The sequence below is a fragment of the Salmo salar genome, chromosome 20, assembly GCF_965601325.2.
Source record: "Salmo salar chromosome 20, fSalSal1, whole genome shotgun sequence".
NCBI classification, from domain to species: Eukaryota; Metazoa; Chordata; class Actinopteri; order Salmoniformes; family Salmonidae; genus Salmo; species Salmo salar.
The window spans coordinates 51,639,340-51,711,428 of record NC_138310.1 but is presented as its reverse complement, the minus strand read 5'-3'; the positions used below and the strand labels follow the sequence as shown (position 1 = coordinate 51,711,428).

Below are 72,089 nucleotides of genomic sequence, written 5' to 3'. Positions count from 1 at the left end.
CTAAACATAGAAATACAAATGACTAGACAGAACATAGAAATAAACTAACATAGAACAATAACCAAAACCCTGGACTAATAAATCAAATACCCCTCTCTACATGGACACATACACACAACCACCCTGAACCACATAAAACAAATACCCCCTGCCACGTCCTGACCAAACTAAACACTAACAAATAACACCTTTACAGGTCAGAACGTGAGAGTGGTAGCCATGCTGGTTAAGTGTGCCTTGAATTCTAAATAAATCAATGACAGTGTCACCAGCAAAGCACCCCCACACAACTCACCTCTTCCTCCATGCTTCACGGTGGGAACCACACATGTGTGCCTTGTTAAAAGGTAATTGGTGGAATTTCTTTCCTTCTTAATGTGTTTGAGCTAATCAGTTGCGTTGTGACAAGGGTTGGTATACAGAAGATAGCCCTATTTGGTAAAAGACAAAGTCCATATTATGGAAAGAACAGCTAAAATAAGCAAATAGATACGATAGTCCATAATTTTCTTTATTTTTTTTTCACCTTTATTTAACCAGGTAGGCCAGTTGAGGACAAGTTCTCATTTATAACTGCGACCTGGACAAGATAAAGCAAAGCAGTGCGACACAAACAACAACACATGGAATAAACAAACGTACAGTCAATAACACAATAGAAAAGTCTATATACAGTGTGTGCAAATGAGGTAAGATTAGGGTGGTAAGGCAATAAATAGGCCGTAGTGGCGAAATAATTACAATTTAGCAATTAAACACTGGAGAGATAGATGTGCAGAAGATGAATGTGCAAGTAGAGATACTGGGGTGCAAAGGAGAAAAAAAACTAAAAAACAATATGGGGACGTGGTAGTTGGATGGGCTATTTACAAATGGGCTATGTACAGGTGCAGTGATTTGTGAGCTGCTCTGACAGCTGGTGCTTAAAGTTAGTGAGGGAGGTATGAGTCTCCAGCTTCAGCGATTTTTGCAATTCGTTCCAGTCATTGGCAGCAGAGAACTGGAAGGAAAGGTGGCCAAAGGAGTAATTGGCTTTGGGGTTGACTAATGAAATATAACTGCTGGAGAGCGTGCTACGGGTGGGTGCTGCTATGGTGACCAGTGAGCTGAGATAAGGAGGGGCTTTACCTAGCAAAGACTTATAGATGACCTGGAGCCAGTGGGTTTGACGACAAATATGAAGCGAGGGCCAGCCAACGAGAGCTTACAGGTTGCAGTGGTGGGTAGTATATGAGGCTTTGGTGACAAAACGGATGGCACTGTGATAGACTGCATCCAATTTGCTGAGTAGTGTTGGAGGCTATTTTGTAAATGACATCGCCTAAGTCAAGGATCGGAAGGATAGTCAGTTTTACGAGGGTATGTTTGGCAGCATGAGTGAAGGATGCTTTGTTGCGAAATAGGAAGCCGATTCTAGATTTAATTTTGGATTGGAGATGCTTAATGTGAGTCTGGAAGGAGAGTTTACAGTCTATCCAGACACATAGGTATTTGTAGTTGTCCACATATTCTAAGTCAGAACCGTCCAGAGAGAGGCATAAAGCAATCACAGGTGTTGATTAGGAGAGCTAAGACAACAACAAGTAAATGGCGATGAATGGGCAGAGAGGGTCAGTTAGATACACACAGGACCTGAGTTCGAGGCTGGGGCCGACAGATAAACACAGTGAGGTACCGTGTTAGTGAACAATCCAGCAGGCATCAGCTGTGTCGCCGAGTGATCATAGGGTCCAAAGAGCAGCAATAGGTGAGTCAGGGAGCAGTTCGGTAGTTGCTACTACGCTTGGCGAGCGGGAGACAAGGCGTTCAGAAAGCTAGAGGGCTAGGGCTAGCAGATGGGTCTTCGGCCTCATCGCAACGGAAAAGCCTGTTGAAACCACATCAGATTATTACGTCGGCAGACCAGTCGTGATGGATCGGCGGGGCTCCGTGTCGACAGTAAAGGGTCCAGGCCAATTGGCAAAAAAGGTGTTATAGCCCAAGAATTAGCTGGTATTCTTCATCGGCTACCCGGGAGATGGGCCTAGCTCGAGGATAGCTCAAGGCTAACTGGTGCTTGCTTCGGCACAGAGGCGTTAGCCAACAATAGCGACTCGGTTGCAGCTAGCTAGCTGCGATGATCTGGTGTAATGGTCCAGAGCTTGCGGCAGGAATCCGGTGATGTGGTAGAGAAAAGCAGTCCGATATGCTCTAAGTTGATATCGCGCTATGCAGACTGGCAGGTATTGACCGAGCTAAAGCTGCTGGTGTCCGAGCTAAAGGTGAAGACAGCTAGCCGTGGCTAACAATGACTAATAGCTAGTAGCTAGTTAGCTGGCTAGCTACTGATGGAGGTTCCAGTTATAAAGTATAAAGATAGCAGATCCGTACCACATTGGGTGAGGTGGGTTGCAAGAAAGTATATTTAGTTTGTAGATGGAAAGTGAGATTAAAATACATATGAAAAAACCCCAGAAGAAACAGAGTATTTACTATTTACACCCGACGAGACAAACACACGTCCGACTGCTACACCATCTTTTTTACACATTACATTACTTTAAGACATGAAGGTCAGTCAATCTGGAAACACGTTTTTGCTTACTACATTATTCCATACATGTTATTTCATGGTTTTGATGTCTTCACTATTATTCTACAATGTAAAAATAGAAAAGATTAAGAAAAACCCTTGAATGAGTAGGTGTGTCGAACTTTTGACTGGTTCTGTATAATACATGACACTCATTGCGCTGAAGGTTAGACAGTTAGACACAATATTGAACTATAATTGTTGGATTGTATCATCCTGAGTTAGTTAACTGAATTGTTTTGAGGCTTCCATGCTCCGCCCTGATTATTATTTATTTAAATGTATATAATGGGATTATAACTCAAAGCATTTTACATGACATGAATGTAACTCTCCTCTCTCACCACCAAAGAAAGAGACATATTTGGATCTGTTAAATCTGTTCTGGAGGCTCTCATTGCTACAAAACCCTCTTGACTCCCACAGTGTTGTGTGACTTTCTTACAGATGTTTTACATCCATTGTTTGAGTTTAATTATATCCCCTACTCTCTTCAGCAGAAGTGCCCCATGTCCACACTCACATGCTTTGAAAAAGAAGTGAATGTCCTGGTGTTAGAATCTGGGAATAAATCCTCACCCATATACAAGCTAAAACTATCCTTCCGACTGAAGAGCTTGAAGTCCTTTATAAAACAGGTAAGCCAATCAGTGTGATGGAGACACAGGCCAGCTGCATTTGAGGTGCATTGGGATGATTCGGATTCTACCTTGTCCTTTGGCTGTCTTAGTACACTTTAATTCCAGCTATAGAGCATTTTGTTGTCTTGGTGAAAATGATGAAGAGAATCTGAATAGCTGATTTGGACTCCTGCGTTACTGTTTGCTTATACTATTGTTATTCTCAGACAGTTCTTACACATTTGTTTAACATTTTCCATCTGTGTTTATAAGAGAAACATAAGGTTCATGTCGCCATTGACTAATAACATGTTGTGCTCATTACTCAGACATGGTTATTTTAAGATACAAACCATCTCAAGTGAACAGTTTAGAAATTCCAGCACTACTAAGGCTGCTTTTACACAGGCAGCCCGATTCTGATATTTTGGACATTATTGATGAGAACAATTAGCACTGTGATTCAAACCGGCAACCGTCCAGTTGCTGGCCCCCTTCTCTAATATACTGTATATAGTGATCAACTGAAATTCCAAACTTTGAACAAGCATATCACCTGCCCCGTTTTAGCTACAGTCAATGCCATTTTGTATATACATGGATGTTTGTTTCCCATTTTTGTTTCCCATAAGGACCTATAGACTGCCCATTACATTTTCCGCAAATTAGACTTTTTGTCCCCCACGATAGATATTTTTTTTATAAAATGCTGCTACTATTCCTTCCTATATGATTTGATGACACTAAATATCCGCCTGGTCTTTTGTCACGAAACTTTGTACAATGATAGAAAGTCACTCCAAGGTCACTCCGATTGACCACATGGTGGCTTGAATGTGACTATGGCTTGGCCCCCGGAATTGCCACTTGCAGCTATATTTTTTTATAACTAATATTCCGATTTAGACAGAAAAGTCTAGCATAACACCACTTTGCAACAGTTCTGATTACATATCTGCCTGTTCAGTAAATATATTTCAAATCGCATTCATTTTCATTGTTGAAATTGAAATTGGAAACCTTGGTTAATGGTTAAAAAGACTGTCTAAAAATGTCATGGCTTGCGTTAGGCAAATTAACATAAATGTGCCTGCATTATATATTCTCAACATATTTTTTTTGTTGCAAGTACTTGATAATAATTAAAGGTGAGTAACAGTGAAATAATAAGAAATCCCCTCGCAGCGTCTTACATGCCTACTGTAGAGACCGTTGGTGTAAGTGTAGATGATAGACATCAGTGGATTGATGTGAATATTTAACTTTCAATTCATTGAGATCGACCATTATGTTACTATCAGTATAGTCTAGCGAGACTACTATCAGTATAACTGTCCCTCGTCTGCCCAAACAAATATATCCTGTTTTACAGCGCATTCGGAAAGTATTCAGACCCCTTGACTTTTTGCACATTTTGTTACGTTACAGCCTTATTCTAAAATGGATTAAATATACTTTTTTCTCATCAATCTACACACTAAGGTTGCATTTGACAAAGCCAAAACAGGTTTATTTATTTTTTTGCAAATTTATTCTGAATAAAAAAACAGAATATCTTATTCAGACCCTTTGCTATGAGACTCAAAATTGAGTTCAGGTGCATTCTGTTTCCATTGATCATCCTTGAGATGTTTCTACAACTTGACTGGAGTCCACCTGTGGTAAATTCAATTGATTGGACATGATTTGTAAAGGCACACACCTGTCTGTATAAGGTCCCTGTAACGAACGCCGTTGTAATGATGGTCGGACCAAGATGCAGCGTGGGGTAGGTTAATCATTTTTATTTATGATAACCGGCAACAAAACAATAAAGAGTAACCAACGAAACGTACAGCTTTGTAGGGCTAAAAGCTACAATACAAAATCAAGATCCCACAAACAACAGGTGGGAAAAGGCTGTCAAAATATGATCCCCAATCAGAGACACCGATAAACAGCTGCCTCTGATTGGGAACCATACCAGGCCAACATAGAAATACAAAACTAGAGTACCCACCCTAGTCACACCCTGACCTAACCAAAATAGAGAATAAAAAGGCTCTCTAAGGTCAGGGCGTGACAGTCCCACAGTTGACAATGCATGTCAGAGCAAAAACTAAGCCATGAGGTCGAAGGAATTGTCTGTAGAGCCCCGAAACATGATTGTGTCGAGGCACATATCTGGGGAAGGGTACCAAAACATTTCTGCAGTTCCCAAAGAAAACAGTGGCCTCCATCATTCTTAAATGGAAGAAGTTTGGAACCACCAAGACTCTTCCGAGAGCTGGCTGCCTGGCCAAACTGAGCAATCAGGAGAGAAGTACTATAGTACTTGCATTATTATAATATTAAAATAATGACTTCTCTGTCTCTTGCTTTTTTACACTCGCTGTATCATAGAGCCTCTCTTTTTTGACTATGTTATGCATATATTGTGAGTGTTTTCCTCTCTGTATTGCAGAAGGAAGGTGCCAACTGTCCAGACTGTGAGGTCCACAGAGAAAGGGCAGCAAAGGATTTCTTAACAACATTGCTAACAATTCTGGAGTGGATGAACAATAAGGGGTGTAGCCACTGAGATGGACACATCCATAGACAGGGACATCCAAGGACTCACATAAGTGCAGAAGGCTACCTGAACAATTGCTATATGTAGAAAATACTATACATGTATTGTAATGTACCAGACCAGCGCTATCTTTCCCAGAGGGAGTAGCTGAGGATCTGCCGGGGACATCATCTCCTTCACTTAGAATAAAAGTCTGTCTGATCTATGTTGTATGTTGATGCACAAGGCACACACCAGTGTTTGAATACCGTGTGTCATATGCTGTGTATATTACTTAAGATTAAGCTCTTTATTTTACATTTTTTTATTTGATTTTGAATTTTAGGACCCCTTTAGGTATCAAAAAATATATACAAATGTTTTGATAAAATATTGAATTTGGCCTTTACTACTATAGCCCATAGAAACGCATTGACTAACGCATTCATAAATGGCAAAAAATTCAGTAAACAAATAAGGTTTTGAAGTGTCTGTCCTATATCTAGGAGATATAACAAAGCTCAGGAAATATTTTTGTATTTTTTTTTACACATATTTAACCCCTTATTTTTGTTGGCACATAACTACCTCCATACTTCCATTCATTTGTATGGGTTACCTTCAGACGAGTCTCGTGACACTTGTGGGGTAGTACAGCAAAACTGAGAGCACCATCGTGTTCGTGAGAGTCTCCCATTTCCATAGAGTGGTCATAGTTTGTAGGCCAAACTGTTCGGACGCTGTAGACGTTTTCTTGAGAAGACAGATTTTTGGGATGTCTCATGGTCTGAAAAACACTTCTGTAACTCGGCCATCTTTCAACACTGATGTGGAAGGCTGACATAGGCGGATGCAGTGGATTGAGACGCAGCACATGCAAAAACCTGATATCTCTTAAACTGACGGATTTGGATGGGGATATTTTTATTATGTTGCTTAGATTTACTGTATTTTTGTGTTATTATGTTTAAAATGCATATTGATTTGAACTAACCTGTGCATCTTGCTCATTTCTTACCCCAAATACACAATTGACCATTCTTGGATTTAAAAAGGCCTCTGTGTTTACTTTTTACCCACTCGTTCATGGTCAATTGACATCCTCATCAAGTTGTCTGTCCAGGTCTCTTTGGAATGAGAAATGATTTACTTGGGCAGTGTGTCTAAACATTTTCACATTACAAATGTGTCTTGGCTTGCTGTCATGTCTGTTCCGTAAACCTGTAATATTAGTTGTAGTTTCGATACACTTTTCAACGTTAACAACAGTAACATTAACAACATATAAGCTGTAATCAAATGTACTCAAATGTTAACCCATCAGAGTCTAAGCCCTGTCTAAGCCGGAGGAGGGGGAGTTCCACTAAGCTATATGGAATTGTTTTAAGAAGGTCATACCAAGGATCATTTAGCTATTTGATTTTGAATTTTAAGACCCCTTGAAGTATGAAAAATATATATTAAAAAATTAATATTGACCCATACAAACGCATTGAATAACAAATTCACTACATGGAACAACAGATAGTCCCCCAAAAATATCACAAGGAAGTTTGATCTGAAGTGTCTCTCCAAAATCTGAGAGATATAGGAGGGACAAGGGGTCTGAATACTTTCCGAAGGAACTGTATATACTTTATTGAGCCATTCAATGGTTATTTGCAGTTAAATGAAAATATTTTGGGGTGTGGTTTGCTCAGAGCTCTTTTTGTACAACCTTGAGTGAGTGTCATTTCAGTCGATCTAATCTGGTGTGTTATGCCACAATGTAATATGACTATTGCCAGTGAAGGTGTCTTGTGAAAGACTCACGTATGGCCTTATATCAATTAATAACTGCCTTCGACATCAGTTCAAAAACAAAATCTCATTAGGGCGGCCCAGTCGTTCCAGGGCTGATTCCTGATTCACACAATGACAACACCTATAGAACCTAAACAATATAATATGACTAAGTAAAATAAAATACAGGTTCCATTTTGAACCTTATGAGCATGGTTCTTTATTGAATATTTAAAAAAAGGGTTCTATATAGCACCAAATACGGTTCCGCTATGTTTACAAGACAAAGAATCCATATTTTCCACCATTTAGAACCTTTTTCTGTGTGTGTAGCCAGTAGGGATGGGAATTGCAAGGGACCTCACGATACGATATTATCGATACTTCGGTTCCAATTCAATATGTATTGTGATCTCACGATTCTAACAATATTGCTAGAATAACCATCATATTGAAGTAAACTTGGAGTCACAGATGATATGTTGTGTGGTCCTTCCACTATGACTTAAGAAAGCATACAGTTTATTAGGCTACAGATAATAGGCCCTATGTTATGATGAACTTCATAGGGGTGGTGAAAGTGCATGGTGTTCCTTTCCAATAAATATCGAGGGTCTTTTTCTGGTGATATGATGATCGATGCTTGACTGCCATTTGAAAAATAAAAATTATCTCGCTCACTGACCACGTCTCCATCCACAGTTTTTATGCTTGAGTAAAGTGTGGTGGTTCATTTCTTTACTATCAAATGAGGAGAGATAAACTTATCAAACAAGTCAGAGTTATACTTAAACAAAATCTTTAATAGTGAGAGCTTTGCAATAGCAATGGCTTGTCGACGAATCACCGTCTCTGATGATTCGTTGAGAGCGCCGAGACAAAAGTACAAAGATCTTTTATAGCCAAGATACACCCCTTTCAATCTACATGATGAACAACAGATATATAGAATGGGTCACAAGGTTAAGATTTGTATGAAAGATACCTATAATACATAGCAGACAGTATCTGCTGTGTCAACAGTTTTCACTGTATAGACCAGTGTCTGGCCCTCTGACTCCAAACTGGAACCATCTCTCCCTGGTATGGTATAGAAAAGAAACATTAACTCATGCTCTGGAATGCTCTTTAGGTTTTATCACCCAAAAGACATCGTACATCTCCTGTCAGTGTTATCTCCCAGAGGCGCATCCTCAGTAGAACACACACACAATAGTTCTATTCTGTTGAAATAAAACAACCATTTAATGCAATAAAAGTATTATAACATAATCTTGCAATTTTGCCACCATAAAAGTCATACTGTATAAAAAGAAAATCAAGACAGATGTGATGTAAACAGAAAGTTAAGGTACAATTTTATAAATGCCTTTAATCGTTTGACATGGTGGGATATTTTTGTGTCAGTAAAATCAATTATGTAAAAATGCTGGTGGAAAAGTCTTTATGCTCAAATATGTATATAATAACCACCATATCGAATTAAACTTGGAGTCACGCGATGAAATCGCATGTGGTCCTCCCTCTACGACTCCGGAAAGCATGTGTAACGGTTGTCGTCGGGAATAGAGGACCAAAACGCAGCAGGAATGTGGATGCTCATCTAGTTAATTTATTTTGAATCAAGAGAACACAAAAATAACAAAAACGAAGAATGCACAAACAACAAAACAGTCTTGTCACGCTCACACAGGCAAAACAAGAAACAATCTCCCACAACACTACACCAAACAATAACCCATATATAGGACTCTCAATCAGAGGCAACGAGAAAGCACCTGCCTCCAATTGAGAATCCAACCCCCCATCAACCTAAACATAGAAATACAACAAACCAGAAAGAACATAGAAATACAAAACATAGAACATAGACCAAAACCCAGAAATAATAAATCAAACACCCTACTACATACACCACCACCCCGAACCACATAAAACAAATACCCTCTGCCACGTCCTGACCAAACTACAACAACAAATAACCCTTAATACTGGTCAGGACGTGACAGCATGCAATTTATTAGGTTACAGATGAAATAAATTATGATGAACTTCACAGGGTGGTGAAAGCGCATTGTGATGAATTTGATGCTCTTTTCCAATAAATATCAAGGGTCTTATTCTGGTGACATGATGATCAATGCTTGACATAATAATCTCATAATGTACAGTGCCTTCGGAAAGTATTCAGACCCCTTGACTTGTTCCACATTTTGTTACGTTACAGCCTTATTCTAAAATGGAATAAATAAAACCATTTCCTCAGCAATCTACACACAATACCTCATAATGACAAAGTAAAAACAGGTTTTTAGAAATGTTTGCAAATTTATCAAAAAACAAAACAGAAATACCTTATTTACGTAAGTATTCATACCTTTGCTATGAGACTCAAAATTGAGGTCAGGTGCATCCTGTTACCATTGATCATCCTTGAGATGTTTCTACAACTTGATTGGAATCCATCTGTGGTAAATTCAATTGATTGGACATTATTTGGAAAGGCACACACGTGTCTATATAAGGTCCCACAGTTGACAGTCACTGACAGAGCTCTAGAGTTCCTCTGTGGAGATGGGAGAACCTTAAAGAAGGACAACCATCTCTGCAGTACTCCACCAATTAGGCCTTTATGGTAGAGTGGCCAGACGGAAGCCACTCCTCGGTAAAAGGCACATGACAGCCTGCTTGGAGTTTGCCAAAAGGCACCTAAAGGACTCTCAGACCTTGAGAAACAAGATTCTCTGGTCTGATGAAACCAAGATTGAACTATTTGGCTTGAATGCCAATCGTCACGTCTAGAGGAAACCTGGCACCATCCTTATGGTGGAGCATGGTGGTGGCAGCATCATGTTGTGGGGATGTATTTCAGCAGCAGGGACTGGGAGAATAGTCTGGATCGAGGCAAAGATGAACGGAGAGATCCTTGTTGAAAACCTGCTCCAAAGTGCTCAGGACCTCAGACTGGGGCGAAGGTTCACTTTCAAACAGGACAAATACCTTAAGCACACAGCCAAGACAATGCAGGAGTGGCTTCGGGACAAGTCTCTGAATGTCCTTGAGTGGCCCAGCCAGAGCCCGGAGCCGATTGAACATCTCTGGAGAGACCTGAAAATAGCTGTGCAGCAACGCTCCCCATCCAACCTGACAGAGCTTTAGAGGATCTGCGGAGAAGATTCTAAAAAACAGTTTTTGCTTTGTTATTATGGGGTATTGTGTGTAGATTGATTAGGATAAAAAAACATTTTTTTTTATCCATTTTAGAATAAGGCTGTAACCTAACAAAATGTGGAAAAAGTCAAGGGGTCTGAAAACTTTTTGAAGGCACTATAGATGCATATAGCCTACCAGCACAGCCTACCCACACTGTATCTGCGAGTTGTTGCTGGAGTGCATGTGCCAAGACCAGAGTAGGCACATTTGTTATTTAATGCAACAGTTTTTGTGACAAAACTGTCAGTGGAGTTGAAAATGAACTTTAGATATTTATTCGATACATGAAAACTTCAGTGAAAAAGTACATTTTGTGATGCACAACATCATCATGCATTGATTTTTCTACAGATTTTTCTCAGCAACAAGTCCTGGAGGAAACATCACTGGTCGTGAAAATATGCACATTTACTTAAAGCGGATTTTCAAGTATTTGCATGAAAATCTGTTAACAATTAGACGCAATTAGTTTTATTCATAATATTCTCATCGTGTAGGCTGGCACCCATACTGTATCTGCGAGCTGTTGGCTAGAGAGCACATGCCAAGACTAGAGTGGACATATTTGCTATTTAAAGCAACAGTTTTTGTGAAAAATTAATTGGTAGAGTTGAATATGCGAATTGAACTATATCATTTTATTCAGTAAATGAAAACTTAAGAGAAAAAGTACCTTTTATGTGCACTACGTCATTACACACTGCTTTGGTGGAAACACACCACTGTTGGGAAAATGCACATATTTTCTTTATGAGGATGTTGGCACACTATTTAAAAAGAAGATGGAGAACAAGCTATGGAACAAAAAATACCAGAGTTTTGGCGCAGGTACAGCCGACTACTGCTAGCTAATGCTACCTAGTAAACATTTTCAATAAATAAATAAAATTAATTTCGCAATACGTAACTCTCACGTCCTGACCAGGGGTTATTTGTCATTGAAGTTTTGTCAGGGCGTGGCAGGGGGTGTTTGTTTTGTGTGTTTCGGTGTTTTTGGTTTAGGCTCTATGTTTTCTATTTCTATGTTTAAATCTAGTTTTCTATTTCTATGTTGGGGTTTTGGTAGGACCTCCAATTAGAGGCAGCTGGTTGTCGTTGTCTCTAATTGGAGGCCATATTTATTTGGGGTTTGTTTCATTTGTGTTTTGTGGGTGGTTGTTTTCCTGTATCGCCTGTGTTGCCTTACGGAACTGTTTCGTCGTTTGTTTATTTTGTTTAAGTGTTCACGTTACTTCAAATAAAGAAGATGAGCACTTTACCCGCTGCGCCTTGTTCCAATCCTTACGACGCCTATGACAGTAACTGTATCGATTTTCCACCCAATCACTAATAGTAGGCCTAGTCTACCTAATGTTTGGTTGACTTCTTTTTTTTATATAGTAACTAAATTGTGGGGAAAAAAGAAAACAACAACATAATGATACCACAAAAACTGTTTTGAAAACATCTGTAAGCTAGAGACAGATACTCTAGCTTACCTCAGGCAAGGTATTGCTCGCCTGATGTAGAGTGCCTTATGATAAGCTGTAGACCACACTATCTACCAAGAGCGTTCTCATCTATATTATTCGTAGCCATCTATTTACCACCACAGACCGATGCTGGCACTAAGACCACACTCCACCAACTCTATAAGGCCATAAGCAAACAAGAAAATCCAGAAGCGGCGATCCTAGTGGCTGGGGACTTTAATGCAGGCAAACTTAAATCAGACTTGGCGCTCCAGTACCATTTGCCGTGCGGTAGCAGAGAGAACAGTCTATGACTAGGGTGGCTGGAGTCTTTGACAATTTTTAGGGCCTTCCTCTGACACCGCCTGGTATAGAAGTCCTGGATGGCACGAAGCTTGGCCCCAGTGATGTACTGGGAGGCTGAGTAGCTGCCATACCAAGCAGTGATGCAACCAGTCAGGATGCTCTCAATTGTGCAGCTGTAGAAGCTTTTGAGGATCTGAGGACCCATGCCAAATCTTTTCAGTCTCCTGAGGGGGAAAAGGTTTTGTTGTGCCCTCTTCACGACTGTCTTGGTGTGCTTGGACCATGTTAGCTTGTTGGTGATGTGGACACCAAGGATCTTGAAGCTCTCAACCTGCTCCACTACAGCCCCGTCGATGAGAATGGGGTCGTGCTCGGTCCTCTTTTTCCTGTAGTCCACAATCATCTCATTTGTCTTGATCACATTGAGGGAGAGGTTGTTGTCCTGACACCACACGGCCAGGTCTCTGACCTCCCTATAGGCTGTCTCATCGTTGTCGGTGATCAGGCCTACCACTGTTGTGTCATCGGCAAACTTAATGATGGTGTTGGAGTCGTGCCTGGCCATGCAGTCATGAGTGAACAGGGAGTACAGGAGGGGACTTTGCACGCACCCCCGAGAGGCCCCTGTGTTTAGAATCAGCGTGGCGGATGTGTTGTTACCTACCCTTACCACCTGGGGGCGACCCGTCAGGAAGTCTGGATCCAGTTGCAGAGGGAGGTGTTTAGTCCCAGGGTCCTTAGCTTAGTGATGAGCTTTGTGGGAACTATGGTGTTGAACGCTGAGCTGTAGTCAATGAATAGCATTCTCACATAGGTGTTCCTTTTGTCCAGGTGGGAAAGGGCAGTGTGGAGTGCAATAGAGATTGTGTCATCTGTGGATCTGTTGGGGCGGTATGCAAATTGAAGTGGGTCTAGGGTTTCTGGGATAATGGTGTTGATGTGACCAACCTTTCAAAGCACTTCATGGCTACAGACGTGAGTGCTATGGGTCGGTCGTCATTTAGGCAGGTTACCTTAGTGTTCTTGGGCACAGGGACTATGGTGGTCTGCTTAAAACATGTTGGTATTACAGACTCGGACAGGGAGAGGTTGAAAATGTCAGTGAAGACACTTGCCAGTTGGCCAGCGCATGCTCGCAGAACACATCCTGGTAATCTGTCTGGCCCTGCGGCCTTGTGAATGTTGACCTGTTTAACCTGTTATGGCTAGGGGGCAGTATTTTCACGGCCGGATAAAAAACGTACCCGATTTAATCTGATTATTACTCCTGCCCAGAAACTAGAATATGCATATAATTATTAGCTTTGGATAGAAAACACTCCAAAGTTTCTAAAACTGTTTGAATGGTGTCTGTGAGTATAACAGAACTCATTTGGCAGGCCAAAACCTGAGAACATTCTGTACAGGAAGTACTCTGTCTGACCATTTCTTGGCCTTCTTGATTATCTCTATCCATTACAGGGGATCTCTGCTGTTACATGACACTTCCTACGGCTCCCATGGGCTCTCAGAAGGCGGCAAAAAGCTGAATCATGGCTTTGCAGGCTCTGGCTGAAAAAAAGTAGCGCGTTTGGATAGTGGACAGTCACAGTACTATGAAACTCAGGCTCGTGCACGAGGGGATCCCATGTTTTTATTTTCTCTCTCTTTGTACGTATACACGCTTTCCCAGTCGGAATATTATCGCTTTTTTATGAGAAAAATGGCATAAAAATTGATTTTAAACAGCGGTTGACATGCTTCGAAGTACGGTAATGGAATATTTAGACATTTTTTGTCACGAAATGCGTCGTGCGCATGACCCTTATTTACACTTCGGATAGTGTCTTGAACGCATGAACAAAACGCCGTTATTTGGATATAACTATGGATTATTTTGAATCAAACCAACATTTGTTATTGAAGTAGCAGTCCTGGGAGTGCATTCTGACGAAGAACACCAAAGGTAATCAAACTTTTCTAATAGTAAATCGGAGTTTGGTCAGGGCTAAACTTGGTGGGTGTCAAAATAGCTAGCCGTGATGGCTGGGCTATCTACTCAGAATATTGCAAAATGTGCTTTCACAGAAAAGCTATTTTAAAATCGGACACCTCGATTGCACAAAGGAGTTCTGTATCTATAATTCTTAAAATAATTGTTATGTTTTTTGTGAACGTTTATCGTGAGTAATTTAGTAAATTCACCGGAAGTGTTCGGTGGGAATGCTAGTTCTGAACGTCACATGCTAATGTAAAAAGCTGGTGTTTGATATAAATATGAACTTGATTGAACAAAACATGCATGTATTGTATAACATAATGTCCTAGGCGTGTCATCTGATGAAGATCATCAAAGGTTAGTGCTGCATTTAGCTGTGGTTTTGTTTTTTGTGACATTATATGCTAGCTTGAAAAATGGGTGTCTGATTATTTCTGGCTGGGTACTCTGCTGACATAATCTAATGTTTTGCTTTCGCTGTAAAGCCTTTATGAAATCGGACAGTGTGGTTAGATAAAGGAGAGTCTTGTCTTTAAAATGCTGTAAAATAGTCATATGTTTGAAAAATTGAAGTTTTTGTATTTTTGAGGAATTTGTAATTCGCGCCACGCCTATCATTGGATATTGGAGCAGGTGTTCCACTAGCGGAACGTCTAGATGTAAGAGGTTAAAGGTCTTACTCACTTCGGCTGCAGAGAGCGTGATTACAGTCTTCCAGAACGGCTGGTACTCTCATGCATGTTTCAGTGTTATTTGCCTCGAAGCGAGCATAGAAGTAGTTTAGCTCGTCTGGTAGGCTTGTGTCACTGGGCAGCTCTCGGATGTGCTTCCCTTTGTAGTCTGTAATGGTTTGCAAGCCCTGCCATATCCGACAAGCATCAGAGCCGGTGTAGTACGATTCGATCTTAGTCCTGTATTGACTCTTAGTCCTGTATTGACACTTTGCCTGTTTGATGGTTTGTCGGAGGGCATAGCGGGATTTCTTATAAGCTTCCGGGTTAGAGTCCCGCTCCTTGAAAGCGGCAGCTCTAGCCATTAGCTCAGCGCGGATGTTGCCTGTAATCCATTGCTTCTGGTTGGGGTATGTATGTATGGTCACTGTTGGGACGACATCATCGATGCACTTATTGATGAAGCCAATGACTGATGTGGTGTACTCCTCAATGCCATCGGATGAATCCCGGAACATATTCCAGTCTGTGCTAGCAAAACAGTCCTGAATTCAGATATGATGCCTTCTTTTGAGCACTATCTATCTTTTTTTAACTATGGCATGCGAAATGGTTCAATGTGCCTATAAATCAGTACAATCGAATTTTTCGGGGGGGGGGGGGGGGTTCTTCGTGTTGGTGCAGTCATGGACCTCGAATTGGGATCATGTATATACTGTGCTAATGCCAATACAAAAAATAGTAAAGGAGAGCACTATACAATATGGTGAGCTAAGCAAATTGTGAGTTTATGTTTAGTACATGAGGGCCGCCAGCTTTATGCATCTTCGCCATTATTATTACAAAGTCGGTGTTCTGCTGTGGACATGAAACCCAACACCACCGAAATAAACCTCTTTGACGAGACTGCACCAATTTAACCACTGCTTGAACCATTATTTCGAACCCTCGCGGGAATTTGATTCGTACCCCTTCCAAATCTCGTGATTCTGTGATTCGTAGGAAGACGTGGAAGTGCAAAAAAAATATCAACGTAAAACCATATTTTTGGTTTTAGTTCATTCCAACCCAAGACGTGCGTTTTAGAAAGGTAATACATAGCTATGCTTGTAATGTATTTATCAAAATATACTTGAAAATGTGGGTCGTTTGCTAGCTTAACGTTAGGTTGCTAGCGTGATCCGGAGGCTACTAGGCCTTGCCTTCTATCAACATTGCACATTCTCTGTATGGTTTCGGTGGTTTACATTATTTTAATAAACTACCTAACTACAACATGTATTGTTGGAGAATAACGTAGCTAAGCTTGTTATCCTGAAACATCTTTACTCCAGCTTTTTGGCTAACTAGCTAGTACAGTGCTAGTTAGCAGCTCGCAATTATTTTTTAGTCTCGCCCAAAGAAGGACTGTTTGAACTAATAGTTAACGTTAGTTAGCAAACTAAAATCATTGTGTTTTTCAACTCAGTCTCTTTAGAGGAGGCTGCTGCTCTAAGAATGTCGGACAGTGAGGACAGTGACTTCTCTGACAACCAGAGTGAACAAAGCAGCGAAGCCGAGGAGGTGGACAAAAATGAGGCAGAGGTAAGCTAGCAAACAAGCCTCTGGCTAAAACGGCATACTAGCTAACAACATTAAGCCTTATCTAACTAACGTTCGTTAGTTAGCTGTTAGCAGGTTGGTCACATGGTAGCATTGTAATTCGTGTAAGATAGGGTTTCCAGCACTGTTATTACACACATAATAAATAAAGACCATAGTAATGTAACAAGCAGCTAGCTATCTGTAACAGCACAGCGCTAACCTCAGGCTATCCAAGTAGCTAGCCTGGCTGTGCATGGATGGACCTTGCACAGTTGAATGTGTGGGTGGAATAGATGCACCTGTGCATGCATGGCCCTCAATTTTCTACTGTATCCGAATTGATGCAAACAAATCTCCTAGGTTGGCTCCAAATTTACATTGCAAGTTTCACTGCATTTGACATAACTTGTGAGTGGTTTGAATGTTTCCCCCTAAATAGGAAGATGGGCAGGCAAGTTTATCTGGCAGTGATAAGGCAGCAGAAGAGGAAGGGGAAGACTTGGCAGATGAGGAGGAGTATGACGAAGAGGAGGAAGAGGACGATGATGACCGTCCCAGAAAGAAACCCAGGCATGGAGGTTTCATCTTGGATGAAGCCGGTAAGCCAAATCTAAACTCTAATAATTCCATTGCGGTGTAGAATAGTTGTCCACATGTTCTTGCTAACCAGAAGGTTTTCATTTATTGTATCTGAAATTCTCCCTTTCCCTCTGGTTTGTTTAGATGTGGACGATGAGTATGAAGATGAAGACCCATGGGAGGAAGGTGCTGAGGATATTTTGGAGAAAGGTGAGGTCACACATGCTGCCTTGTTTGAGGATATCTAACACCTGAGAGGGAGTTATGAATGAACAACGTTGGGGCAGTTGTCTGTTGAGGAGGACTCACTTCATGAACTTTGTTGCGTTTAAATTATTAGAAAATGACTTTCCTACGGGTGATGTGCAGATGCTTAGGCATGATTGATTGGTCTGTAGTATTGTTTGGATTCCAGAAGGGACGGGAAGCATTACAAGTACAATCAAAACATCTAAGCCAAAATTATTATATGTGAGAGTATTGACTGTGTTCTTCCTGCGCTAATAATTCCTTTTCTTGTGCATGCCTCCTTCAGTTAACGGTAAATCAATTCCAGATTTTCTGCTGTCTGTTTTCCTTATATCTAATTAAATGGATTAGTTATCTCTCATTCAACAAGTCACATTCTGTTATAACTCCACCCACATTTCCACACTACTGCACATCTAACGGAGCACAGACGGCAAATACATTATTGGGATCTCCTATAGTAACTGGGCTGGGTATGGGTATGAAGTAATACATTAGTGTATTGTATTTGACAGCTGTGAGCTATTTACTAGTCAGGAAAATATTGTAGAAATGTTGTTGGATGGTATGTTAACCTGACACCAGCAGAGTTACGACTTGTCAATAATCTGACCATGGTGTTCTAGGCACTTACGTGATCAAAGAGGGAACCAAATGTGACCATTTGCCTGAAATGCTACCTGTTAGAAGAAAGCTAATATATGTGTGAATTAGCTAACTGATATTGTTTAAGCTTTTTGTGGCACATCAATCAACCATATCACAAAGACTCACAATCACCCACACTACAATCATCCACACTTTAATTATCCACATTACAATTATCCATAGTCTCATGTGCCATGTGATCTAGTCTTATACCATCATTAATGTTTATTTTTTCCTTTCATTTGTTCCTACTTGTGCCCATGTCACTCTGTGTGCATGACAATCTCATTTGGTTCTTAATGTGTGTTCCTCCCTCTACCAAAACCTGGCTGGCCTGGAGCAGAGGAAGCTGAGGGTAAGTGTTATCTATCTTCTTCCAACAGGAAAAAGACCCACCTACCACTTGCGAATAGACATACACTGCATTCGGAAAGTATTCAGACCTCTTGACTTTTTCCACATTTTGTTACGTTACAGCCTTATTCTAAAATGTGATCCTCCATAATGACTAAGCAAAAACAGGTTTTTAGAAATGTTTGCAAATGTGTATATACAGTTGAAGTCGGAAGTTTACATACACCTTAGCCAAATACATTTAAACTCAGTTTTTCACAATTCCTGACATTTAATCCTAGTAAAAATCCCTGTCTTAGGTCAGTTAGGCTCACCACTTTATTTTAAGAATGCGAAATGTCAGAATAATAGTAGAGAATGATTTATTCAGCTTTTATTTATTTCATCACATTCCCAGTGGGTCAGAAGTTTACATGCACTCAATTAGTATTTGGTAGCATTGCCTTTAAATTGTTTAACTTGGGTCAAATGTTTCGGGTAGCCTTCCACAAGCTTCCCACAATAAGTTGGGTGAATTTTGGCCCATTCATCTTGACAGAGCTGGTGTAACTGAGTCAGGTGTGTAGGCCTCGTTGCTCGCACACGCTTTTTCAGTTCTGCCCACACATTTTCTGTAGGATTGAGGTCAGGGATTTGTGATGGCCACTCCAACACCTTGACTTTGTTGTCCTTAAGCCGTTTTGCCACAACTCTGGAAGTAAGCTTGGGGTCATTGTCCATTTGGAAGACCCATTTGCGACCAAGATTTAACTTCCTGACTGATGTCTTGAGATGTTGCTTCAATATATCCACATAATTTTCCTCCCTCATGATTCCATCTATTTTGTGAAGTGCACCAGTCCCTCCTGCAGCAAAGCACCCCACAACATGATGCTGCCACCCCCGGTGCTTCACGGTTGGGATGGTGTTCTTTGGCTTGCAAGCCTCCCCATTTTTCCTCCAAACATAATGAAGGTCATTATGGCCAAACAGTCCTATTTTTGTTTCATCAGACCAGAGGACATTTCTCCAAAAAGTACGATCTTTGTCCCCATGTACAATTGCAAACCGTAGTCTGGCTTTTTTATGGCGGTTTTGGAGCAGTGCCTTCTTCCTTGCTGAGCGGCCTTTCAGGTTATGTCGATATAGGACTCGTTTTACTGTGGATGTAGATACTTTTGTACCTGTTCCCTCCAGCATTTTCACAAGGTCCTTTGCTGTTGTTCTGGGATTGATTTGCACTTTTCGCACCAAAGTACGTTCATCTCTAGGAAACGCGTCTCCTTCCTGAGTGGTATGACGGCTGTGTGGTCCCATGGTGTTTATACTTGCGTACTATTGTTTGTACAGATGAATGTGGTACCTTCAGGTGTTTGGAACTTGCTCCCAAGGATGAACCACACTTCTGGATGACTACAATTTTATTTTCTGAGGTCTTGGCTGATTTCTTTTGATTTTCCCATGATGTCAAGCAAAGAGGCACTGAGTTTGAAGGTAGACCTTGAAATACATCCACAGGTACACCTCCAATTGACTCAAATTATGTCAATTAGCCTGACAGAAGCTTTTCCGAGCTGTTTTAAAGGCACAGTCGACTTAGTGTATGTAAATTCATGACCCGCTGGAATTGTGATACAGTGAATTATAAGTGAAATAATCTGTCTGTAAACAATTGTTGGAAAAATTACTTGTCATGCACAAAGTAGATGTCCTAACCGACTTGCCAAAACTATAGTTTGTTAACAAGAAATGTATAGAGTGGTTGAAAAACGAGTTTTAATGACTCCGACCTAAGTGTATGTCAACTTCCGACTTCAACTTTTATATATATAAACAAATGAAATGCACATCTACATAAGTATTCAGACCCTTTACTTGGTGCTTTGTTCTCTGCAGATCCTCTCAAGCCCTGTCATGTTAGATGGGGAGCGTCGCTGCACAGTTATTTTCAGATCTCTCCAGAGATGTTTTATTGGGTTCAAGTCCGGCCTCTGGCTGGGCCACTCAAGGACGTTCAGAGATTTGTCCCGAAGGTACTCCTGCGTTGTCTTGGTTGTGTGCTTAGTGTCGTTTTCCTGTTGGAAGGTGAACCTTCACTCCAGTCTGAGGTCCTGAGCGCTCTGTAGCAGGTTTTCGACAAGGATCTCTCTACTTTGCTCCGTTCATCTTTCCTGCGATCCTGACTATTCTAGTCCCTGCTGCTGAAATACATCCCCACAGCATGATGCTGCCACCACCATGCTCCACCATAGGGATGGTGCCAGGTTTCCTTCAGACGTGACGCTTGGCATTCAGGCCAAAGAGTTCAATCTTGGTTTCATCAGACCAGAGAATCTTGTTTCTCCAAGGTCTGAGAGTTTGTAGATGCCTTTTGGCAAACTCCAAGCGGGCTGTCATGTGGCTTTTACTGAGGAGTGGCTTCCATCTAGCCACTCTACCATAAAGGCCGAATTGGTGGAGTACTGCAGAGATGGTTGTGCTTCTGGAATTGTCTCCCATCTCCACAGAGGAACTCTGGAGTTCTGTCGTAGTGACCATGGGGTTCTTGGTCACCTCCCTGACCAAGGTCCTTCTCCCCTGATTGCTCTGTTTGACCTGGCGGCCAGCTTTAGGAATAATCTTTGTGGTTCCAAACTTCTTCCATTTAAGAATGATGCAGGCCACTGTATTCTTGAGGACTTTCAATGCTGCAGACATTTTTTGGTGCCTCGACACAATCCTGTCTCAGAGCTCTACGGACAATTCCTTCAACCTCATGGCTTGGTTTTTGACATGCACTGTCACTGTGGGACCTTTTATATAGTGTGTGCCTTTCCAAATCATGTCCAATCAATTGAATTTACCACAGGTGGACTCCAATCAAGTTGTAGGAACATCTCAAGGATTATCAATGGGAACAGGATGCATCTGAGCTCAATTTCAAGTCTCATAGCAAAGGGTCTGAATACTTATTTAAAAAAGGTATTTCTGTTTTTTATTTTTAATGCATTTGCAAACATTTCTAAAAACCTTTTTTCGCTTTGTTGTTGTGGGGTGTTTGTAGATTGAGGGAAACATTAAATCAATTTTAGAATAAGGCTGTAGTGTAACAAAATGTGGAAAAAGGGAAGGGGTCTGAATACTCTCCGAATGCACTGTAGGTGTACACAGACAGGTTCTTAAAGTACCACTTGTTTGAACTGAAGGAAACTTTTACATTCAGTCTTGTACATGAAATTGTTTTTTGTTTGATATGAGTCTGCTTTACTCTTCAGTGTCCAACATTGACCATGTGGTCCTTGATGAGGATAACTCTGGCTCCCGCAGGCTGCAGAACCTCTGGAGGTAATTTGTTCTAATGGGCTACGAGTAGCTAGGCTTCTTTCATTGATATTTCAGTTGTTACTATGCAGAGCTGTGTTCTTGAAGTCTGACATTTGAATGTTTGGATGTTTCAGAGATTCCAGAGAGGAGGCCTTGGGTGAATATTACATGAGGAAATATGCCAAGCAATCAGGAAATGAGTGAGTTTTCACAGTAGTGATCTGTCGAAATAGTTGGCCCAAATTTCAGTTTCAAAATTGATTTGACCTGTTATCCCCTTGACTGAAATATTGTTTTTGATTCCCTTTAGTTTCCCTGGGGGTTCTGAGGAACTGTCTGATGACATCACCCAGCAGCAGCTGCTCCCTGGCGTCAAGTATGTATCACTTCACCAAAATGGGAAATAGATTTTTAGTGGACTACAACAATCCAAAATATACATTTTTCTCAATATTCTTGGTATTATATTTTTTTTCCCAAAGGGATCCTAATCTTTGGACGGTCAAGTGTAAGGTATGGAGCTTATATTTTTGTGTAGGTAGACATCCAAAAGTTCAGCACACAATTATACTTTTTTCCCCTATGTCATGCAACATTATTTTGCCATTACAGATTGGGGAAGAGAGAGCAACTGCCATTGCCTTGATGAGGAAATTTATTGCCTATCAATTCACAGACACGGTATGTCCCCGCCCTCATTCTCTGCATGGATATGTTCCATGTATTAAGATGCTAATGTTTGCATTTAATGTTTTATATGATTGATCTCTTGATAGCCTGTACATCTCTTGTAGATCAAAATTAAAATTGGAGCTTTGACAACCTGTGAAATCGTTTTAATTTCCTATACACCATTTCTACACAGCCCCTCCAAATCAAGTCGGTAGTGGCTCCCGAACATGTCAAAGGTTACATCTATGTAGAGTCGTACAAGCAGACTCACGTCAAAGCTGCAATTGACGGAATAGGCAACCTGAGGATGGGCTTCTGGAACCAGCAGATGGTTCCCATCAAGGAGATGACAGACGTCCTCAAGGTGGTCAAAGAGGTGACCAACCTCAAGCCCAAGTCCTGGGTCCGACTCAAGAGAGGCCTATACAAAGATGACATCGCCCAGGTACGCATGAAACACATAGTGGAAGACAAAAGGTAAATATCCTTGTCATATTCTTGAAACATACATGTATTCTCCTCCTTCAGGTGGACTATGTGGAGCCCAGTCAAAACACGATATCACTGAAGATGATTCCCAGGATAGATTTGGACAGAATCAAGGCCCGGATGAGCATGGTAAGCAACAGCAGCACTCTGACACCACCTGTCTACTCACCACCCTCCACTTTGATATCCCCTGACACTCTTCTTGTTGTCTGTCTCCCAGAAAGACTGGTTTGCAAAGCGGAAGAAGTTCAAGAGACCAACCCAGAGACTCTTCGATGCAGAAAAGATCAGGTACAAAGAAACATGTCCTAAAGACTATCATTATTGGGGATTTAATTACGCTATCCTAAATGGGTAAGATCGTCGCCTCAGTTACTTCCTGACGGTGTTTTCTTCCAGGTCACTTGGTGGGGATGTCAGCCATGATGGAGACTTCATGATATTTGAAGCTAACCGCTACAGCCGCAAAGGGTTCCTCTTCAAGAGCTTTGCCATGTCTGCTGTGGTAAGACGACCACGTTGCCTCAATATCACTGTTTTATTGGCCATTTGTTGACAACCCTATAGGGAAAAACGGGGCAGAAAAGTGGTCTTCGTTATCTGTACCCATGGCCCAGTCTCTTTATCATCTTTTACAGATCACTGAAGGAGTGAAACCCACTCTGTCGGAGCTGGAGAAGTTTGAGGACCAGCCAGAAGGCATTGATCTGGAGGTGGTGACTGAAACCGCAGGTAACAGCCACTTCTGAAGCATATTCAGGACATGAGATTTGGTATTTACTTTCTGGTTTTCATTGACATGTGTATCTGTTTTTGTAAGAGACGTCTTGTTGTGTGACCACAGGTAAAGAGCGTGAGCACAACCTCCAGGCCGGGGACAACGTGGAGGTGTGTGAAGGGGAGCTGATCAACTTGCAGGGCAAGATCCTGAGTGTGGATGGCAACAAGATCACCATCATGCCCAAGCATGAGGACCTCAAGGTAATGACAAGGGCCAAACAGGCGACGACATTGGGAGGACATTTCACATTCGTCCTACTAGAGTTGGGCCTAAATTCAAATTCTGTGGAAACACGTTCACATTGGTTAGAATTATCAAAACAGTACATAATGTTCTGCAGGTTTTTGACAGATTTTCGTGCAGATATTCTCATGCCCTAAAGTAAGATATTCAGCCTACATGTTGTTGAAAGCAACAGACCCTGGGTCAAGCCATTACAAGCCAGATTCTTTTTTTGCATAGGAATGATGTGTTGTTATTTATTAGTCTAGCCACATGAATTTGAATTTAATGAGAACTACCACTAAACCAGGGGCGGGCAATCAACGGAGGGACCTTTTTTTTAATATATATATTTTGGGACCAATATTTGTCAAAATCGACACACATTTGTGGCCAGAAAAAAGGCAGTTTCCAAAGTCCATTATAATTTCTGCATACTTTCTATCGGTTTTATACGTTCAAGTGTAGCCTGGATTTGTTTTTCAATCCAAAATAATCATTTATAAGGATGCACCAATGTGGATTTATTTTTATTTTCCATTTTATGGCCTTTTTAACTATTCTAGCACATACTGCAACCAAGTTTCTATGTTTATACAGATAATAAGAAAATATGTGAAATTACTTTAATAGAGGAAAGGCGTAAATTGTTTTATTTGCATCACAAAGTGACTGAAATGCATCAGAAATGAATTGTAAAGTTCAGGAAAACATCCGGGAAGCTCATCAGGTAATAATTGTATGTATATAAAAAGATACTCTGCCTTGCATTCAATTGCGGTTTTGTCACAGTCCTTTCGAAAGTGTCCTGCGCGGCTTGTGAGTGTCGTAGAGGAAAACCGAAGATACCTATGTGTTCCTGAGTTCTTCCAACCGTTCAAACACAAGAGACAAAATCCGCTGATAGCAGACTTCGGAGGTTACTGCCGTTCTATAAACTAAGCGCCACAATCAGCTGACTACAGACAAGCTCTTTAAAACAATATATAAAAAATCCACCGCAGGCTGCGTTTAATTGGCTGGCGGGCCAGATCCTGTTTCAGCCAAGTCAAATAGCCTACAGAGGAAACCGGATTTCCTACTATTTGTGAAATAAATTGAGTATGTAGTATGCTTATTGGTCATAGTATGGATATAGTTTGTATGACAAAAGTTCCTGGATGTCGTACTACAAACACCAAAATACGAAGTATACAAGCAGTGGACACTATTTCTGTGCTTTTAGGGCCAATAATGCAATTCTTCAGAAAATGGGTGTGGCTTCACACATTTTTCAGATTTGAAGAAAAAGGCGGAAAATATGCAGCCGAAGTCCGAGAGCGGATACAAATTCATTGCGTATCAATGTAATGAAGTAATTACTTTTCAAATAAGTGATGCCTCACTTGATGTTGGCAGACAATTGGCAGACAATTAAATACAACAAGAAAACAAATGAAATGCACGTTATCTAGCTAGCTAGTGTTAAATGGCTAGAGTTAGCTTGTCAATTTGCAAAGAAGAACTTGGCTAACTTAGCTAGCCTGTTGAGGGTATTTGCACGGCCGGATAAAAAACGTACCCGATTTAATCTAGTTATTACTACTGCCCAGAAACTAGAATATGCATATAATTATTGGCTTTGGATAGAAAACACCCTAAAGTTTCTAAAACTGTTTGAATGGTGTCTGTGAGTATAACAGAACTCATATGGCAGGCAAAAACCTGAGAAGATTCTGTACAGGAAGTGCCCTCTCTGACCATTCCTTGGGCTTCTTGACTCTTTTTATTGAAAACTTAGGATCTTTGCTGTAACGTGACACTTCCTACGGCTCCCATAGGCTCTCAGAACCCGGGAAAAAGCTGAATGACGTCTTTGCAGCCCCTGGCTGAAAAACATTAGCGCCTTTGGTAAGTGGTCTATCGGAGGACAATGAGACTGAGGCGCGTGCACGAGGCGACCCCATGTTTTTATTTTCTTTCTCTTTGTACTAAAACACGGTTTCCCGGTCGGAATATTATCGCTTTTTTACGAAAAAATTGCATAAAAATTGATTTTAAACAGCGGTTGACATGCTTCGAAGTACGGTAATGGAATATTTAGAATTTTTTTGTCACGAAACGCGTCGGGCGCGTCACCCTTCTTTACCCTTTCGGATAGTGTCTTGAACGCACGAACAAAACGCCGCTATTTGGATATATCTATGGATTATTTTGAACCAAACCAACATTTGTTATTGAAGTAGAAGTCCTGGGAGTGCATTCTGACGAAGAACAGGAAAGGTAATAACATTTTTCTTATAGTAAATCTGACTTTGGTGAGGGCTAAACTTGGTGGGTGTCTAAATAGCTAGCCCTCTGATGCCGGGCTATCTACTTAGAATATTGCTAAATGTGCTTTCACCGAAAAGCTATTTTAAAATCGGACATAGCGAGTGCATAGAGGAGTTCTGTATCTATAATTCTTAAAATAATTTGTTTTTTGTGAACGTTTATCGTGAGTAATTTAGTAAATTCACCGGAAGTGTTCGGTGGGTATGCTAGTAAAAAGCTGGTTTTTGATATAAATATGAACTTGATTGAACAAAACATGCATGTATTGTATAACATAATGTCCTAGGATTGTCATCTGATGAAGATCATCAAAGGTTAGTGCTGCATTTAGCTGTCGTTTGGGTTTATGTGACATATGCTCGCTTGAAAAATGGGTGTCTGATTATTTCTGGCTGGGTACTCTGCTGACATAATCTAATGTTTTGCTTTCATTGTAAAGCCTTTTTGAAATCGGACAGTGTGGTTAGATAAACGAGAGTCTTGTCTTTTTAAAATGGTGTACAATAGTCATATGTTTGAGAAATTGAAGTAATAGCATTTCTAAGGTATTTGAATAACGCGCCACGGGATTCCACTGGCTGTTACGTAGGTGGGACGAAATCGTCCCACTGGCCCTAGAGAGGCTAGCTAACTTACCGGTCATGCAGTCCCTCTACCACCGTCTCTCCAATCATGGACAACACCTTCTCCTCCAGCTGGTCCACATGAATGGTCGATACCCCCCCTCCAGTCTTCTTCTACTCCCTGCTTCTCTCAGCTCCCTTCTTAGCTGCCAACTTCATGTCGGACTACTTTTTTACGGCGTCACTGTCCCTTGCCATACCCCCGATGGCAGAGACAGACTCGGCCACTCTCAGCCATCCTCTCTTTTTGGTCTCTGCAGTGACCCGCAGTTATCGAGTCTCCCCCAACAGCAATCTTTACCCGGCTGCTATTTTCTCGAACCATGGCGTCAAGCTCATGTTTGCTGAGGTTTTTCTTGCACTTTCCTTGGTTATCCATTTTTCTTTGTGATATAGCTAGTCTGATGGCTATAATTTGTGGGGGAAAAAGTTTCTGTTTATAAAGAGTTTGCGAGCCAACAAAAAAAAATATATATTCTCGAGACATAAAGCAGATAAATAAATGGAAATATCTACACTTCATTATAGTGGGCCAAATCCTATGTTCCCTGTCACATAGGCTTATTTATTGGTTCCAAGCATGTCACTAATGTCAATGCCACAAAGAAGATATTTACGAAGTTCTTAGGAAAGATATTTGCGAAGCTCCTAAGACCTATGAATTCCTAAGAACATTTTGAGAAATTGCACTTATGAACTATCTTATGAACTTCTTATTTTTTTCTTTTAACTTCTTAGGTTTTTTTCTTAAGTAGTGTTTTGTGAATCCGGTCCCAGATTCTTGTTTGCATAGAATCAACTGGAAGTTAGAGAGAAATACCAGCAACATAACTTCACAGCATGTTGAAGACATTAGGCTTCCCAGAAATGTGGGATGGATAGAATTACAGGATCAAGACATTCACGAGGAAACCAGACAACCCCACTGTGTTCTGTTCATTCTCAATGGCACTGATACAAAATAATGGTTTGTCATTGATGCCTGGTCTGTGTGCAGGATCCTCTGGAGTTCCCGGCCCATGAGTTGAGGAAGTACTTCCGTATGGGTGACCACGTCAAGGTGATAGCAGGCCGCTACGAGGGCGACACCGGCCTCATCGTACGCGTGGAGGAGAACTTTGTCATCCTCTTCTCTGACCTCACCATGCACGAGGTAAGCAACGTCACATTATTGGACTGGGATATCAACTTGTTTGTTATAATGATGTTTTTGCATAATTCCTACGTACAGTGAACCATTATCGATGTTACGGGGGGGGTGTGCTCTACAGTTGAAGGTCCTGCCCAGGGACTTGCAGCTGTGCTCTGAGACGGCATCAGGGGTAGATGCCGGGGGCCAGCACGAGTGGGGGGAGCTGGTCCAACTGGACCCCCAGACCGTGGGAGTTATTGTCAGGCTGGAGAGGGAGACATTCCAGGTTGTTATTCTTAATCTTCCAGAAATAATCGGATTCAGATAAAGGCAAACTTAACATTATTTTATAAGCGATTGGGTGTGTGGGCTTAGAGTCCCATTTTTTTTGTCCCATTGCATCTGTTCTTGGAATGGGGACTTGTGTGATATTGTGCCATTTTAAAATTGGTTCATAGTGTAGTGTATATTAAATTGTGACAGACGAGCCTAAATCCCTATAGTGCTCACGCATGTTTTCCTCCTCTTCTCCCCAGGTCCTCAACATGCACGGCAAGGTGCTGACGGTGCGTCACCAAGCAGTGAATCGACGGAAAGACAACCGCTTTGCCGTGGCACTGGACTCTGAGCAGAACAATATCCACGTCAAAGACATCGTCAAGGTCATCGACGGGCCACACTCGGTAAGATTCACGACCACAGTTCTGCTTTCTGTAGGTCTAAACTCATAGAAAATCTATTTCTCAACTCCAGCTATAGTAGGGCCCTATAAAATCGATGCGGACGGAATCACGGAATCCAGACATTAAAACGTAATTCAACAATATTCAAAAATGTATGTGTTAGTAGGTAATCAACTAAACGTATTGAACTTATTAGAACATTTAATTAATTTGCCTAAGATTATCATAATGCATTTTGTTAATGTATTATGATAATCTTAGGCAACTAAATGGAATTAGGCAAAAAATGTAATATTTTCAAGGGCTCTACTATAGGCCTCCAGCTAGGTTTGGCTACTGTATTTTCAAAGCCAGTGTCTGCCCTCATTGACAAATTTGGTAACAGTCGGCTTGAAGAGCCTTTTCATGCTCAAAATGGGACTGTATGTTGAGTTTTAGGTCATATCGCCCCATCTCAAGCTGTTTTTTTATTTGCAAGAGGTACGATTTGCATGAATAGATTGTTAGCATATAAGTGGTGTGTGGTTTGTTTGCCAGGGGCGTGAGGGAGAGATCCGCCACATTTTCCGAGGCTTTGCCTTCTTGCACTGCAAGAAGCTGGTGGAGAACGGCGGCATGTTCGTCTGCAAGACACGCCACGTGGTTCTGGCCGGGGGCTCCAAGGTCAGTCTCCCACTCGCTTTCACCGCATCACCACTTTTACATCACGTTCAAGTCTTCCATCAACTCTTAACCTTCTCCAGTGGGACCCATCAGAGGTGTTGTTGACATCTGATTCTTCCATTCTTTGGATATAGCCCCGAGACGTCACCAACTTCACTGTGGGAGGCTTCGCGCCTATGAGTCCACGCATCAGCAGCCCCATGCATCCAGGTGGTGGTGGTGGTGAGTAGAGTACAGCTCAGCTCACAGAGATCATGTGTTGATAGACCCAGTCATCATAAACTGTTTATTGCACAGCAGTTGTTCATTTGTAGATATTAGGGAACAATCTCTTAGTGCAGGATACAACACTAAATAACTACTATCAGGCCAGAAGTCTTAAACAACTCCTGTCCTCTCCTTCAGGCCAGCAGCAGAGGGGCGGTGGAGGTGGAGGACAGATGGGGCGCGGCCGGGGCAGGAGGGACAACGACCTGATTGGACAGACTGTCCGCATCTCCCAGGGACCATACAAGGGTAATGCTGCGTTCATAACATCTCGTAAATTAGTAAATATCAGTTTACAACTGGGACAAATCCACTTGAACACCTCTTCTGGTAATTACTAGCGGGAAACACATTTATCATCTCTGAGCTCCGACTTCTCCCACATGCTGAAATCTGACATCGCATACTATTGAAATTATCTCAGTAACAGCATTTTCGGCGGTAAATGCAACAGAAAACATTTTTATTAAAGAAAAAAAACATTTTAATAAACAATAGATTTTTCTAACAATATAATTTGTTTGCGAGCCTGATACGTATACTTTCAGTTTATGGTTGACGCAGCTTGTTTGCCATTAGCCATTAGCCAATCTGAGTTCTCAACGAGTTCAAAGCATGTGAATACACAACTAGTTTCCCATAGTTTAGGTCACATGGGAACCAGACAGGGTTGTCTTCTGCCATAGAATGAACAATAGGCACGATTTGCAGAAGATGCTGTTGCACCATGGGAGTTGAACTTCCAACTTCCTTCTTAGTCTCATTGGGGTATCTTTTGGCTTAACCGTTGCCATTATTTCCCAGGGTACATTGGAGTGGTGAAGGACGCCACAGAGTCGACAGCCAGAGTGGAACTGCACTCGACATGCCAGACCATCTCTGTGGACCGACAGCGTCTCACCACAATGTTTGTTCACATCACAGATATATTACAGCGATATATTGTGAATTCAGTTTTATATTAATGCAGTATTTCACCTTTTGAGTGTTATTGTGTGTTGACTTGTTTTTGTTACGTTCAGGGGAGCCAAGAGGCATGGAGGAATGACTTCCACTCACGGACGCACCCCCATGTACGGTTCCCAGACCCCCATGTATGGGACAGGCTCCCGTACCCCCATGTACGGCTCTCAGACCCCCTTACACGATGGTGAGACGCACACTCCCACCAAGGGAGTACCTCTATGGACCTCTGTCAGACTATATACCCATGACCGCAGTAGAGCTTGTTCTCATTGTGGTGATTCTTGTTCCCCACAGGGAGCCGTACTCCTCACTACGGCTCGCAGACGCCGCTGCATGATGGGAGCAGGACGCCAGGGCAGAGCGGAGCGTGGGATCCCAACAACCCCAACACACCGTCCAGGTAGGCTACACGTCCTGGCAGCCTGGAGGCCCAGCTTGTGTTGTATAGGGCTTTCTCTGTCATGTCAAATGAAAGGGTCTTTGTCATATGCAAACCATACGGGTAGTGTACACAAGTACGATGAAAATATAGTTCTTGCCAGCTCTCCTCTCAACAATGTTTCAGCTACAAAAAAATATTCAATGAAAGATTAGTAGAAAAAATACATGTATGAAAGTCCCTCATCAGTCTACGGTTGGTAAGGGTTTGTTGGTCTTGGTCTTTGGTTTCGAAGTTGAATACAGCTCTTGTCTGTACTTACTTCACATCCTGGAAAGATGTTTCCCTAATGGGATGATTTTTTGGGAAGCAGTCTTTAACCTGGTCCTCTGTTCCTCTGGTTTCAGGGCGGATGACGACTATGAGTTTGGTTATGATGACGAGCCCTCCCCGTCCCCTCAGGGCTACGGGGGCACGCCTAACCCCCAGACGCCCGGCTACCCAGAGGTGCCGTCACCCCAGGTCAACCCCCAGTACAACCCCCAGACACCAGGCACCCCAGCCATGTGAGACACACACACACACAATATTTTTGTCTGTTTCCTGTCGTCTTCAATGTCTCCAGGCCCCTTTTACCGTGGCGATCAACTGCTGAATGTGGATTTGATTCTCTCTGTCCTAGCCAAGTCCACTGACTGTGTGTGTTCCTCAGGTACAACACAGAACAGTACTCGCCGTACGCTGCCCCCTCCCCACAGGGCTCGTACCAGCCCAGCCCCAGTCCTCAGAGTTACCATCAGGTGGCACCCAGCCCAGTGGGCTACCAGAACACACACTCACCAGCCAGCTACCACCCCACCCCCTCACCAATGGCATATCAGGTAAGACCCACCACGCTTGACATTAACTTTTTAGCCACTTAGTAGGATTTAAAAAACAAAAATTGACTTAACCTCTATGGGCTAGGTGGGACGCAAGCGTCCCACCCATGGTGCACTCCATCAACAGCAGGTGCATTTCAAGAGCGGCAAATTTGAATCCAAATAAATGTCAAAATTCAAATTTTTCAAACATACAACTATTTTACACCCTTTGAAAGATAAACATCTCCTTAATCTAACCACGTTTTACGATTTCAAAAAGGTTTTACGGCGAAAGCATAAATTTAGAGTATGTTAGGACAGTACATTTACAAGAGTTGTGTGTAATGTTTTGTCAATTCAAAGACAGGGTCACCAAAACCATAAAACCAGCTAAAATGATGCACTAACCTTTTACAATCTCCATCAGATGACACTCCTAGGACATTATGTTAGACAATGCATGCATTTTTAGTTCTATCAAGTTCATATTTATATCCAAAAACAGCGTTTTACTATGGCATTGATGTTGAGGAAATCGTTTCCCTCCAATAACCGGCAGTCAAGTCAGCACCACAAATTAAATAATTAAAATTAGAAAACATTGGTAAAATATTATATTGTCATTTAAAGAATTATAGATTTACATCTCTTGAACGCAATCAACTTGCCAGATTTAAAAATAACCTTACTGGGAAATCACACTTTGCAATAATCTGAGCACTGCGCCCAGAAAAATATGCGTTGCGATACAGACTAGCCGTCATGTTGGGGAGATCTAAAATCGAAAATACTATGTAAATAATCCATTACCTTTGATTCTCTTCATCAGATGTCACTTCCAGGTATCACAGGTCCATAACGAATGTAGTTTTGTTCAAAAAAGCTCATCATTTATGTCCAAAAATCTCCGTCTTGTTAGCACATGATCTAAGCCCGCCGGACTTCACGTCATGAACGAGGGGAAAAAATATATTTACGTTCGTTCAAACATGTCAAACGTTGTATAGCATAAATCATTAGGGCCTTTTTTAACCAGAACATGAATAATATTCAAGGTGGACGAATGCATTCTCTTTTATAACGTATTGGAACGAGGGTACCCAACATGAACTCGCGCGCCAGGTGTCTAATGGGCCATCATCGTTCCATGGCTCTTGTTCGGTCAGATCTCCCTCCAGAAGACTCAAAACACTTTGTAAAGGCTGGTGACATCTAGTGGAAGCAATAGGAAGTGCCAAAATATTCCTCAGCCCCTGTGTTTTTCAATGGCATAGGTTTAAAGGTAATACAACACATCAGGTATCCACTTCCTGTCAGAAAATGTCTCAGGGTTTTGCCTGCCAAATGAGTTCTGTTATACTCACAGACACCATTCAAACAGTTTTAGAAACTTTAGGGTGTTTTCTATCCATATATAATAAGTATATGCATATTCTAGTTACTGGGTAGGATTAGTAACCAGATTAAATCGGGTACATTTTTTTATCCAGCCGTGCAAATACTGCCCCCTAGCCCTAACAGGTTAACACCATTTCTACGTCACTGTATGATGCAAGGAACCATTTTACAAAGTAAAATGAATGTATCTTTTTTACCATAGAGAATCAGACAAATGTATTCAAGCCTGTCTCAAAATACAACACTGCCCCTTTAAGGCTCCCCTGGAGGATGGTGGGCCATGCCTGGTAGCCTATGAAAATATTGGAACATAACAATCACAACCAAATACATTTTATGTCTTTATAAATCCCTCTAGTGCTCGAAATTAAGGGCGTCGTCCCTGGTACAAGAAAACATGACAAATCCAAAATGCATAACACTTTTTTTTAAAGCAATAAGGCTGATGCAACCGATCAAACCATTCAGCTTAAAATGTTGATAGAAATGTTGATGGCTGTAGGCTACACATGAGTATTCCAAAATGCAATTAGTGGGAAAATACCGTTCTCAAAAGCACACCGCACTCGCAAGCGTTTTCATGTGACAGAGAATATCTGTTAGAAATGAAGAGGGAAGATCTAAAGATGCAGCAACTGGCATGGGTTACTAATATGACCAGGATTGTGCCTTTTGGCTGCTAGACAATAACATAAGTTAAATTGGAAAACAATCGAATATAAGACTAAGCTTATTTGAAACAAGTTAAGACATGCTTCATCAAATGACACAAAACATCCAGGTTTTAAACAATTAAGTTTATTGTTAAATAGTTAAAAGCAATTTGACCACATTGCTCAGATTCAAGTTGGGTGATGTGCGGTGTGCAAAAAGCACTGTCCTTCACTCTCTGGTCTTGTGATGATTTGATCCGAACAAACCATGCCTGTCAACAGAATCGAGCCTTTAGGCATTCATTTTTATTATCCTTTGTTATATTTGTCAAACATGACTGGTGTTTAGCCTATAATTATCTAAATTAGAAGTGTCATTAAAGTCTGGCAAAAATGTCAGCATCGGTTTGGACATGAAGCTGTAGCCAATATGCATATCACCTACACTTTTGATATGTAAGCCTTTTTCTATATGTACAGTACCAGTCAAATGTTTGGACACCTATTCATTCAAGGGCTTTTCTTTATTTTTACTATTTTCTACATTGTAGAATAATAATGAAGACATCAAAACTATGAAGTAACACACATGGAATCATGTAGTAACCAAAAAAGTGTTAAACATATCAAAATGTATTTTAAATTTGAGATTCTTCAAAGTAGCCACCCTTTGTCTTGATGACAGCTTTGCACACTCTTTACATTTCTCAACCAGCTCCATGAGGAATGCTTTTCCAACAGTCTTGAAGGATTTCCCACATATGCTGAGCACTTGTTGGCTGCTTTTCCGTCACTCTGCGGTCCAATTCATCCCAAACAATCTTAATTGGGTTGAGGTCGGGTGATTGTGGAGGCCAGGTCATCTGATGCCGCACTCCATCACTCTCCTTCTTGGTCAAATAGCCCTTACACAGCCTGGAGGTGTGTTGGGTCATTGTCCTGCTGATAACAAATTATAGTCCTACTAAGCGCAAACCAGATGGGATGGCATATTGCTGCAGAAAGCTGTGGTAGCCATACTGGTTAAGTGTGCCTTGAATTCTAAATAAATCACTGACAGTGTCACCAACAAAGCACCCCCACACCATCACTGATTCATGGTGGGAACCACACATGCGGAGATCATCCGTTCACCTACTCTGTGTCTCACAAAGACACGGCGGTTGGAACCAAAAATCGCAAATTTGGACTCATTAGACTAAAATACAGATTTCCACCGGTCATGTTTCTTGGCCCATGAAGGCCTGATTCACGCAGTCTCCTCTGAACAGTTGATGTTGAGATTTGTCTGTTACTTGAACTCTGAAGCATTTATTTGGACTGCAATCTGAGGTGCAGTTAACTCTAATGAACGTATCCTCTGCAGCAGAGGTAACTCTGGGTCTTCCTTTCCTGTGGCGGTCCTCATGAGAGCCTGTTTCATCATCAGCTCTTGATACATTTTGCGACTGCACTTGAAGAAACTTTCAAAGTTCTTGAAATGTTCCGGATTGACTGACCTTCATTAAAGTAATGGACTGTCGTTTATCTTTATTTGAGCTGTTCTTGCCATAATATGGACTTAGTCTTTTACCAAATAGGGCTATCTTCTGTATACCACACATACCTTGTCACAATCCAACTGATTGTCTCAAACGCATTAAGAAGGAAGGAAATTCCACGTGAACTTTTAACAAGGCACACCTGTTAATGCATCCAGTCCACACCTAAAATTTTAAAAATGCAGGACAGGCACGGTACAAAAGACGATTGGCTCAGACTGATATAAGGGGTGAGATAAAGCTGTCATTATGAGGTGGAGAAAAACTAGTCTTAGAATGTTGTGGGGTATTATGTCCCCCCCTGGGTCCTCATTAGCTACACTGTAGCTGTACTTAATGTGCGAATGAGCACAAGCTTATCTGTAATCGGCTAAATTCCTGTTGGTATGGGAAACAAATATTCACAGTTCTATTCCAGTCAAAAGTTTAGACACAGCTATTTTCTACATTGTTGAATAATAGTGAAGACATCAAAACTATGAAATGACACATATGGAATTAGTCACCAAAAAAGTGTTTAAACGAATCAAAATATATTTTATATTTGAGATTCTTCAAATAGTTACCCTTTGCCTCGATGACAGCTTTGCACACTCTTGGCATTCTCTCAACCAGCTTCACCAGGGAAGCTTTTCCAACAGTCTTGAAGGAGTTCCCACATATACTGAGCACTTGTTGGCTGCTTTTCCCTCACTCTGCGGTCCAACTCATACCAAACCATCTCAATTGGGTTGAGGTCGGGTGATTTGTGGAGGCCAGGTAATCTGTTGCAGCACTCCATTACTCTATTTCTTGGTAAAATAGCCCTTACACAGCCTGGAGGTGTGTTGGGTCATTGTCCTGTTGATAACAAATAATAGTCCCACTAAGCGCAAACCAGATGGGATGGCGTATCACTGCAGAATGCTGTGGTAGCCATGCTGGTTAAGTGTGCCTTGAATTCTAAATAAATCAGTGTCACCAGCAAAGCACCATCACACCACCTCCTCCTCCCTGATGGCTTTTGCGATTGCACTTGAAGAAACTTTCTAAGTTCTTGAAATGTTCCAGATTGACTGACCTTAATGTCTTAAAGTAATGATGGACTGTTTGTATTTGCTTATTTGAGCTGTTCTTGCCATAATATAGACTTGGTCTTTAACCAAATAGGGATATCTTCTGTATTCCACCCATACCTTGTCTCAACACAACTGATTGGCTCAAACGCATTAACAAGGAAATAAATTCCACAAATGAAGGCACACCTGTTAATTGAAATGCATTCCAGGTGACTACCTCATGAAGCTGGTTGAGAGAATACCAAGAGTGTGCAAAGCTGTCAAGGCAAAGGGTGACTACTTTGGAAAATATATATTTTGATTTGTTTAACACATGATTCCATGTGTTATTTCATAGTTTTGATGTCTTCACTGTTATTTTACAATGTAGAAAATAGGAAAAAAATAAGGAAAAACCCTGGAATAAGTAGGCGTGTCCAACCTTTTGACTGGTACTGAATATGAAAAATATATTTTAATATTATTCCATTGTTGGCGTCTCTGATCAAATTTTGATCGGTGTAATTGTTTGAAATAGTTTTGGTCAATTTGGACAACTTAAATCTACACTGAGTTAACAAAACATTAAGAACACCTGCTCTTTCCGTGACGGACTGACCAGGTGAAATCGTTGATCTCTTATTGATGTCACTTGTTAAATCCACTTCAAACAGTGTAAAGAAGGATTTTGAAACCTTGAGCCAATTGAGAGATGGATTGTGCATGTGTGCCATTCAGAGGGTGAATGGGCAAGTCAAAAAAATGTACGTGCCTTTTGAATGGGGTATGGTAGTAGGTGCCAGGCACAGCGGTTTATGGCAAGAACTGCAACACAGTTTCCTGTGTATCAAGAATGGTGCACCACTCAAAGGACATCCGGCCTTGGCAAGCGTTAATGTCGATTCCTGCCACACTTCATATAATTTCCCAGAAATCTGTCTTTACTATTTATTTCTCTGTAATGGGGGTTGCAATATACTGTTGTAGCTTTCACTGTGTTGAAATGTGTAGTCATTCTTTCCCACTAAGACTTTTTTTATCAAATGTAATGTCTTGCCAGGGCGAATTTCTTTTAGGATCAAATGTGTTTGGGTGCTGATCTGTATCCAGTTTCCCAAAAGCATCTTAAGGCTAAGTTCACTAGAACTCTTGTTAATTACTGACAGCCTCCACTATTCTTGTGGTCCAGATGCTTTCTTGCCCTTCTGTGTCACCTTACACTTAGTTCTCTGCTAAACGTATAATCAAGATATTTATCTGTCTCTTTGACTGCGGATAACTTCACAACGAAGTTCACTACAAATACAACGGTGCCAATGTCTTTACAATTGATTCAAACAAGTGTAGGTTAAAATGAACTGGTATGACCGCATTAAAAGATGAATACAGTAGGCTACATAGGCCTATATATTGAAATCAATTTCATGTTCAATCAATTGAGTTCTGTTGCTAATTTTAGACTACTGCCTAGGCCTGTAATTATTGCCTTAATATATATGATGTGTGATTTATATGTGATTTAGTGCTTTATTATAGAATAAGGTGCCTCAATGGGCCTGTTGGCAGTCATAGGTGATCATATAATTATGTTAGATGAAAAGGAAAAATCCACAGTGTGTGTTTAACAAGGCATCGTTCCTACAACAGCCTAATACGTAACCCGTGTTTCTAAAAACACCACGCTGAGAGAACGTGCATATGCATGCATTATGCATCATCATCATGATGTGGCAAGTGACACTTTGCTTCTTGAAAGTCAAATATTGAAAACTTGACTGCTGGCATGCAAAACATTTTGAGACGGTACTAACGGTGGACTAATAAGAATATATGTATAGTGCTCAAAAAAATAAAGGGAACACTTAAACAACACATCCTAGATCTGAATGAAAGAAATAATCTTATTAAATACTTTTTTCTTTACATAGTTGAATGTGCTGACAACAAAATCACACAAATTGGATTTCCATTGATTATTTTTATCAACCCATGGAGGTCTGGATTTGGAGTCACACTCAAAATTGAAGTGGAAAACCACAGTACAGGCTGATCCAACTTTGATGTAATGTCCTTAAAACAAGTCAAAATGAGGCTCAGTAGTGTGTGTGGCCTCCACGTGCCTGTATGACCTCCCTATAACGCCTGGGCATGCTCCTGATGAGGTGGCGGATGGTCTCCTGAGGGATCTCCTCCCAGACCTGGACTAAAGCATCCGCCAACTCCTGGACAGTCTGTGGTGCAACGTGGCATTGGTGGATGGAGCGAGACATGATGTCCCAGATGTGCTCAATTGGATTCAGGTCTGGGGAACGGGCGGGCCAGTCCATAGCATCAATGCCTTCCTCTTGCAGGAACTGCTGACACACTCCAGCCACATGAGGTCTAGCATTGTCTTGCATTAGGAGGAACCCAGGGCCAACCGCACCAGCATATGGTCTCACAAGGGGTCTGAGGATCTCATCTCGGTACCTAATGGCAGTCAGGCTACCTCTGGCGAGCACATGAAGGGCTGTGCGGCCCCCCAAAGAAATGCCACCCCACACCATGACTCACCCACCGCCAAACCGGTCATGCTGGAGGATGTTGCAGGCAGCAGAACGTTCTCCACAGCGTCTCCAGACTCTGTCACGTGCTCAGTGTGAACCTGCTTTCATCTGTGAAGAGCACAGGGCGCCAGTGGCGAATTTGCCAATCTTGGTGTTCTCTGGCAAATGCCAAACGTCCTGCACGGTGTTGGGCTGTAAGCACAACCCCCACCTGTGGACGTCGGGCCCTCATACCACCCTCATGGAGTCTGTTTCTGACCGTTTGAGCAGACACATGCACATTTGTGGCCTGCTGGAGGTCATTTTGCAGGGCTCTGGCAGTGCTCCTTCTGCTCCTCCTTGCACAAAGGTGGAGGTAGCGGTCCTGCTGCTGGGTTGTTGCCCTCCTACAGCCTCCTCCACGTCTCCTGATGTACTGGCCTGTCTCCTGGTAGCGCCTCCATGCTCTGGACACTACGCTGACAGACACAGCAAACATTCTTGCCACAGCTCGCATTGATGTGCCATCCTGGATGAGCTGCACTACCTGAGCCGCTTGTGTGGGTTGTAGACTCCGTCTCATGCTACCACTAGAGTGAAAGCACCGCCAGCATTCAAAAGTGACCAAAACATCAGCCAGGAAGCATAGGAACTGAGAAGTGGTCTGTGGTCTCCACCTGCAGAACCACTCCTTTATTGGGGGTGTCTTGCTAATTGCCTATCATTTCCACCTGTTGTCTATTCCATTTGCACAACAGCATGTGAAATTTATTGTCAATCAGTGTTGCTTCCTAAGTGGACAGTTTGATTTCACAGAAGTGTGATTGACTTGGAGTTACATCGTGTTGTTTAAGTGTTCCCTTTATTTTTTTGAGCAGTATATATATTATCAGCTATAGTTTTTGAGTGTTTTCCTTTAAGGTGTCTAAGTAAGATTTGAAAAGAGAACTGATCAGAGAGCAGCCTTTTATTTGATCCCATCACTATGGACACATGCTCCAACAACTACGCAAACGTTCTCTCTGCATGGTGTTTTGAGAAACCAGCATTACATCTTCGGCTGCTGTAGGAACAATGCGTCGGTAAAACACTCTTAAGCCTAAGGTCCATCGCTAGAATCCCGGCTTTGATCTTTGTCTCCTGTCGTCCCAGGCCAGTCCGAGCCCCAGCCCGGTAGGCTACAGCCCCATGACCCCCGGCGCCCCCTCCCCGGGCGGCTACAATCCCCACACCCCCGGCTCCAACATCGACCAGACCTCTTGCGACTGGGTCACCACCGACATCCTGGTGCGCGTTAAGGACACCTTCCTGGACAGCCAGGTGGTTAACCAGACAGGCATCATTCGCAGTGTCACGGTGAGTAGCAAAGACCACACCACTTCTCCACGTTGTTATTATTATATTGTATATTGTTATTATAGTATAAACAAATAGGAGAATGGTTCAATTAGAGCCCCCCCCCCCCCCCCCGGTTAGACATTTAGGGGATCTCATGTCTCATTCGAGGGGGCTCTGAGCCCCCATTTACCCGTCTTAACCATGTGTTACGTTGACGAGTTTGTTCTATCAAACACAACATGAATGCTCTGAACCAAGTACTCCATCGTTGACCTGATGCGTCTTCTCCTTCCTCAGGGTGGCATGTGCTCCGTCTTCCTCCAGGACACAGAGAAGGTGGTGAGCATCTCCAGTGAACACCTGGAGCCTGTCACCCCAACTAAGAACAACAAGGTAAGGCTTCTTCTCACCACAACACCCCTTTTGAGCTCTGGGTCTGGGGAAACTGGACAGTGCATAGATGCATGGTTCATAAGGCCCTGGCTGCTCATGGTGTGTTGTCTGCGGTGCTTCTCTCCAGGTGAAGGTGATTCTAGGGGAGGACCGTGAGGCCACGGGGATCCTACTGAGTATCGACGGGGACGACGGCATCGTAAGGATGGAGCTGGATGACCAGCTGAAGATTCTCAACCTCCGCTTCCTTGGCAAGCTGGAGCTCTGAGCCATCACACCCCAACCTCATGCCCTCACTGCAAAGCAGCATCACTCAAAACAAGCTGAATATGTGCCCCCATGTTCACTATCAAAGATTAAAGTGAGAAATGTTTTTTCATTTAGTGAAACGTGTAGTCTTAGTGAAATCCCATCGGTTTTTAGTGCTCTGTGATTGTAATTTTTTTGTCTATGCTTTACATTTTTGGTTTAGAAACAACCTTTTGGGTGAGAGTATACCATGTCAATAAATGTGAACTGTTTCAATGTGTGGTGTCTTTAAAAACATTGCGTTTTGTATATAGGTAACAAAAAGGTGCTTTCAAATACTCTTCAAGGGTTTTGTAATGTATTTATTTTTAATCTCAAAGCATGTTTTGCAGAAGAAAAATACTGAAAGAACATAAAGTGACTGTATACTAAATTAGTGCCTTAATGTAATCTACCTCAAAGATGTGAGCCCTGCAATTCAACAACTTGCTTATCGTTTGGTTAAGGTGTGCCAGAGCTGGGTAGGTTGAGGTTCAGTTTCCTGGTCCTCTTCATGATGACATCCAAGGGTGAGGTTTTGAGACAGAGGGATCTTCACCTGGACCAACACTTCTCATCCCTGAGAGAAGTGATGGGGTATTCCATTTACACAGCCACAAATAAACAATGTTTCTCTACAACCAATATATTTGAAGCATCAACGCTATTGCTGGATTACACCAAAGGCAAATGGACAACAGTCAAGTGGTGATAATGTGTGGTTTGGTACATTACTACGGTGATGCTTTAGCTTGTTCACAGATTTGTTTGTGCTCTTACCTATTCCATTGCTGACCTTGTCAAGCCAAACAGTTTGGAATGATAGCACAGACAGACTGGCATTCAGGCTAGGGATGCTTACCTTTTCATTTATACACTGAATCTGGACACCAGGGTCATCTCTCCAATGACTGGGGCCAGAGCATGGTTGACTTCATTGCACTGACCAGATGGCAGAACAATGCAGTAAGAGATTTATTCAGCTGAAATTCCTCAAGTTTAATCCTACTTCCTCATGAAAATGTTTTATGTTAAAAGGTATTTGCCTTTTTGTCATAAATAGGAATTGTTTGCCATGTTCTCAGGGTTTCACTTATCTAATGTTTCTGATCTCAACCAAACAAGTTCACTAAAGTGGTTCTATATTATAAGAAACTTACTAAAACCAATGCTGCAAAAAATACAACATTATTGAATTACAATGTTTATGGCCTTCATATCCTTATTTGGATGCAGTGTCTCAGTCTGTACATCCAAATAAGGGAACAGGAAAATCATAATTGAATTTCTGTAAACCCTACAATGCAATGCCAATAGCTGTATTTTAATCCTTTCCCAATGTGATGGGTATTACCTACCTGATAAGACTGGTTACAGGAGGCCTTGATGCCTGCATCCTCTAAGGCTCTGAACAATGGGTAGCAGGTAGCTCAGCCAGAATAAAAATGCAAGCTGTCAACACAGGTTTGACGATGTGTAATGGTGAAACAGGCAGATTAAATGTGTGAATGTGATCAGTGGGGCTGACCGGTCAATATTGAAGCGCTCGCGTAGTTTCAGACATATTTGGAAGTAATGCAAAGGAGAGTTCATGCCCTCCACACAAGCAGCACAGGAGCCATGTTTGATCCATTCATCTTTCCTGTTGGAGAAACACATGCACATTCAGTGACACGCTCTGTTATGTACCTGTAACACATAACCGACATTCTGTTAACCGGAATACAGTAATAACTTATATTCTGTGGCGACCTCCTCTGACTATTTCCATTCAATCTAACGGAGAATATAATGCTAAATTGTATAACAGAGACAGATGGTGGACAGGTAGTATTAAAAGCTGATGAATCACATTTGTAAGAAGACATCAACTGGGTTGGGGTCAATTCGAATTAAAGCCAGTCGATTCAGGAAGTAAACTGACATTCCAATTCAATCATTTAAAAAAGGGCATCTATTTTTAATGACTTCTCCATGACCCGAAAGGAGAAGCTATTTATGTGAAAAATTTACTTCAAAGAAAGAGTGATCTCTGCTGAACACATGGATTCTTCATTGTCCTTTGATGGTGACTGTAACCAGAGACATGCTTTACCTTGAGGTCAGAGTGGAATATTGGCCTGGAGCCGCAACATGTATGAGCTTTCAAAGGCCTAGGTAAAAAAAACATTAAAAAATTCTGATATGAATTGGCATTCTCATTCAGTTTATTAAGATCAGTCAAAAGGTTTTATTCTGATGGGGAATGACAAAAATCAGTTCATATATATAATTAATTTGAATGTACCAATCACACATTTCCCCTTTAAGATAAAAAAAAAGAATAATACCACAGTCCATGGGTAGTCCAGTTCTGGATGTTTGGAGGTATTCTGCATTGAGATTAATTCTTTAGACCCTGTGCAGAGTTAGATTGAGTTAGAATAACAGGAATGGGTGATGTGCTATGGAGAAGTGGTTAAACTCACCAAACAGAAGCTCCCAGGCCACTGCAGAGTCAACTTCAAACACTGCCATGTACAGAACCTGGGAGAGATAGAATGATTCTGTATCCTAATGCCCAAAACTATTTCATATTTCAACATAACAATACATCACACTCAAGTATACTTGTCCAAAAAGATTATAGTCAAAAATCGACATGCACTATAAAAGTTTAAAATAAGTAGTCTTGAATTGAAAAGTATACATTGATCTACATTACACCATTGGATTGGAGTATTTACAATGCAAGATCCTTATCTTACTTTTCCGGCTGGCCTGCTGTCCAGTGGTCAGACTCCAGGGTGAGGGTAAGGACAGTGAGCAAGGCCACCATGAGCAGCACTGACATATTTATTCTATTCTAGGATTGAGTGACATAAAACATATATTGGCTACAATTGTTTGTGAAAAAAAGGCTGAAATATGTTGCTCTCATAAACATTAAAGAAACCGCAAACGTGTCAATTCATAGGAAATGATGCGCTAACAACTTGTGTTCAACGCCAGTTAAAGAGGCATCGTACATTTCACACGGGCATGCCTTACTGTCGAGTCTACACTTTGCTACTTCTTATTATCTTCGTTATCACCTCTAACTACAAACAAGGACAGCTAGAGACATACATGTATGCCTATAAACATCACATTTACAAAAACCCTATAGTACAACTATAACAACTGTGAGACTTTAATACATGTTATGAGACTTACCAGAGACAGTGATCATGTGCGACTGATCTATAAAATGCTAAACCAACTGTTTGCCTGATTTCATGATCACAGCTGGGGAGAGGTGAGACAACATACCCAGTTCCCCTTTCTGAGGACCTCAACCCAGAAATTAAACCAAGACTGTCTGGCTTTGAGACTCTTAAATAATATTGTTCACACAACTGGAAGATGGACAGTGTGCCCTGAAAGCAAGTGAATAAATTAGAATGATGCAAATACAGGAATGATATCACCTACACTACCATTCAAAGGTTTGGGGTCACTTAGAAATGTCCTGGTTTTTGAAAGAAAAGCACATTTTTGTCCAGTAAAATAACATCAAATTGATCAGAAATACAGTGTAGACATTTTTTATGTTGTAAATGACTATTGTAGCTGGAAATGGCTGATGTTTTATGGAATATCTACATAGGCGTACAGAGTTGCAAAGGAAAAAGCCATATCTCAGACTGTCCAATAAAAATAAAAGATTAAGATGGACAAAAGAACACAGACACTGGACAGAGGGACCCTGCCCAGAAGGCCAGCATCCTGGAGTTGCCTCTTCACTGTTGACGTTGAGACTGTTTTTTTTGCAGCTACTATTTAATGAAGAGAACTTGAGAACTTATGAGGCGTCTGTTTCTCAAACTAGACACTCTAACGTACTTGTCCTCTTGTTCAGTTGTGCACTGGGGCCTCCCACTCCTCTTTCTATTCTGGTTAGAGCCAGTTTGCGCTGTTCTGTGAAGGGAGTAGTACACAGCGCTGTACGAGATCTTCAGTTTCTTGGCAATTTCTCGAATGGAATAGCCTTCATTTCTCAGAACAAGAATAGAATGAGGAGTTTCAGAAGAAAGTTCTTTGTTTTTAGCCATTTTGAGCCTGTAATCGAACCCACAAATGCTGATGCTCCAGATACTCAACTAGCATAAAGAAGGCCAGTTTTATTGCTTCTTTAATCAGGACAACTGTTTTCAGCTGTGCTAACATAATTGCAAAAGGGTTTTCTAATGACCAATTAGACTTTTAAAATGATAAACTTGGATTAGCTAACACAACGTGCCATTGGAACACAGAAATGATGGTTGCTGATAATGGGCCTCTATACGCCTATGTAGATATTCCATAAAAAATCTGCCGTTTCCAGCTACAATAGTCATTTACAACATTAACAATGTCTACACTGTATTTCAGATCAATTTGATGTTATTTTAATAGACAAAAATGTTGCTTATCTTTCAAAAACAACGACATTTCTGAGTGACCCCAAACTTTTGAACGGTAGTGTAAGTATAAACTGTCAATGAGAAGCATACATCTTCCAAATAAAGAATTTTACTTAAATTCAAAATAAACATATTTATATTTAGTGTGTGACGACAGAAATCAGTATGAACAACGGCAACCAAAGAAGTCATTTTAGACCTTGGGAGTGAAGACTTGAGCACTTCCATAGTGCTGGGAGAGTTTGGTTTCTCCTGGTGACCATAGTTTGGCTCCTATTCAGAATTGCTGCAATATGTGACTGCACCCTTGTACGGGCCACGGCTAGACAAGCAGCAAGAGGCTTTACACTGAGTACAAACTCCACCATGAATCACCTACTGGTAAAAACTATTTTTCCTAATTGTTCTGTCATTTGAATCATAAAGATTCATAATATTATTAATAGAACCTTAGATCTTATTTGGAAAGGGAAGTACAGTTGGACTAACCTTTGTACCAACCTTTATTAATGTGGAGAGTAGAAGGCAAAATTAGTTGTGCAATCTGTCTTCCTGATTATCTGTTGCTAAGTATTAAATGGAGTAAATAATTCCAAGTATGTGTGGCGGATAAATTAGACGGACCTTGGCCTTAAATAACCTGTTGCAGACCTTGTCTCAGCCCCGGTGGTCGACTGATAGTGAGGCCAGCATATAAGGCACTTTAGACAGTAAAACAAAATGGCTGGTCCCAGGAAATTCTGATGTCATTCTACTGAAATGTAAATAATCTAGATGATCTCTCTGTATGGTCGTATTGGACTCATATTTTCATTCAGATGAAATTTTATTTAAAAAATTGTTCTTGTTATTGTTCTTTTAAAATATCTAGTTTACAAGCTCCTACTGAGAGGTCATATCATTTTAATTATATCCCTCTCACTTCTAGGTGAGGTGGAAAAATGCGATGGTATATTGGTCTTGTATATTTCTATTGATTCACATTTCCTCTATCGGTCCTTTATGATTTCTCTAAGCAAACTGTGCCGTGTCCACATATAGCTTACACACATGCACACAGGGAATCCATTTCAAGGGGAAGGGTGTATTGTTCCTCTCTCCCTCCAAAATATATAACCTAATTGGTTGAGGTCACAGATTTTGTGGCAGTCATTGGCTGGCGGCAATGTCAGTTCTCGCCCTGCTGGTTCATGCCCCCAATTTGACCTGGGTAGATATTACACTGTGGTACAATTCTCTTAAAGGGACAGAACCCAAGTCAACAGAAGTATACAACATGATCTTCAATGAAATGAGAAGGTTTTGCTTGTGATAGTAAAAAGTAGTAAGAGATTCACCTCACAGAGAATGTTTACGTGATACAAAGACCAATAGATTAAAGACTTCAAAAGAGATGACTTTCTTTCAGAACACAAGTCCCCAGTGATGAAATAGTCCTGTTATAATGAATAAGCATAATGGGTCAGAACAAGTGGTATGGGTTGGTATGGTTTGACCTCGATTTTCAACAGATTATCAAATTGACAAAAATGGTTATATACCGGTATGCACTTGATAGTGTCATTTTATAGAATATCGATAGGTGGCCTGATTTCATATTTCATTAGGAGTGACAGATTATCTCTTAAAGGAAGTTGAATCTCTGCCTTGTTTACAGAGAAGGCTTTTATTTTGTTTTTTGTTGTATCTTGGAGGATGTTGATTTAATCAAGCATATTTGAGGTTACAACACAGCTGTCTTTGAAACTAGCATCACTTTGGATGGAAAGCATGTCTAAGATGCCAAAATTGTATATTCACTCAAAAAGTCTAAAACATACTGAAGGTAATACACCTACAAGTATGTGTATTTCCCCCCTGCATGCTGTTAAAATTAAATCAAAAGGAACATTTGTAGTTCTATTTTTTTTGTGTATGCAAACCACTTGTACTTTATTTGGTACTCAAAACATCAACAACAGTTAGAAGGGGATATTTCCTCTCCTAACCAATAGCAGATGTTGTCATGATGAAGACGGAGCGGGAAGTAAGAGTAACCCAAAGTTTTCCATAGCAATTTCCTCTTATAGGAAACAACAGGCTAGTATCACATCTCTTTAAAAGTGAAAGTAGAAAAACAGGGGTGGAACCCCAAAGCTAAACACCATGCTAATATTACCATCTAATCCTGATCATCCATTCTCGAAATAACTTAATATGCTATAGTTATGTTATTATCAAATGATTTATTCTACTAGAAACACTATGAAAACAGCATCTAGCCTCAGCCGCTCAGAAAGCATCCGACCGATTTGTTTTGGACATTTGGAAATTAGGGATGCAAAGGAATGTTTTGTCATAAGCCCTGTATTTTCAATCTAGTTTTTACATCATATGCAGACACAGGGTAACATGGTTAACATGTGACTGTGGGATCCTTTCAGAAGCTGCCCCGGCTGGCTACCAGAGCCTTCAGCACAACAACCAAACAGATGAAGAACAAGGTGCCAGATCATCAGAACCTATTCCAGGTGAGCAAGACATCATTAGGACGCCTGGGTGAGAAACAATCCCAAACGAGGAAAACAAGAGGTGTCTTATCAGTGAATTTAGATATTTATTGGCAATCAAATGGCCAACAATGTCAATCGGAAGTGATTTGAACATGTTTGATCGAGTACTTTACAGCAACATTGACCTGATTTTGAACTACTATGTGTCGTGTTGCGAAATTAATGAATTGCCTGAGGTCCACTGTTGTTGGTCAGCACCCAGAATCTTATCACAGTATTGAACATAGAAAAAGAGCATTACGGGTTTTAAAGGGGCTTGAGGGAATAGTTGTTCTGTTCTGGAATGCAATTTAATTTGGTTTTATCATCACATATCACAAAGTCGGCTTACAATAAAGGCTCCGGTGATTCATGATCATGAATAGGTATTTGACCCCTAACTTTGGTTACAGGCGGACAACTGCTTGCCAGTCCACATCAAGGGAGGGACCACTGATGTCCTTCTCTACCGTCTAACAATGACCAATACCCTCGCAGGTACCTATTACATTCTTCCATCAACGCACTCTGTACATTTAGAGTACTGTGCTGATGGTTTTCTATGCTGCATCGTATATGTTGTAATCATTGTGTCTTTCTGTTCTTTTTAGGCACTGGATATTCCTTATTCTGGATTCTATGTGCCTGTCAGCCGAAGGGCAAATGAGGAAGCCCTGCTAATGCATGTGTTTGTTTAAATCAATTCCACTTTATGACCGTCTTCTAATGTAATGGGACACTTTATGTACAGAATAAATCTCTCTATTATGCCTCTGTTTCAAGGCAAGCCCTATTTTCCTCTATCGACCCATGTGTCATTTCACTTAAACCTCAGTGAAAAGATCTATTCCTGCCATTATAAGGAACATTTCATATGGAACAAACTTTGAAAATAACCCCATGTTACATGGCCGTAGGTAGCGAACGGGAGGTGTGTCTATTTGAATCAGTAACATCAAAAAGCTAAATGTACTGATGCTTGAAATATGATAATCAGTTGCAAAAAATACTCCAGCCAAATACCAAAAGGGTTATTTAATTAAGATTCCATGTATCTGACCAAAAAATTCTGAGATTTGAGAAATACATTTTGGCACACATTAGTTCAAATGCCATCCAGTCAGTCACAAACAGACCCTTTCATTACTCTGGGTCAAAATGTAGACATTCGTTTTGTTGGACTGTCTCGAAATCGAATCTATTGAAACAATTAGAGCCAAGCTTAAGTTTTTCATGGTTTTTTCTCCTCATAAGCAACTCAGAAAATGAATGCTACAACTTACAATAATATTAATTGGTAGAAATATTCCATCACTTTCGTACTCGTATGTATAGTTCTCAAGTTCAGTATAATTGGACACCGACTGCTACATCTAGATACTTATTACAGTAAAGTCTTAGAACACAATCATTCCAGGGTTTTTCTTTATTTGTACTATTTTCTACAATGTAGAATAATAGTGAAGACATAAAAACTATGAAATAACACATATGGAATCAAGTAGTAACCAAAAAAAGTGTTAAACAAATCAAAATATATTTTATATTTGAGATTCTTCAAAGTAGTCATCCTTTGCCTTGATGACAGCTTTGCACACTCTTGACATTCAACCAGCTTCATGAGGTAGTCACCTGGAATGCATTTCAATTAAAAGTTAATTTTTGGAATTTCCTTCCTTCTACATGCGTTTGAGTCAGTCAGTTGTGTTGTGACAAGGTAGGGGGGTATACAGAATATAGCCCTATTTTGTAAAAGACCAAGTCCACATTATGGCAAGAACAGCTCAAATAAGCAAAGAGAAATGACAGTCCATCATTACTTTATGACATGAAGGTCAGTCAATACAGAACATTTCAAGAACCTTGAAAGTTTCTTCGAGTGCAGTCGCAAAAACCATCAAGCACTATGATGAAACTGGCTCTCATGAGGACTGCCACAGGAATGGAAGACCCAGAGTTACCTCTGCTGCAGAGGATAAGTTCATTAAAGAGTTACCAGCTTCATAAATTGCAGCCCAAATAAATGCTTCACAGACTTCAAGTAACAGACATCTCAACATCAACTGTTCAGAGGAGACTATGTGAATCAGGCCTTCATGGTCGAATTGCTGTAAAGAACCCACTACTAAAGGACACCAATAATAAGAAGAGACTTGCTTGGGCCAAGAAACACGAGCAATGGACATTAGACTGGTGGAAATTTGTCCTTTGGTCTGGAGTCCAAATTGGAGAAATTTGGTTCCAACTGCCGTGTCTTTGTGAGACGCGTGTGGGTGAACGGATGATCTCTGCATGTATATTTCCCACCGTAAAGCATGGAGGAGGAGGTGTTATGGTGTAGGGGTGCTTTGCTGGTGACACTGTCAGTGATTTATTTAGAATTCAGACTGTTGGAAAAGCATTCCAGGTGAAGCTGGTTGAGAGAATGCCAAGAGTGTGCAAAGCTGTCATCAAGGCAAAGGGTGGCTATTTGAAGAATTTCTAAAAAATATATATATTTTGATTTGTTTAACACTTTTTTTTGTTTAATTCCATATGTGTTATTTCATAGTTTTGATGTCTTCACTATTATTCTACAATGTAGAAAAGAGTAATAATAAAGAAAAACCCTTGAATGAGTAGACGTTCTAAAACTTTTGACCGGTAGTGTACTTCCAAAAATTAACAAGGAAGAGTGAATTTCAAGTATCTGTTTCCCTTCATAAAAGCTTATGTTTGCCCTTGTCAAAACTAACATGTTTATTTTGTTTCTACAATTGTAAAGCGACTTTGGGTCCTTGATTACCACGAAATAAGTCCCATGTATAATTACTATTATTAAATTACATTTTATTGTATTATATAAAAGCAGTTACTATGTAGTTATACAGTGGGGCTCTAGTACAGTTAGACTTTGGAACATGATGCCCATATTCCAGTATGCTGTAAAAAACATATTAAGTTACAGCATATTATTCAGTCATTTAAGGTATTTAGTGTTAGTCATCCAGTTAAAGGAATCAGTAATATTTCCCTGCTGAAGCCTTGTTTTTACCATGGAGGGATGAGTACACACAAAGTGGGCTACATCTCCATGAACAGTCAGTTGACCCAGTGCAACCACTCTAGCTAGCGCAGGAAGCGAATGCTCATCTTATGGTCGATGTTCACCTTCTCCAGGGACTGTAAGGAGACGGAAAAGCCAAAGTTAGACTGAGTGGAATGGTGGGATTGGTATATTACATCAGAAGCAAATGCAGCCACTGAATATGAGAGAGGATGGGAAAAATACTGTCATCGCACAAGGTACCGTATGCTGTTTGACTACAGCAATGGCCGACATCATTTTCTATGGGCATGAACTTTGTATGGCTTAGGATTCTGGGTGCCCTGTGCTGCAATGCACCATGTTGATATGTCAGTCTTAGAGCTCTACCCAGTGGTACCTTGCGGAACTCCTCAAAGGAGATGGCATCGTCCTTGTCCAGGTCAGCCTCCTGGATGGTGCGGTCGGCAATGCTCTCTAGCTGCTCCTCCGTCACCTGCATCTCCAGCATGGACCGCAGCACCTGTCAATCACCCTCAGCTGTTAATCACATCCCAAACCCATGGAGAATGGCTTCATTGTATTGTATAGGGCCCTCAAATTTAAATCCTGACTATGAAACCAGTTCAACTGCTTTTTTCCCCCCATTCTTCCGCTCTAATCAGGGCCTGATTTAGACCTGAGACAAAAGGTGGGTTCAATACATTTTCAGGTAGAACAGAAAACCAGCAGGCTCCGGACCTCAAAGTGTAAGATTTGAATACCTCTGATATAGGGTGTTGGCATTTCAGACATAAACCAGGTCTTGTATGTCCCTACAATTTACAACAGAGAAACAATTTACATCACTAACTATTAGTGGTATATTGTGTTGCTCACCATACAGAGCATTATTGTCAGTAAAGCTAACGTTTATAATGGACCTGTAGAAGCTCAGCTCTGGAGATTTTTCCATCTTTGTCTTGGTCATATAGTTGGAAGGCAACTGAAAGGAAGGAGAAAACCAGGGGGGATCTGATTGAGTTGAATTTTAATGCTAAAATCTATTTTGTGAGTCAACCACAACAACAACAAAAATGCCAGAGGACTCACACTGGAGTTTACTGGTCCTACTGTTGACAGGTTCAGGCATACTGGGATCTTTGGGACGTTTTTGGTCCGCAGGTCGGAAGTGGGCCAGGATCCTCACAAAGGAGTGGAAGTCCACTGTTTCCTGTCTGTGAGAGAGATTATGTTAAGACCAAAACCTGCTTGCATTCCAAACGTACAGGATACAAGGATATTAAAAAAGAGAAAAGTTTATTGTTGCACAGAATTGACTGAAGTTAAATCAATATTTAGTCTTGTTGATTGTGTTTTTTTTTTTAATGAGACCTACAAAAAGCCTGGACTTATATTACAGCGAAAATGGACATTAACCTTCACGTTACCATTTCATTGGTGAGGTTATCAAGGCAGCAATTTTACTCAAACCTGTAAGAAATGTTGTTCTATACCCTGGAGAGAAGAAAGCCCCAATGATCCGATCCCCGATGGGGTTCATCGCCAACCTATTAATGGCTCCAAAATCCTGCGGGCTTCACAGTAATGGGCATAAAACAAAGATAGGACATTCAGACATAAGAATTATTATTATTCTGACATGCACCGTTTTAGTCAACACTGGTTCAACAAACAAACTCCATAAAGCTGACATGGTCCCACCACTTACCTGAGATGGCCTGTCTTTTCCTTGTCCAATTCCCTCGAAACGGTCATAAAGTCGAACAACGTGTGCAGGGGTGACTATGTTAATGAGAAAACAAGAGAACCATCGATTCATGCTATTAGTATTAGTAATGGGCAGGACAGCGGCACACCAAACCATTTAATCAATATATGCAATAGCCATAGAGGCCAGTTCATTGCTCAGGATTGCATTCAAGCTAACACTCCATGAATTATTCAAGCATTTATAAAGGCCAAGTTATTAATTTACCTACAACTTCTCAAAACCACATGTATATGTCAATAGAAGTCTCTGTTCAAAGCTTAGATATTCAATACTGTATTTGGTTGGGTAAGACACATGCGTATTTTGGTCAGTCAAAGTTGTGCGCGCAATTTGCGCACCTGTCAAACATCACTCTTATCGCTGCGAAAGCTATTAATAATTTGGACACATTTCAAAATATCTGCGCTCTAAAACATTTAGGAAAAAAATGCAATAGAAGGCATTGAAAAACTGGGCTCCATATAGCTGTAACAAAAACATTCATAATGAAATCCCCGTTATACGCCCACTCCCAAAGATTTGTCTTCGAATTTGGCATAAACAATGACGTGATTGTACAATCGTGACAATCTCAATACAGATTTTCTAGTAGTCTAAACTACAGTCCTACCCGTCCGAGAACTTACAACCCGTTTCTTGCATTAATTCTTTGACGTTTGGAATTTTTGACAGGGTGGAGTTTGTCGAGCCCATTTCTACAGAAAAGAAAACAATAACAGCTGCTTCACTCGACACATAAATATCACGTCCCAGAACTTCTGATTTTCCTGTTAACTTCCCAATGCATGTAGTTTAGAAATTATACACGACTGTAGCTATGAAATAAACTTTAGTATCGTCGACTAGAGCAAGAGTATATTGAACGTCAATTCAGTCAGTTCACCGCTAATGATAGGCATCATATCTATCCAATCGCTGTTAAACCGAGGGGACCAAATGACCAATGGGGTCGTGATTTATATGTTTTCAAGAACACAAATTCAACCAAGTCTGTTCTTACAACAGATCTCCAAGATTGATATCTAATTTTATCAACAGCCTGGATTTACTATCCAGCATGGATAGCATTATATATAACAAAGTGGATCTTTGAATAATATATTTACATTATGGCTATATTATCACTAACAGCCTACTACCAACACAAATCCATTACATAATAGAATATTTAACCCAATGATTGCAATAGGCTACTAGCCTGTATGCTCCTGAGTAGCTTGACAATCACTATACTGTCCAACACAATGTTACACGCAAATCAAACATGCTTTGTAGACGTTGTATCAGTGGTCATTTGACACTAGATGGCACCATCCCTTTCAGATATCAAGGAACCATTGGCTGCTACAGCATAGCAGGACAGTGTGTGCATTGTGAGTGGTCTTGTTTAAGGATGGGACAGCTCTGAGAGGTTATCAGTTGGAAAGCTGGTTTGTGTGTCATGAGTCAATGAACTGGTCTGCATATTCGGCATGCTGCTATTCCCAAACCATTATTAGATAAGAGTTCATGTGACTCGAGGATCCAGATCGAGAAGATCGAGAAGTCCATTGGAAACTGTTCCTTCTGAATGAACCTGGTGCTATAAAATCCAGAGGCGACACGTTTCCAAATCAACACAGTTATGTGTATTTCTCTTCATCAACAAAAATCCTGGATGACACACATTTTTGCTGATAATTTGTCAGCAACGGTTTAAATGTGTTTATATTACCGGCAACACTGATGCTTGCCTTGCTTATGTATTTATATAGTCCTAGACTGTTTGAATCACTCCATTTGCTGAACTTCACATTTGAACCATTAAAATGCCTTTGTGGACTAGAAAGATTGCTTCCAACAACAAGAACATTTTAGTTGGCCTACTCACACCAAATTTCAACACTAATAACAAAGCAAACATATCAATGCCCCTTTTCTGTCCACAAATGTCTATCGTAAACAAACATCTCTCCCTTGTAGCTGATTTATATCTATTTTTTCGAATTTATTGGGCTGGATAAGCAATGGGGAGTGTCTCACAATCTCTTACATGAAATAGACATGAAATCCATCCACTCTGCTACTGCTGTCATACCCCAAAAAATAGCTAGATATATTAATTCAGGCCACCTTCATTCAACCAAATAGTAGTGTAATAACACAAGGAAATATGAGAGATGTAACCAGGACGACTGACTAGATGCCAAAGGGCTCCATGCCATGTAACCAGGGCTCCATGCCATGTAACCAGGGCTCCATGCCATGTAACCAGGGCTCCATGCCATGTAACCAGGGCTCCATGCCATGTAACCAGGGCTCCATGCCATGTAACCAGGGCTCCATGCCATGTAACCAGGGCTCCATGCCAAAGCAGCCAGCCAGAAAAGACCTCTCAGCCCTCATGATCACACTCCTAAGTGCCCAAGAGAGACATTAGCAAGCTGCTCCCCATGTCTTGTTCTATTATTACTTGTTAACATACACCATATGTGGCGAGTCACACACTCAGGAGCCACAGCACTAACATACTGGATGGAGCTGGATATTCCTTCCATATTGGAATGTACAGAGAGTTAGGAAGTAAGAGTGTCAGAGTGGTCCAGTCAGTGCTCTCCACTCAACGAGTGAGAGAGCAAGGGTTTTTCTTCTCCTGTCTTGTTCAATTCCTCATTGGTGGCAGAGGTGAACATGCAGGGTGGTTCACTAGATGTTAGCACGCCCACCTCCTCCAGACTAGACACACACACACACGCACGCACACAGCACAAAGAAGAAGTCAGACTCAAATTTAGCACATTGTCGGCTGTCCAGTGTGCTGCTGTATAACGTGCCTCGGATTGAATCCTGGCCTTATACAAATGCTTATTATTATTACACAAGTAAACAGCCTCTACATTTGGCAGGCTGTTCATTTTGGAGAGCTGGCATTTTTCCCAGATAACATCTCATTTTTCACCACTTAAAGTTTTGTTTATCTTAACTGACACCAGTAACTCAGAGCCCCCATACATTTTTTCTCCCTATGAGAAGTTGACCCATGTACAATAATACATCAGGAGTATTTCAAATGGCCAAAGGAGTGAGTTGCCTTCAGTACAACTTTGCAGGATCAAGAAAAGTTCTGTAGACCTTGTAGTGGTACAGTAAACTGAGCATTCTGGACTCTTGACATGCATGCGTTGTTCTGTGCCAATAGTCTTTATTCTATGATAGGAGATTATTCCATGTTTATCTTTCATTTATGTTCTATATTTCTTGTTTCCTATAATCCACACCTTTTCAATTAAACTTTCTGATAGCAGCCAGAAAAGTGAAACTATCTAGGCTCCTAGGTTCCGTTTCATGACATGTGCCACGGGTCACTGACAAGGTATGACACATAACACAAAGATTGAAATTCATTCCAGCTTTCTAGTAGTCACTCATGGGGAATTTTGTTTGGCCATTTTTTTGCATTTAACCTTCAAATGCATTAAGACGAATGGCTCTTTAATGCCCCTGACAACAGAAGGCAATGAATAACCAACAAGACAGGCTTTGATTGGAACCTGTCTCTCCAAAGCATCTACTAACTGCAGAGAACAGATTAACAGAACAAGAGTTCTTAAATATAAAAACGGACTGAGGAAATCCCGCCTCTTTGATTTTGAGTAATTTGCACAAACTTTCTCTCGTGGCGGTTTTGTCCTTGGTGCCACAAGCAATGAAAGTGAAAGCATGTCAGAGGCTGGGTTGGGCAGTGTGCCAATTGGGAAAGAATGAAGTGTTCCTGGCTATTTGAACTTTGACCCCGCCCAGCCATGGCTGATAAAAGACTTGTAAACACCGTCCTCAGTCTGAGTGAATGGGAAGGTCAGCTCTGGTTCCGCTCATCTCAAACTAAAGGCATCACAGGCAGAGAACCTCTCAGCCTGTCTGAACTGGAAAACTACAACATTTTCAATTGTCTTATATGTCATGTCAGGTTAAGCATAGACATTATGTTATATAACTTTAAAAAGCAGGAAGAGCAGTTCAACGTTTAGTGTCATGCCAGGTTGTCAGCAAGTTGTCTTCATTACACCCCCTGTATATCCTGAGAATGTAATAACAATAAGAAAAATACCTCACAGTTAATGATTTAAAATATCTATATATGTCTAAATGATAGGCTACCCTTTGATTAATAACAATGACCAATATTAATATGGGTAAATAATAATGCATTATGCAAGAGGATGGCGCTCCACCAGGGTGCTCCACATCCTTTCCCTCGGTGGTCCTCGCTGGCGCCCGCATACATTTAGGAGCCATTCTTGGTCAACTCCCGCCATGCGACCTGAGCAGGCGACACTCGCAATGTCTCAAGTATGCTCAGCTGCAAACTGGGTCAATAAACCGTGGCGAGGGAGTCTGTTGGCCTGTCTGTCTCCCCCCTCGTCTGTCGGGCTGGGACTGGAACTGGGTGGGGGAGTTACGTGGAGCTGAAGAAGGGGTGTCCTGCAGAGCTGGGGCAGGCTGATAATGAAGGGAGAACATTCCGGGCCAGTGGAGTGCAAGAGAGACCAGACTCAATGCGACAGGCACAGGAAATAACAGTGAGCGGGGGCCCCTATGCTACAACTACCTATCTCCAAAACCTCACTTCAGACACATCAGTGCCCTGTCTAAACAAGATCCCCTTTTACTTTGTTTACTTGAGGCCACACTCCAAGGCCACCATGATACAGACCCCTCTCCAAACCAACCATTACACACCATAACTATCCACTAGCTTGTCTTGGCATAGCATATCTAAACTACAATTTACAACAAGGAAAATCCAGATGAAACATTGTATCCCAAAACCCCATCCAACATCCCGAGGCCCATCAGACCATGATGCACCACCCTGTCCCCACAATGCACTGAGCAGTTCTGGCTAATGAAGATGCCATCCAGATGAAAGGGCAGCCATGGGGGGCACAAGTTGAGGCCAGGAGGTTCCTGTGGCTTGTAAGCCCTCCCCTACCTCCCTCAGCTAATGATGAAGTTTCCATCTAACACAAGGGAGCTAAATGAAATGGTAAAGGGGCGCTGGGGCCACCAGGTGGGCAGGGGGGTGGCTCTCCGGTGTTGAACGCTGTGGAAGCCCTTTTAATCAAGTAATGCCCTGGAGAAGGGCCCATCTGGGACATCTGTGAGGTGCTGCTAGAAAGGGGGTTTGGCAGGGTGGCATGTTTGTTGCTTGTTTACACTAATTTCCCAGTTGAAGAAGTTTCTCTCCCCTGTGCCAAACGATGGATTATAAAACGACTCCTCCTTCCTCACCACAAACGCACCTCAAAGTCAAAGTGCTTAACATAACTCTGTGACGGCTCCAAACATAGCTACCCCCTCTCTGAGGGGACGGTTCAGTGCCAGGCTGAGATTTCTCTTCTCATTTGGAAGTGGGCGCTAAAAAAGTGCTAAAGAAAAAAAATCATGCACAATAAAGCTTAGGAGAGAACAAACCGGAGCGTGCTCCTTGCTTGCCTCGCTGACAGATGGCGGGGGAGGAGAAGGTTTCTTGGAAGAGGACCAGCTCTTAATTATTGAGCGTCTGAATGGAAGGCGATCGGCTCATTAGCAAGGAGCAGGCTGACATGGACCCTCCCCGCGCCGCTCTGCACTGGGGGCTGACAGCCATGCCCCGGGACCCTAATTGCGCAAATTGCTGGAGCACGGTCACTGCCAAACCACCTCCCCACCACCACACTGAGGGTGGGGGGTTGGGGGTGATGGTGATGGAGGTGTTGGTTGGAGTTATGCCCTTGTTGCCCCACAGGTCTCAAGCGCACAAGAAAAAAAGACGTTAAGGAAAGTGAGTGACCCTCCATTTAGGTAACTTCAGGCCTTGAGTGTGGGATACTACTGGGTCAAAGAAAGACAATATTGGATAAATGAGTTACGTCTGGAACCCAATGGAAGAGACAGCAAAAGCCGTGGTGCTCCTATAGTTTTGGTTCAGTCTGTTTAAACCAATCATTTATACACACATCATTGGTCCCCAAAAAATTGCTAGCTTTATGTGGCATGGGTTGGTCTCCACTAAAGGGGGGTATTGAAAGGAAACAAGTTAGCGTGCGAAGCCTGTTTCCTCCTGCTTTTCTAAACACTTAATCATTGTTGTATGAATAATGTATTAGGCAGATACGAAAATACCTGGCCTCAGTCTTCGAGTGATTTAATTCATTCCAGAATAGTCTCCAATCTTACTAAGTCCATTTCCAAGTAAGCCCTCCTCTATGGGCCAGATTGAATTTCCAAGATAATGCATCTATTTATCCATAGCCGCTTTATATCTGAGTAAACAGCAACTGTGCTGTCATTCAATACACTGGTATTCTTTGCACTCTGGATAATATCCCATGTCTGGGTTGCACTCTCATTTGGATGTCTCAACGTTTCTGTAAAAGTTTCAACACATTCTCAAAGAAGAAGCACCTACAATCCCGTCCTCATCATTGGGTATTCGTAGTAGCACCTAGCACCAGATGCAGGTTTAGATCTGATGTGGCGCAAAGCTATTTTTGTCCCTTGATTATGGTACTGGGAAACCACAGTGTGCCTTTGTAATGAGTCACGCTGTGTAACTATTGTAAACTACACTGGTTTTTCCTGCTTGGGGCTTTTGGACACACTAGTTGAATTAACATTGTTTCCACACGTCGAATTGACGTCTGTGCCCAGTGGGTGGTCACTGTATGTCAAAGACTTGGTCATACATGTCAGTTTTTCAATTTTCCTATGTAAAAAATGCTTTTACAGTCACAACTTTTACCATCAAGGCCAAGTCTGGAAAAACCTAAACTTGCATTTTCAGCAAATATGTAAGCATCTAACAAGTAAAGAGCGGAGTTAATGGCTAACATATGGAGGACAAAGACAGGCCTACATGTACTACGGTCTGGTTTCAATCCGTAGCGCTGAAGAGCTGCTCTACAGGGTGATAGAAATCGAAAGGCAATGCTCCCACGTTAGTGGAGACTGCATTCATGGTAAACGCTGCACATGTCAGCTCAAATCGAAAGGACCTTTACATTTCAATTGCGCTAGAGCGCTGAACATCAGTGATATGGATTGAATCCAGCCCTAGGTCATGATAATGTCTTGAGTTAGTGTATGTGAGTGTCTTACGATTAGGCATCTGACTTGAAGAGGTATACCGTCAGCCATATCTAACAGTGGGGAGACTACCAAAGCCACAGACGTATTTCCATAAAGAGGCATGAAAACTTCTCTTCATTTATCGTCTACACATCAACCTGTCTAAAAAAACAACAACAAAAAAAACTTACGAGAGGGATTTTCCAAGCCCCTTCAGTTGAAACTGGTTTCTTTACTTAACGAACTCCAGTCAGACCTGAAGATTTACAATAAGTGGTAATTACTGGATACGATTGGGACTCAACTAAACAAATTTGTGTGCCATGTTTCAGAAGAATAAACAGTAACATCCGGTTGAACTTCCTCTTTGACTGCGTCAGCATTGACTCACCGGACTCTCTGTCCAATCTAATAGTGGATTGGGAAAAGGGGGAAATCCCAGGGTGACAGGTGTTAAAACGTTGCTAAAGAGGTGTTGTTGAGGGATGTTCGAAGGAACACGGTTCTCCTGAAGGAACATGTCAGGACTGAAACAGATACCCTCAGACTTCCTCCTCCAAAGAGAACTGAGATTCTTAAAATATTCTCATAACAAGCTGCTGACGACAACATACTTAGCCTAGACCTAGTGAATACATTTGGCCACATTAGTAAGTAATGTTGTTCCACGTCTGTTTAGCTATTCCACACTATCATTACCTTTGCCACTGTGAAACTATTCATGCACGTCACAGGGATTTCATCTGACATTCAGTCCTACCAAAACAGTTATATGTAGGACAGACTTTATCCTAAACTATAATCCCCCGCATCTCAGCTTCACTATGATGCTGAACGTTTTCAGTGTGGCATGGTATTTAACCTCGTCACTCTCTTAACTGCTATGTTCATGCCATGTCATGTTTAATGGACAAGCACAAGGCAGCAGTGTCTTTGTCTAGCGTAAGCGAACGTTGGCTGCTCGCCAAGTTATGAGTCAGCAACACACTACTTCCTCTTTACTGCGATAAGTTACACATTTGCACTATGATAAGATCCCCCCTTCCCTTTTCTGGGAAGACCTTTACAAGTATTGGATTTTCCAACCACAAAGTCAGTGTCACTGTCATTTCAACACTATTAAAGCTATGTGGTGAACCAGATATTTGAGGAATATTACAATATGTAATCACCTATTACACATCTATTAATGATGTTTAAGCATTAGTACACATTAAAAACCTGTTTTCTCTACCTTTATGCAGTTTATTGACACTAGATATAAATCAACCTTTCCCAACACAGAAAATAAATGTGGGTCTGCACAAATGCTTGCGTGTGCATGCCGTTATTCATATCTTAGTATCTACCTGCAGAGAAAAGGGCAGCAGAACGCTGGTGTGATTTCTTCACTGTGACCTGCATGGTAAAGACAGAATAGGGGAAAGTTAGTAGTACAGTCAGAGAGAGAACTGAGATCTCAAGGAGCTCGTGACAACACTTCGCCTATGGGCGATGTCTTCCCAAGGAACAATCTCAATGATGGATGCACTGTAACCACCAATTGTGCAAGTTCTCCCACTTAAAAAGTTAAGAGAGGCCTGTAATTTTCATCATAGGTACACTTCAACTATGACAGACAAAATGAGAAAAACAAATCCAGAAAATCACATTGTAGCAATTTTAATGAATTTATTTGCAAATTATGGTGGAAAATAAGTATTTGGTCAATAACAAAAGTTTATCTCAATACTTTGTTATACACCCTTTGTTGGCAATGACACAGGTCAAACGTTTTCTGTAAGTCTTCACAAGGTTTTCACACACTGTTGCTGGTATTTTGGCCCATTCCTCCATGCAGATCTCCTCTAGAGCAGTGATGTTTTGGGGCTGTCGCTGGGCAACACGGACTTTCAACTCCCTCCAAAGATTTTCTATGGGGTTGAGATCTGGAGACTGGCTAGGCCACTCCAGGACCTTGAAATGCTTCTTACAAAGCCACTCCTTCGTTGCCCGGGCGGTGTGTTTGGGATCATTGTCATGCTGAAAGACCCAGCCACATTTCATCTTCAATGCCCTTGCTGATGGAAGGAGGTTTTAACTCAAAATCTCACGATACATGGCCCCATTCATTCTTTCCTTTACACTGATCAGTCGTCCTGGTCCCTTTGCAGAAAAACAGCCCCAAAGCATGATGTTTCCACCCCCATGCTTCACAGTAGGTATGGTGTTCTTTGGATGCAACTCAGCATTCTTTGTCCTCCAAACACGATGAGTTGAGTTTTTACCAAAAAGTTATATTTTGGTTTCATCTGACCATATGACATTCTCCCAATCCTCTTCTGGATCATCCAAATGCTCTCTAGCAAACTTCAGACGGGCCTGGACATGTACTGGCTTAAGCAGGGTGACACGTCTGGCACTGCAGGATTTGAGTCCCTGGCGGCGTAGTGTGTTACTGATGGTAGGCTTTGTTACTTTGGTCCCAGCTCTCTGCAGGTCATTCACTAGGTCCCCCCGTGTGCTTCTGGGATTTTTGCTCACCGTTCTTGTGATCATTTTGACCCCACGGGGTGAGATTTTTCGTGGAGCCCCAGATCGAGGGAGATTATCAGTGGTCTTGTATGTCTTCCATTTCCTAATAATTGCTCCCACAGTTGATTTCTTCAAACCAAGCTGCTAACCTATTGCAGATTCAGTCTTCCCAGCCTGGTGCAGGTCTACAATTTTGTTTCTGGTGTCCTTTGACAGCTCTTTGGTCTTGGCCATAGTGGAGTTTGGAGTGTGACTGTTTGAGGTTGTGGACAGGTGTCATTTATACTGATAAATTCAAACAGGTGCCATTAATACAGGTAACGAGGGGAGGACAGAGGAGCCTCTTAAAGAAGAACTTACAGGTCTGTGAGAGCCAGAAATCTTGCTTGTTTGTAGGTGACCAAATACTTATTTTCCACCATAATTTGCAAATAAATTCATTAAATATCCTACAATGTGATTTTCTGGATTTCTTTTTCTCATTTTGTCTGTCATAGTTGACGTGTACCTATGATGAAAATTACAGGCCTCTCTCATCTTTTTAAGTGGGAGAACTTGCACAATTGGTGGCTGATTAAATACTGTTTTGCCCCACTGTATGTGGTTTGGTTTGATATGGCCTTCAGTTTTGAAGCCAATCTGGAATTTCTGGATTTTGAAAGAAGAGGAGAGGTGTAGAAAAATCAGGGTAATTACAAGGAACTTAACGCTGCTTGATATCAACTCTTAGTGCTTCACTGTTCTCAAGGACCAAAGGGTGAACCAAACAGCGTATCGCATCACATTGGACTGTAGCCTATTTAGTCTTATCTGAATATATGTTGTCGTTGTTTTGATAAGAGTCACTAATTGCAAAAACAGTGGAATTTAGATGTTTCCCACAGAGTCAGTGTTATACTATACTGGTTCAATTATATTTAGTAATTTTGTCCTGAGATTCCTGATCCGCATGGAGATTAGGTATTTAGTTAGTTTTTAAATGCTTGTAATGCCCTATATGCAAAAGCTCAAGAACATTTCATTGCATTAGGCTACTTTTAGGAATTATCTGGTTTATGTTAGATCAATCTTCAATATCTAATTTATACCGTTTTTATTAAGTCAACAGTTGTTTCTTCACTGCTTGCATAGTTTAGGCCTAATTGGCAGAGTAGGTTATATGCCCAAGTAGACGGCCATTGTTATGCCATAAAGAACTTTTGAGACCAAGGCCATGGGAAAATCCAGTCCCAAGATCTAGAAAATGGAAATTTTTTGAAATATACTTCCCTACTATTTGTCAAGTCATATGTTTACAATGATTTTTGACATGTTCTATCTTCCTTGTTTATGTGACTCACCTCTGGCACGTGCGGTATGAAGATATCCTTCAACAGAAGTGATAAATACGCCTGGGCAGTTCCAACGCAGTTACACGTCCGACACCGCCAAAATATCACCCATCAGCATTCTTCTTACTGAACCACATGACCTTTGATTTGGAGGTGTTCAGAACAAAGATAAGGGCAGAGAAAGCTTGTTGGAGACTAAAAAAGCTTTTTTGTAGACCGTTTAACACAACATCTGGGGAGGGGCCAGCTGAGTATAAGACTGTATCATCTGCATATACATGGATGAGAGAGCTTGTTGTTGATGTAAATTGAGAAGAGCGTGGGGCCTAGGATCGAGCCTTAGGGTACTCCTTTGGTGACATGCAGTGGCTGAGACAGCAGATGTTCTGACTTTACACGCTGCACTCTTTGGGAGAGTTAGTTAGCAAACCATGCCAAAGACCTCTCAGAGACACCAATACTCCTTAGCTCATCAACAACAATGGAATGCTCTGGCCAAGTTGATAAAAATAGCAGCACAACATTGATTGTAAGCAAAGGCAATTGTGACATCATTTAGGACCTTTAAGATTGCAGTGACACATCCATAACCTGAGCAGAAACCAGATTGCATACCAGAGATTACTATAGACATCAAGAAAGCCATTAAATTGATTATTGATAAGTTTTTCCAACACTTTTGATAAACAGGGCAAGATAGAAATTGGCCTGTAACAGTTAGGATCTGCTTGATCTCCCCCTTTAAATAATGGATGCACCATCCGGGTAGTCCATCTACAGATGGACTATTCAGACTATCCAAATAAAATGTGACCATGTGTAGAGCTGTGGCGGTCATGACATTTTTTCAGCCGGTGATTGTCAAGCAAATAACTGCTGGTCTCACGGGAATTGACCTTTAATTAACATGAAGACATTAGCATCTCCTGGCTTCCACACAAGCCACTGATGCAGACCTTTCGAACATTTTAAAAAGTCTAATAAATCCATGTAATATAGCCTACACCTTCACAAAAATCCATTATTTATTTTAGACAGGTCTAAAGAAACATGATATGAAGAAAATGTAGTCTATTTAAGAAGAACAGAATAGCCTACTCTGAGTTGTCTTTATGTTAGGCCCTGATCTGGCTATGCCATATGGCAGTGGGCTACACTAGTTCATTTAGCAGACAAGATGTTCTTAGAATTTCGTGGCATTATTTTATATTGTTTTATGGTATGAAGAATACAATTGAACATAGCTGAATAAAATAGAAAGGATATTTTCTCCAAACGATTTGAGGGAGTGTGCACATGCGGCTACTTTGTGGTGAGCGGTTAACAAAGAAATAGGTTTTCCTATATGCTTAATTTAGGGTTATTTATGTAACTTTAATTGTGATTCAAATGTTGGGCTATATGTTTAGATTTGTAAAACATTTTAAGGCTGCATGATGCAACTAATGGTGATTTGAAAACAGTTGCATGAAAGGCATGAGCTCTATGTTTTTTTTTGCTCAGGCTGTACACACTTCATCAGTCTCTCTTTCACAATTTGACAAGCACTTGATAATGCCTCGAATTTCCCAGCTGCATCCCCTTTGTGAGGCCATAATGCCCCCTAAAATAACATGCCTTTTGCGGCCAGTGGCCGTTGTGCCCTTGGGCTGAATATAATAATTATAATTCCTGCCTGGCACTTACTAAAGGCACTTACATATTTTGTCCTGCCCACTCACCTTCTCAATGGTACACATACACAATCCATGTCTCAATTTTCTCAAGGCCTAAAAATCCTTCTTTAACATGTCTCCTCTCCTTCATCTACCATGATTGAAGTGGATTTAACAAGTGACATCAATAAGAGATCATAGCTTTCACCTGGATTCACCATGTCATGGAAAGAGCAGCTGTTCTTAATGTTTTGTACACATCGCAGTATAATCAGTCCCTGTTCCAATGGCTCAGCCCTGAAAGCCAGGTCCCGACAGGACTTGCATCAATGAGTGATACCTGGAGATGATCACCTAGTGTTGTATATCATTGTCTACATACTGTACCCACTGCAAGACCAACATCAGTAAGGGGCTCTACAGACTCTGACCCCTGTGAGAATGGAGGTTATCCTTAGCTGAGTTGATAAGAGGAATCCTAGTAAAGCCCTGGACACATGGCCACTGTCACAAATCCCTTGTGTTCAATTAGCACAATCAGATTAGGGACCCTGGGGCGAGAGTGGGAGTTCTCCCTCCGTTCACTGTCACTCATTCTGTTCACTGCTTCCCAGGTTTAGAAATATGGAGATGTTACATTGGTGCCAAGCTGCGAGGGAATGATTTACTGTACATAGCGGTTACTATACCTGCTTGTGATTTACTTTGTTCTCTAAATTAGCTGTATGGTCAATTTATTGTTAACAGATGGAAGCTGGGAGCAACAACACGTTGACACGTTAAAAAATATATATATTTTGGTAGTGCATGACCTTATTCAGAAGAACCACTTTCACTTTGACACTTTACTCATTAGGACTGTTACCAAGGACATGGTGACAAAGTACAACGGAAATATGCAATGCTAGGATTTTCGGCATAGCTATCTGTATTATTGCAATGCATAATAATTCCACTTAAATAACTTGTCACAGACTGATCCTTGATGTCCTTCGATTTCCAACACAACTGGGTGACACATGATGTAACAGGACATACCGTCCATGTCATAAGATGACCCCACAAAAGAGGACATGGGGGATATAGGGATGTATTGTGATGTCATAGGCCCAATACTGATGTCATAGGATGTTGTACTACATTTAATTACATTTAAGTCATTTAGCAAACGCTCTTATCCAGAGCGACTTACAAAATGGTGCATTCACCTTATGATATCCAGTGGAACAACCACTTTACAATAGTGCATCTAAATCTTTTAAGGGGGGGGGGGGGGGGTTAGAAGGATTACTTTATCCTATCCTAGGTATTCCTTAAAAAGGTGGGGTTTCAGGTGTCTCCGGAAGGTGGTGATTGACTCCGCTGTCCTGGCGTCGTGAGGGAGCTTGTTCCACCATTGGGGTGCCAGAGCAGCGAACAGTTTTGACTGGGCTGAGCGGGAACTGTGCTTCCTCAGAGGTAGGGGGGCCAGCAGGCCAGTGGTGGATGAACGCAGTGCCCTTGTTTGGGTGTAGGGCCTGATCAGAGCCTGAAGGTATGGAGGTGCCGTTCCCTTCACAGCTCCGTAGGCAATCACCATGGTCTTGTAGCGGATGCGAGCTTCAACTGGAAGCCAGTGGAGAGAGCGGAGGAGCGGGGTGACGTGAGAGAACTTGGGAAGGTTGAACACCAGACGGGCTGCGGCGTTCTGGATGAGTTGTAGGGGTTTAATGGCACAGGCAGGGAGCCCAGCCAACAGCGAGTTGCAGTAATCCAGACGGGAGATGACAAGTGCCTGGATTAGGACCTGCGCCGCTTCCTGTGTGAGGCAGGGTCGTACTCTGCGAATGTTGTAGAGCATGAACCTACAGGATCGGGTCACCGCCTTGATGTTAGTGGAGAACGACAGGGTGTTGTCCAGGATCACGCCAAGGTTCTTAGCACTCTGGGAGGAGGACACAAGGGAGTTGTCAACCGTGATGGCGAGATCATGGAAGGGGCAGTCCTTCCCCGGGAGGAAGAGCAGCTCCGTCTTGCCGAGGTTCAGCTTGAGCTGGTGATCCGTCATCCACACTGATATGTCTGACAGACATGCAGAGATGCGATTCGCCGCCTGGTTATCAGAAGGGGGAAAGGAGAAGATTAATTGTGTGTCGTCTGCATAGCAATGATAGGAGAGACCATGTGAGGATATGACAGAGCCAAGTGACTTGGTGTATAGCGAGAATAGGAGAGGGCCTAGAACAGAGCCCTGGGGGACACCAGTGGTGAGAGCGCATGGTGCGGAGACAGATTCTCGCCACGCCACCTGGTAGGAGCGACCTGTCAGGTAGGACGCAATCCAAGCGTGGGCCGCGCCGGAGATGCCCAACTCGGAGTACTAGTTCACAGGATCCTCCAGGATCATCTGCCATGTCTGTGGGTCTATAAGGCCAGAGCAGGCAGATAGGTAGGCTGGTGTAGGGTACAGAGTTTCCCCTCACAGATAATAGGATGTGAGGGCAACGCTGACAGGAAATGAGTCAACAGGAAGACATTGCTTCCCAGTTTGTCTTCCAGTCCTATTTTAGGCCCCTTCTGCAGTGACAGGATAGAGACAGGTACAAACTCTGTTGACCCTCTTTCCAGTAGTCCCCCTCCTAGAGAGAGCGAGACAGAGAGCGAGAGACAGAGTGTGAGAGACAGAGCGAGACAGAGAGCGAGAGACAGAGAGTGAGAGACAGAGCGAGACAGAGAGCGAGAGACAGAGCGTGAGAGACAGAGCGAGACAGAGAGCGAGAGACAGAGCGTGAGAGACAGAGCGAGAGAGAGAGCGTGAGAGAGAGCGTGAGAGACAGAGCGAGACAGAGAGCGAGAGACAGAGCGTGAGAGACAGAGCGAGACAGAGCAAGAGACATAGCGAGAGAGCGAGAATCTCCTGCTTCCTTTTTCTGACTGTTAGCGGGTTGTTTCAGCAGAGATGGTAAACAAAGTGAACCTAAAGTCATTTGCGAGTTTCCTTTTGTTGATGTTTGTTTTATCTTAAAATTGCCTTTGATGGAGGAGAAAATGGCGAGAGGAGATGGGGGGACAAGGAAAATAGCACTTCCTCTTGGCACGGGAGTGAAAACAAAGAGTGTCGCATTCCTCTGTGTTGTGCCATGGAGATATAGTAAAGCAAGTTATTGCATTGAGCTGCATAGCCATATTTAATTACGGCCACAATAGCATAAAAAACGTCATAGTTGAGACTTCTCAAAACTGAATGGATATGCTTATAAATCTCTCAGATATGTACGCACCTTACGTCTGGAACAGCAGCAAAGTATCTCAGTGGATCAGAGAACAAACGCCTACTTGGTCCCCTGTCTACACCCTTGAATGTGGCATTAATGTGGTATACACTATTGTATTTTACTTTCCAAAATACAGCATGAAAATGGCTATTGGAAATGTAGTAACTCGTCCCACGTAAAGATCAGTGTGAGAGATTAATCTGGGAGAATATTTGGAATGATGAAAGCAAAGGAAGTCAAACGGATTCAATATCCTTGCTCAGTGATGGAATTGCATCAAATGTAGTGTAGGATACCTCCTTCCCATGGCATACCATCTCAGCGCATCCCAACCAAGGAGCTGAAATCATAGAAATAGTATTACTCTAATGGAAATCCACTTTCAAGTCAACGTTCCATGTTGGGTGGGCTGGCGGCCGTATTGAGTGTACCCATGACGATGTAGTCAAATTACCATGGTTCTAGTGATTCTATTTCTATGGAAACCCACTCAACAACAGCATCATTAACTCCTCTCTGTTAGTACGGACCACTTCCCACATATTCTGTCCACCAGTCTCCACTGCCTCTTGATATTTTTCAATATGCATCCTGTTTTGCCTGTGTGCACCAATGCTATACACATTCGTGCATGGAGCGGTAGGATTGGGGATCTTGGCTCACTGAAAGTTACTTTATCCTCTGTTGCTTGTGGTCTTCAGTCGCGTCTGGGGGAGATGGCCAGTGGCCAACACAGCAGCCACCGGGGCCTTTGCTCCAGGAGCACATTCTCTGAATTCCTGCCTTATTTGTGCTGAAATTACTGAAGGTCAAGGCCAAGTGGGGCTGCTGCTACAGTACAGGAGGGGACAGGGACCATTACTGTAACAATAGCATGATGATGATGATGATGATTGGGAGGCTTCAACAGCTTCATAATAGTCGGCTTATAAGGGCACAGGGCGAGACCCAGATGCAGACAGAGGGAGGCAGATGGTTTGAGTCTCTGATATTTATTATAATCCAAGGGGCAGGCAAGAGAATGGTCACAGACAGTCAAAAGATCATAAACAAGGTCAGAGTCCAGGAGGTACAGAGTGGCAGGCAGGCCCGAGGTCAGGGCAGGCAGTATAGTCAGGCAGGCAGGTTCAGAGTCAAGGCAGGCAAGGGTCAAAGCCGGGAGAACTAGCAAAAGAGACGCTGGTTGACAAGACAAGACGAACTGGCAACAGACAAACAGGGAACACCGGAATAAACACCCAGGGACTAATGGGGAAACGGGGGGAGACAATCACAAAGACAGGTGAAACAGATCAGGGCGTGACACGGCTATCAATAATACTATGCAGTGTATCCTACCTTATACGTTTTGGAAGAGGAAGGCTACTTAACCTTTCACTGCAGTGGGAAAAATCATGTTCACATAGTGTTTCTTAGTAGTTTTAAGCAAATCTACTTTGAAATAAAAGTATTCACCTCACACATACGGTTATGGGCTTAAAAAAAGAAGACACCTGTACCATGTCAGATATATAGTAGAAATGTATTACATTTGGAATTTGCATCCCAATATAATATTTTATATACATCACAGAAGTCTGAAATATAACAAAACTGTTTGATATGGAAACACTGTATTTTTAATGATAAATATTAATAACATTCCCCCCCATGAGGCCACTAGGTCATTTGACTGTCATACATTCTGTGAATTCAAGGTAAACTGGCACCATAAGTGGCAAAAATATCCAAAACTTGGAGAACTCATTGTCTGCTTTCCTAACACGTATTTCTCAAGCAGTGAAACTCTGATTGCTGGCAGATCTCCACTTATAATTTATTTTCAAAGAGAAATACGTGTTGCCACTGTGGAGAGGCTCTTGAGATAAACAGGATGTTTTGTCTAAGATCACTAAGACGCTGGGAGAGTAGTGGCGGTGTGTGTGCACGTGCGGTGCGTTCGTGCACGCACGTATTGTATGTTTCTGTGCATGCTCTGGACAGGCTGAGAAACGCACTTGGAGAGGATTTTAATCAGAGTTGCCATCTCTGCAAGCCGGTGGAATTGTATATGCATATTTTAAGTAAAATGTGTGACAGTCAAATCAGACGTGACGAACAATGGTTTCCTGTGTTCCGATGGCCATACACCTGCCAAAGAGGAGGGGGATTGCCAGCAGCCAAACCAGTTTAAAGAGGTCATAATCAAAACCAGGCAAAGTTACTGTAGGAAATATATCTAAATGCCATTTCAATTCTAATGGAGGTAAAGGGCAGGTGTGGTTCCTTCCATGCGTCACCACATAAACCCAACCGTATGGAAACTGAATTCCCAGTTCAACCCTCATGAGACCTCCTAAAGTTACCTTCTTACACCTACACCCATTCACTTCAAACCTGTTGATCACAAACTCACTTTATTTTGACATTGATGCTTATAATGTGCTTGTATGGCCATTCCCTGTTGACTTCCTTTTTAAATAAGTTAATTGTTTCATCATGTTAGTTTCGTATTGAGTATAAAGAATACTGGCTTTACTCTGGACACTTTACTCTCATTTCTCTTTCTAGTTGCTGTGTGTGCAGGATCCTCAACCCCGGGAGGATAAATTGCTTCCTCTGACTCTTGATGACAGTTGGCAGCTTAGCACCCTGGAGAGAGGTCAGAGGTCACAGGGCTCTCTGTATGGCCCTGGACAGGCCAATCACAGCGCAGGGAGTGAGAAGCAGCTGTCAGGACTCCCGTCAGGACTCCCGGATTGTTTCGGGCCTGGACCCCCCAGCAGTGGTGGAACTGACCCCTGCTTTTCCTGTTATTAATCTCACAGAGAAGAGACTGCCTGGTTCTGCACTGGAGAGAGAGAGAGGTCATCGCCTATCTAAACTCTGTTGCTGCACTAACACTATGAGCCAGCCAACCGGCCTGACTCATCATAACTTAGCCATGTCCTGAGTATCATAGACTGTAAACAATGATCTGGCCATGTGCTGTTCCTAAAGACATGGCCATACAGAAAATCAAGTGTTATGACTGACATCTCATCCCCTCTCACTGTAATGTTGAAAATGGAGTGAACATTGTATTTCATATTGAATTACTTTAACATCTTCTTGGGTAATTTGCATGATATCAAATAGTTGTCCATGTGATTTCCTTTTCCAGATTTACAAGCAGCAAGAGACTGAACCCCCCTGGGATTTGAACCAGACACTCTACCAAACATCTCATCATACTGCTGCTGGAGGAGATGATCTCTTCACTGCCTCCTGTGAGGTACAGGAAGGGTTCAGAGGAATGGATCATGGGAGGAGGCTCCACTCCACCTGGTCAGTGTCTGCACCCCTCTAATGGCTTGGACAGAGACTGGGGAAATAGGAGCCTTTCCGTTTCCTACAAGCCCTAAATACAAAGGATAACTTACCTTTTATTGGTTAGAGACCACAGAATTCGATTGTTGTGGTCTAGGT

At 41.7% G+C, this 72,089-nt stretch overlaps 4 protein-coding genes and 1 long non-coding RNA gene across 6 annotated transcripts in view; 3 read left to right on the top strand and 2 right to left on the bottom strand.

Annotated features, from left to right (window-relative positions):
- LOC106580769 (interleukin 15, like) overlaps positions 1-5,699 on the top strand; it is a 29,204-nt gene extending 23,505 nt beyond the window's left edge. The window contains exon 5 of the mRNA XM_082966095.1: positions 5,636-5,699. Coding sequence (XP_082822221.1) covers positions 5,636-5,699 — 64 coding nt within the window. The remainder of the gene's footprint in view (positions 1-5,635) is intronic.
- A 9,815-nt stretch (positions 5,700-15,514) lies between these two features.
- Positions 15,515-41,286, top strand: LOC106580766 (transcription elongation factor SPT5). Of its 2 annotated transcripts, none has more exons than XM_082966499.1 (30): positions 15,515-15,533; positions 16,592-16,707; positions 17,147-17,306; positions 17,431-17,496; positions 18,527-18,538; positions 21,771-21,840; positions 21,954-22,019; positions 22,130-22,195; positions 22,302-22,332; positions 22,432-22,500; positions 22,685-22,936; positions 23,020-23,109; positions 23,201-23,271; positions 23,380-23,485; positions 23,619-23,712; positions 23,825-23,961; positions 27,917-28,072; positions 28,191-28,337; positions 28,588-28,734; positions 29,272-29,397; positions 29,532-29,619; positions 29,803-29,913; positions 30,469-30,571; positions 30,687-30,814; positions 30,925-31,030; positions 31,417-31,575; positions 31,722-31,890; positions 40,179-40,382; positions 40,662-40,757; positions 40,885-41,286. In XM_082966499.1, the coding sequence occupies exons 2-30, from the start codon at positions 16,621-16,623 to the stop codon at positions 41,023-41,025; spliced, it is 3,258 nt and encodes a 1,085-aa protein (XP_082822625.1). In that variant the 5' UTR covers positions 15,515-15,533; positions 16,592-16,620; the 3' UTR covers positions 41,026-41,286. The 2 variants fall into 2 exon arrangements, with proteins under 2 accessions (XP_082822625.1, XP_014017632.1); XM_014162157.3 differs by lacking the exon at positions 15,515-15,533 and adding an exon at positions 16,058-16,213.
- Positions 41,287-41,347: 61 nt separating this feature from the next.
- On the bottom strand, positions 41,348-44,546 carry LOC106580768 (uncharacterized). The gene is made up of 3 exons (XR_001322964.3): positions 43,376-44,546; positions 43,141-43,198; positions 41,348-42,687 (listed from the first exon to the last, which is right to left on the bottom strand). It is a non-coding gene; the product is annotated as an uncharacterized LOC106580768 (long non-coding RNA).
- Positions 44,547-45,696: 1,150 nt separating this feature from the next.
- LOC106580767 (cytochrome c oxidase subunit 7A1, mitochondrial) lies at positions 45,697-48,770 on the top strand. Its single transcript, XM_014162158.3, has 4 exons — positions 45,697-45,850; positions 47,893-47,979; positions 48,414-48,498; positions 48,612-48,770. Exons 1-4 carry the CDS (start codon positions 45,836-45,838, stop codon positions 48,665-48,667), a joined length of 243 nt encoding a protein of 80 aa, XP_014017633.3. The 5' UTR covers positions 45,697-45,835; the 3' UTR covers positions 48,668-48,770.
- A 250-nt stretch (positions 48,771-49,020) lies between these two features.
- Positions 49,021-53,732, bottom strand: LOC106580765 (calcineurin B homologous protein 2). Its single transcript, XM_014162154.3, is given in 8 exon segments — positions 49,021-51,162; positions 51,426-51,548; positions 51,949-52,010; positions 52,118-52,242; positions 52,522-52,602; positions 52,737-52,768; positions 52,770-52,810; positions 53,426-53,732. Coding segments are annotated over 8 exon segments (585 nt in total). The 5' UTR covers positions 53,493-53,732; the 3' UTR covers positions 49,021-51,108.
- Between the last annotated feature and the right edge of the window lie 18,357 nt (positions 53,733-72,089).

What these genes read in the sequence shown, in the direction of transcription:
- LOC106580766 (XM_082966499.1), top strand. Translation starts at nt 16,621, where the DNA reads ATGTCGGACAGTGAGGACAGTGACTTCTCTGACAACCAGAGTGAACAA. An exon ending in TTTGGACGGTCAAGTGTAAG is followed by an intron (nt 22,333 to 22,431) that starts GTATGGAGCTTA and finishes TTGCCATTACAG; the next exon opens with ATTGGGGAAGAGAGAGCAAC. An exon ending in GCTTTGCCATGTCTGCTGTG is followed by an intron (nt 23,486 to 23,618) that starts GTAAGACGACCA and finishes CATCTTTTACAG; the next exon opens with ATCACTGAAGGAGTGAAACC.
- LOC106580767 (XM_014162158.3), top strand. An exon ending in ATCATCAGAACCTATTCCAG is followed by an intron (nt 47,980 to 48,413) that starts GTGAGCAAGACA and finishes CTTTGGTTACAG; the next exon opens with GCGGACAACTGCTTGCCAGT. An exon ending in AATGACCAATACCCTCGCAG is followed by an intron (nt 48,499 to 48,611) that starts GTACCTATTACA and finishes TGTTCTTTTTAG; the next exon opens with GCACTGGATATTCCTTATTC.